The following is a 72,089-nucleotide window of genomic DNA, read 5'->3' on the forward strand; positions in this document are numbered from 1 at the left end:
AATTTTGAAAGATTATAGTAAATAATTTCATCTGAAAATCTGAATTCAAATGAATATTAAAATCTGTTGAGATTTCTGGTATACCATAATTTCTGGGTTTGGTATAATGAAAATTCAAATTAGAATAAGATCCATGAAGTAATTCTCATGAAAGTTGTATGTGGCTGCCTTCTAACACAGAATGTTAAGCCCAGGCCCTCCACTAGTATAATTCATCTGTTCCTTCCTTCCTTCCTTCCTTCCTTCCTTCCTTCCTTCCTTCCTTCCTTCCTTCCTTCCTTCCTTCCTTTCTTCTTTCCTCCCTCCCTCCCTTCCTCCCCTCCTTCCTTCCTTCCTTCCTATTTTAGAGAGAGAAAGAGAGTGGACAAGTGGGGGAAAAGTGTAGAGGAAGAGAGAGAATCTTGGGGCGCCTGGGTGGCACAGTATTTTAAGCATCTGAGCCTTGATATTGATGCAGTCATGACCTTATAGTTTGTGAGTTCAAACCTTGCATCAGGCTCTGCACTGCCAGTATAGAGCAGTGGGGATTGAGCCCTACAGTTCTGGGATCTGACCTGAGCCAAAATCGAGAGTCAAATGCTCAACACACTGAGCCACTCATGTGCCCTAGTATAATTCTTTTTGATTTAAATTATGAAATGGCTTACCTTGAGACTAAGTAGTAGGTAGAGAAAATCTTTCATTGAGAAAATTTTATAATTATTTAAAACTTTATATAATTATTTTTCTTAATTTTAGCTTACTTCAGAATTAATCAATAGCCAATTTATTAAGCTCTGAGTTAGTGCCAGTGTGTGAAATAAATAATCTAAAACTAGTAATATGTAGTATAGAACAATCAATAATTTAGAGTTAAATGGCTTACTTCTCACCGTAAGTGTTAGAAGAGGTCAGAAAGGGAAAATGCTGAAGACTGGAAAGGATTCAGGAACTGGGATTGTAATTGGCCATAATTTAGGTGTTCTGAAAGGGAGTGCATATGTCCAGGTCTTTAAACCTAGATTGCCTACGGGGGATGGGGGGGGGGTTGGTGGAGCATGAAAAGTTTCTCGGAGACTGTTCAGTGATTCATATGGAGCAAGAGAATGGTCTGAACAAATGTAGGGTTTCTGGGAATAGAACAAAATGAGTAGATGATAGGTGTTTGGAATAGAAACTACAGGGCTTAGAGACTGATTGGATCGTACCACTCGGTCTCACTTATGGAATGTTGAGTGTTAGAGATTTCACTTACAAAATGTTTTCCTTGATTCACTGAGAGATCGATTTGTTCTGTCCTCCTAGGAAATTATGAGAGTTTATATAAAATAGAATTTAAGATTGTAGGCTTTGGGTGACCCCAATGGTGAGGGATTTATGGGTGAGCTCTGAGTCTCCTACCCACTAAAGAGATGGATGAGGGTGGGCTTTCTCTCATGAGGTCAGGCATAGAACCGACAAAAGGGCCAGCTGTCCAACAGAAAAGACCCATGGCATTTCTAAACCAATTTGTGGTGCATGCAATACAGTTTCTCAACCACTTTTCTACAGGTTGTAAGGAGAAACTGGCAGACCTTTCTTATCATATCCAGCAATTGAAACAATTCTCAGTATTTTAGATGCAAAGTTGTCACCTATCCAAGGCCTGGATGATGTCACATTTGAAGTATCTTCTGTAAGTGACACTGAGATGACAAATGAATCAATCATATTCTGAAACCACATCAGAGCAATCACAGCAAAACAGTTTATAAGACTCTGGACCACAGGAAGATTAAGTAACATCAGAAAATATCTTAATTATAGCAAAGGACCCAAGATGCTCCAGATATCTCAAAATGGCTCAAGTGGGTGTTCCAGTGATGACAGTAAGATTTTTAAAATGATATTGGAAGCACCTACGTCTTCTTGAGAGGTCAGATGCTCCAGGGCCTCATAGCAAGAAAGAAAAAAATACAGAAGAAAGTTCAGAGAGTGAATCTTCTTTTAGTGATTAAGCTTAATTTTGGTAACAATTACATACATATGTGTAGGTATTCTATAATAAAGAGAGCCTGAACTGAAACTCTTAATCAGAGAAACATCAAATGGCTATATATCAATTACAAAGTATCTTCTGGGTTAGGACTCAACTTACTCAAAGCATTTATAACCTGAAAACAACAACAACAAAAGAGTGCAGGCTTTAAAAGCCAGATCTTAATACTGAATTTATCACCTACACATTGCTTCTTGGCCTTTTGGCTAAGATCATGTGTGAATTTGTCACTCACAAATCATCTTGATGAGGTTGTTCCTCCTTTCTAAGTCTCCATTTCATTATCAGTGAAATGATGGGAACTCCCCCATTGTGATTATTAGTTTAGAGGATATATATGAATTATATAGCTTTATGCTGGCCACTAAGTAAATGCAGAAGATACAGAAACTATTACTGTTATTAAGAATTTACATAGATTCCTCAACATAAAGTCATACATTTCCAGGAGGCATGAAGACCATCTTATTTATTTAAACAAAGCATAATGTCAGAACATTGCTATGCTGTGCTATCCTATAAGAGGCTTAAATTTGTGTGAAGTCAAAGTAAAATTTTTATGTTTTTAAATTTTTTTATTTTGAGACACACACACACACAGAGAGAGAGAGAGAGAGAAAGAGCGAGCAAGTAGAAGAGGGACAGAGAGAGGGAGAGAGAGAATCCTAAGCAGGTTCCGTGCAGCATGGAGCCTGATGCAGGAGTTGATCTCACGAACTGAACTGTGAGATCATGACCTGAGTCAAAATCAAGAGGTGGAAAGTTAACTGACTGAGCCACCCAAGCATCTCATGTGGAGTCAAAGTAAATATAAACAACACTAGTGATCTTGAGCAGAGTTATGAAGGAAGTTTCAACTTATTCAACACTGTTGTCCATTCTCTTCTTAGTTTACTATTCTTTCTGACTTCAGGGAGGTTTTCATCAATGAACAGTAATTTCATTTATGTCCATTTCCTATACATGGCCCATTAAGTATGTTTAATATAGATCTGTCTTCAGAATATTAATGCCAACTTATTAATAGCTTCAATGTTCATTTGCAGTTTGTTGGGGAGATAATTTAAATAAATATATTTTAAGGCCAGTAATTCCCCTATATTGGTTGTTTTGGGAAATGATCTTTTTGTAATGTCTCAAATATGAGATGGAGATAGCAATCCCTTTTCTATTACTAATGATCTCTTATAGTAGGTGCCTCCTCATTTTATAATTTATTTATTTAATTTATTATTTTTAATGTTTTATTATTTATTTTTGAGAGAGAGAGACAGAACATGAGAGGGGTAGGAGCAGAGAGAAAGAGAGGCAGACACAGAATCCGAAGTAGGCTCCAGGCTCTGAGGTGTCAGCACAGAGCCCAGTGTAGGGCGTGAACTCAACAAACCATGGGATCATGACCTGAGCCAAAGTCAGATGCTTAACTGGCTGAGCCACCCAGGTATCCCAGGTGCTCCTCATTTTAATGTAAACTCAGATACAGTATTGGAAAGGATTGCAGAAGGTCCCATCCCTTGCTTTCAGAAAGATAGGATGAATTTTTCCTCATTCTTCATTGTAAATAACTTAAGTCTCAACAATATTAAGTAATCTACCCATAGTCAGGTAGTAAAAACCTAGGTGGCTTGTATTGTATCTTCTGTCTTCTGATTATAGGACCACGTAGAGCCCTATACCTGACACTGACGATGAACAAACTCAAAAGTAGACCCCACTTGTAGCATTAGGAAAATATGTCAGTGGTACCTATAGCCATCTAATAATGAAAGTTATTAAGCAGAGGGACTTGCCCATCGATGTGGATCTCTGAATAAAAAGCCTGACATGGATTTCTCACAAGCACCAATACAGTCTCAAGAGTCATTTGGCTTTTTTTTTCTCTTTAATGTCTGATTATAAAACTTTGAAATATAAAGCTTCAGCATGAAAATCCTGACATAGCCTTTACTACTGTAAAACTAGCAGGCAAAGCTATAATAATTTCAGCTTTATAATATAATCTAAAATTGAATTACTCTCATTTCATGGCAAAGTCAATATTGCTAATGGATCAAAAACATGGCTGATAAAAGTATTGTTGAATTCATTTTTGGGGAATCACATAAAAAAAAGATTTTTCTTGTGGTCTATGGCAATTGAAACTTGGCATTAATCTGAAAAGAAACTTCATGCACTTCACTAAGTAAATGCTTGAAGGTCAAAATAAATGAGGCTAAAAGTGGGTCTGATTAAGCAGTTGTGAACTTTTTCTGGCACATTCCCATTGGGAGGTGGGGGCCCAACTGTAAAAGGCCTTGTCTGTGAAGAAGACAGTCATGGCAAGAGGCTATTTATCCATGAAGTAGAAATTCTGTCATTTCTGTAAACATTTTCTAGGAATTAGTCAGTTGGACAATGGGATGAGAAACCTGGGAAAGAGATTCATCTATATCACTTTTCAGCTTTGTAAATTTGGGTAAATCTCTCTGGGTTTACTGTTCCCCAAATAAGAGAATGTGACTGTTTTATGTCTCTGTGATTCTATAATATCCCATAAAGGTACCACGTTCACCTCATTTTAACATCTTTTTAATTTGCAGATGTTAATAGTTTTTTTGAGGCCTGCTTTGATACTGGATATAGCCCCTTTGCCCCTAAAATAATAGTTCTTCATTTTTTCCTATCAAAAAGCATAAACACCTTAAAGATTAAAACTGAATTTGGAGGTACCTGGGTGGCTCAGTTCATGATCTCATGGTTCATGAGTTTGAGCCACACATTGGGTTCTGTGCTGACAGCTCAGAGCCTGGAGCCTGCCTCAGATTCTGTCTCTCTCTGTCTCTCTCAAAAATAAATCTTTAAAAATTTTTTTAAATAAATAAAACTGAATTTCTAATTAGAGATTGCTTATATCTGCAGTTACCTATAGACTAGTTTCAAATGTTTTCTTTAGGCAACCAGTTCTGGTTATATTATACCACAATCTCTTTTGTTTGTTTGTTTTTAGTTGTTTTTAATTTTTTTTTATTAGAGAGAGATGAAGTACTCAAGTGGAGGAGGGGGCAGAGACAGAGAGAGAGAGAAAAAGAGAGAGAGAATCTTAAGCAGATAGGGGGCTTGATCCCATGACTCTGGGATCATGACCTGAGCCAAAATCAGGAGTCAGGCACTCAACCAAGTGAGCCACTAGGTGCTTTACAGTCTATCTTTTGAAAGCATAATTCAAGCCTTCTTGGACACAATTTTCAATTTTCACGTTGATCAAAAAAATACGTCTCAGGCTGTCTCAAACAGCCATCCATAGGATCTATAATTAGTGGTAAAAGCCTTGTTAAGATTAAGAATCTTAAATTCATTTCTAGTTCTTTCTTCTGTGCCACACTTCATTTCTCTGTATAAGTGTTTTCAGTCTATCAAAACTTGTATAAAACACCTGTCAGAATGTGATAATTTTTCCAAAAATGTATAACTTGAGTATAATCGTGACCTAACCACCCTAGTCACGTACACACACACCTGGTAATGCACATACAGTAGCCTGCATTCTTAAAATATGGCAATCTTAAAAAATGATCTGTTAGAGGCAGAGAAAAACTGACAACTGTCCCTAATTAAAAGAAACTATAAAAATGTGAACACTAAATGAATGCCTGGTTCTTGACTGATTCCTGAACAAAAAAAAAAATTATTAAAGACAGAACTGGAATGGGGCGCCTGGGTGACTTAGTCGGTTAAGCGTCCGACTTTCGCTTAGGTCATGATCTTGCGGTTCATGGGTTTGAGCCCCGCGTCGGGCTCTGTGCTGACTGCCAGCTCAGAGCCTGGAGCCTATTTCAGAGTCTGTATCTCCCTCTCTCTCTGACCCTCCCCTGCTCATGCTGTCTCTCTCTCTCCCCTAGAAAAAAATTAAAATATATAAAAAAAAAAACAGAACTGGAATAATTTGTAAAGATTGAAATGGACGATATATATCAGATAGTAGTATGATATTAATGCTAAATTCTCCAAATTGAATACTTGTGGTGTGTTCCTGTAGGAATTTGTCCTCTTTTTAGTAGATACTTGCTCAAGGACTTAGGTAGAAGGGGTGCAATGACTGTAACTTACTCTCAAAAGTTCAGCAAAATAATAAGAATATAAGAAGAAAAATAATATGCCAAAATATTAACAATTGGTACACCTAGGTGAAAGTTTTTCAGAGGATCATTATTCTGTTTTCAAAAATTGTTTGCAGATATGAGATTTTTTCCCAATACAGTGTTTTAGAAAGATACCAGTTTCACCATTTTAAGGTCTCTCTCATTAGAATATGAGTGTGTTTTTTTTAAGCCATGGTTTTTTTGGAGATGCAGAGAAAAAGGAACCATCTTGCACTGTTGGTAAGAATGCAGACTAGTGCACAAACTGTGGAGAACAGTATGGAAGTTCCTCAGAAGGTTAAAAAAGGAATTACTCTTTTTTTGTAAGAAAAAAAAGGAATTAGTCTTTTTTTGTAAAAAAAAGGAATTACTCTTTTTTTGTAGTATGGTTATAATCCAGTAGCCATACTACAGGTATTCACCCAAATAATACAAAAACACTAAATCAAAGGGATATACTCACTCCTGTGTTTATAGCATCATTATTTACAATAGCCAAATTATGAGAACAGCTCAATTTTGACTGATAAATGGATTTAGATGTGATACACACACACACACACACACAAATATTATTCAACCGTAAAAAAGAATAAGATCTTGCCATTTGCAACATGAATGGAGCCAGAAAATAAAGCAAAATAATAAGCAAAATAAATCAGAGAAAGACAAATACCATAAGATCCCACTCCTATGTAGAATTTAAGGGGGGGAAAAATGAGCAAAAGGGAAAAAGAGAGAAGTGAACCAAAGAACAGACTCTTAACTATAGCGAATGAACTGATGGTTACTAGAAGCTAGGTTAGTAGGGGGATGGGTGAAATAGGTGATGGGGATTAAGGAGTGTACTTGTCATGAGCACTGGGTGTTGTACAGAAGTGTTGAATCACTAAATTGTACACCTTAAACTAATAGAACACTGTACTTAACTAACTGGAATTAAATAAAAACTTAAAACCATAAGCTTTTTAATGTATTTCACCTTCACATTTGAACTTATATAAAATATATTTGTGTTCATGTTACAAGTTCACTAGTAGAAATGCAGGGACCTTAAGGATTATGTCAGTACTTTACATATTTTTATGTCTTTTTCAGTATCAGATAGAGTATTTGTGTATAGCATGTATTCAACTCAAGAATAAATTGGTTGAATAACTTATCTCAAATATGTTGAATTATACTATATGTTATATGCAGGCCTAATTTTGGGGGTGCATGAATATGCCATGTTTAAAATTCCAAAGATTGCCAATGTTTCAAACATCTTTTACCCATATATTTGTCTTTATTTCTACTGTCTCTGACCTTGTTATACTTCTCTTCCCCTCATTGACTATACCTTAGCTACATGTGTTATATTTGTTTATGAAAAAATAAATTTTCACACATACCATTCTCCCTGATTTTTAAGTAACTTAAGGAAGAGCCAAGACAGTATAACCATATATTCTGGGAGTCAGAGAAAGTGTGGGTATTGATCAGAGAAATCATTCTTGAGAAGCCAGTACCAAAGTTTTTCCTCCAAGGGTGAGAGAGTATGCACAAAGTCAAGTGCATGGTGTTTTCAAGAATTTAAACTAGTCAAATGTGACAGAAACATACAGTGAACATGGAAGCAGGAGAGTTAACATAGCTGAGATAAACATATATGTATTCATGAAGAATATTATAATGCTAAATAATTTTTATTTTGAATGTGAAGATAATTTGAAAGAATTTAAGTAGGGGAGTTACTCAATAGGAATTGAATTTTAGGACAAACATTCTGAATGGCAGTATGATAATAGAATAAAAAATCAAGCAACAAAAATCAAGAGAGGGAGATCATATAGAAGGCGGAATTCTTAATTTAGTTGAAAAGTTAAGTGTGCTAGCCAGTAGTCAGGGGGGTGCTGAAAAATGGAGGGAAGGAATGGGTTTGAAAGATCTCAAAGAAATGAACTTGGCAGAATTCACTATTTCATGGAGAAACAAAGGACAGGAAAAATCACTTGTGTACATGATCCTTGATATTTCTGGCTTGAAGAAATAAGTTCAATGCAGTGCCATTTATTGAGAGAAATAATAAGAAAACTCTGCTTATGCCAAAATGGCTGGCAATTTTGAACCAGCCCACATGCTGAGAACAACTGGAAAATCTAATATTTGAAAACATTATGTTGTGGGATAGAAGCCAGTTAACTGATTTAGACTATAAACAGGGTCTTCTTAAAACAGAACCACCATAAGTAGTTAGATAGCTAGTGAGATACTTAGATAAGTCAGAGAAATGTAAAGTGATTGATATGTGTTACCTCTTTTTATCCTCATGTAAAGCCTTGTGGTGATTAGATTAAGATGGTACCATCATTTTACAAATACAACAAATTTAATTCATTGAAAATGTAGATATTTTTTGGCTGCTGGTGTCACCATAACCTTGATACTATAGGGTCCTTCACTTACGCTAACACTGAATAAATATCATACCAGGTGTCTATTCAGAATTTGTGAAGCCAGTTAACTTAATTGTGTGTCACAGATCTATCATCCTTGTTATAGCTCGAATTCAAATTATTATGGTTATGTGTTCTTCTCTGGATTCTCATTCCCAGGTTGTTCAGAGCTTCCATCCCCATGTCCCAACTGTCTGCTGCTCTCCTTGATCTCTGGACCTCTATCCCACAACACATAAATTTTCATATATCTAAACGGTTTTTTAATTGTCCTTTATCATTTTGTTTTAATGGCAGTCATTTTAATAGAATATTGCCCATTCCCACATTACCACTGGATCAGAACACAGATCAGCATGTTTCTAACATGAAATAAATATATCCTGAAAGTTAGTGTTTCCATCCAACTATCTCATTGACTATGACTACTCCTCATTCCATCATTACTATCTATCAATCTTCTGGTCTTTCCCATATATTTGTTAAGTATATTGACAATAAACTGAGACACTTTTATAAATATCTTATCCCATCTTGATCCTGCAATAGTTTCAATACTTATGGGAGTAACCTATCTAAGTTCTAGTCTTGCAGTTATTTAATATGTACAGTCTTTGTGACCTTCATTCTATAAACATACAAGACTCTGGGTCTTGTTATTACTGAGAATCACTGTACTCCTATAATACCTAGTCACTATATCACATTCTGACCAGAGATTTTTAAGCCCAAGTTCACTTGTTCTTTGCTTCCCCCAATAAGACATTTTCTGATTGTCTCCTACTTCTAATGTCTCTTACTCCCCTTATTCTTCCTTATTAATACTTTGAGTGCCTAGCTCCCTCCCTTTGCTTTTAGTCTAGCAACCCTCCTTTCTTGATATCTTTGTTTATTCAGTATATGATTCTTTTTACATAATGTTAAACTCACATTTACAAGCAACCTCAACCCCCTTGCCCACTTACAATTCTATTGCTATCCCCACACTAGACTGGAAACTTGAATCAGTACAAATATTTGCCTTATTCTGTTCTTTACTTGGATAACTAAAAAAAATGATCCCACCACACCCTTCTCCCCAACTCCCAACAGCCTTCAGGGAACTTTGGCTCTCCCTCACCCCCCACCACCACAGAGAGAACAATTTGATAAGAACTTTCTAAACTATCTACCTCTTATATAAACTTAACTGTGGTTATATCTATCTTTATCTCCCTTTCTTATTTATGTAATATAAGAGTTACTTCATTCTATCTTAATTTACAACCTTACACTGTTCTCCAGATTCCATAACATTGTGTACTTTTAAGCATAAAATTACATTATGCTTTTGTTTATCCTGATTCTTAACTTTTTCCACTAAGGTCTTCTTAGCCTCCGTACCTCAAACAAAAATGCAATCAAACCATCCTCAGACAAACAAACCAACATTGATTTTACATCTTATGGAACATTATTATTATTTTATTGTATTTACAGAATAATATTCTAAAAACTGCCTATACTTGAAGAATGAGTTTCTTCAAATCCCACTCAGTCTTTGGTGTGATAAAGCTTCTTTATATATCGTTACACCACTGAAACCATATCAAAATCATCATTAAAGACCATGTACCTTAATTAAAATATATATTTGTGTTCTCTATTTCAGCAGCATTGGGCAATTGCCACACTTTAGGTGTCTTGAGAAGAGGTCTCTGAGATGTAGATTAACCTGCAAAAGTTTCTTTGAGATCAATACCTAAGGAAGCAGGATTGGGCAGAAGGAAAAGTTGAAATGTGATGCAGTCTCATCAGAGGCCTAAGCCAACCCTAGGGGCAGTTCAGAAGTTGAGATGACTCTTTGGAGTTTTCCTGAGTTAGAACTTGAAGAGTGCAGCTTTATACCAAGTAGTTGTTGTATGAAGACGTTGAGAAAGAAATGTGGACATGGGTGAGACAGTTCTCTTCAAGCCCAGGAAAATCCTTGGGCTTAAAAGCTCAAAGCTGTCTGCCCACACCACTGCCAGCTGTTAGAGAAATATGTTCTTTGCTTCTGAAGGGGATCTAAGTAGTGCATCATAGCATCCAACACAAGTATTTACCAATCCTGGATTCTTAATTAATTTGTCTTTCCATATAGTTTACAACCATACTTACAAGACTTGTGAAGAGGAGTTAAACATTAAAAATTGATGTTCACTAATTCTCCTCAATGAGCTGAATCTTGTGCCTGACTGTTCATCTTACCTTCTGGTAAATGTAAGAGAGATGCACAGGGAAGAGTGCCAAACAAAAAGGCCCTTTTTATTAATTGCATGTCTGACTGCATTCCAAGGTTTTGTTCTGGTCATGTTTCCTAATCATAAATTCTTAAACTTTTATCAGTTATGATAAAGCTATATCGTGACAACTCTAATATCAATCTCTAGCCCAGTGTATTTTATCTAATTATTTACTGGACACTTCCATGACTGGCATTCCAACTTAAACATATCTAAGATGGACTCATTATCTTTCATCTCAAAAGTGTTTATTTCTCCATATCCTTTTTAAAAATAAAATTTGAATATTAAATTGATCATTCATAGAGAAGAACATGCAAATAGTTGATTGTGCAGAGAAATTATAATAAATTAAATGCAAACAATAAGTGCCATGTAAGACAAGAAATAAAGCATTGAGAACAATAGAAACCTTGTCATGCCTATTTTTTCTCCAAAGGTAACCATTATCATAATTTTGGGCTTTTTCTTTTTTAACCTGTTTTGTTTTCCTGTTCTCCAGTTTTATTGAAATAGAAGTGACATACAACATTTTATAAGTATAAAGTGTGCAATATGTTTATTTGATACACATATGTATTGTGAAACGATTACCACAATGTTAGTTTACATATCCATCACCTCCCATAATTACCATTTTGTGATTTTTATGGTGAGAACATTTAACATCTATTCTCATAGCAACTTTAAGTATTTAATACAGTATTGTTAACTATAATCACTGTGCTGCACATTAGATGCTCTGTATTTATTCCTCTTGTAATTCGAAATTTGTATCCTTTGACCATTGAGAAATTCTCCAATTTCTCAAACCCTGGTATCCACCGCTCTATCCTATACTGTCTTGTCCTGACTGACATTTTTAGAATTTTCATATAAGTCAGATCATACAGGATTTGTCTTTCTCTATATGACTTATTTCACATAGCATAATGCTTTCACATTGTTTCCATGTTACTTAAAATGACAGAATTTCCTTCTCTTTATGGCTGTGTAATATCCCATTTTATATACATGTGTGCATGTACACACACACACACACCACATTTTCTTTATTCATGCATCCATCTATGGACATTTAGGTTTCTTCTTTAATTTTATTCATTCTACCAAAATTTAACCCGTGTAAACAAAATGAATATATAATCACCTTATATCTTATGATTCTCTCATTGTACTTAATGTAAATGAATGAACATTAACACATGTTTTAGAGCTTGTTGTCTGAGAGGAATAATGTAAATTCTTGGCTGGAAAGTTTGTTCAACACATAAGGACATGGTGGGTATTAATGCCAAGCCCATAACGTTTTTAAAGAATCATGTTAAAAATATTTTCTTCTATCTTTTGATATTTACTTTCTCAATCTAAACAGCTATCCCTGGAAATTGGGATCATTAGTCATACTCCCATCCCTCTTTTAGAAATTCTTTCTTCTTTGGGGCACCTGGATAGCTCAGTCAGTTGATTTTGGCTCAGATCATGAGATCCAGCCCTGCATCAGGCTCTGTGACAGCCTGCTTTAGATTCTCCCTCTTTCCCTTTACCACTACCCATGCTCTCTCTCTCAAATAAAATTATTTATCACTTATTTATTAACATAAAAATACATTAATTCATTATTTTTTCAGCAAACACTTCTGAGATGCCTACTACATAAGGGAATTGAATAAGACATCATGTCTGTAAAGCAAACATAACTGTTCATGGAAAGACTAGCTGTACTAAAGCAAAATATATTCTCATAAAAGTGATTTATTTAATTAAATCAGTAAATTAAATTGAAGAGTTCAGTGGAACCTAGATATGTGATGACAGTATCAAGATTACCTGGGAGCATTAAAAATTCCAGTGCTGGTCACCAGTCAGTTCTTAACACATACTTGTTGAATTGAATGATGTGTTTTGCATTTTATGCAGTGCTTTTTTACCATAAGAGATAATAGTCAAGGGAAAGATAAATGTATACTCTTGCATCTCAATAATGAAGACATTTTGAAATATTGCAGTGATGTACATATGATTGATTGGAATACTTCAAAGTACTTCTTGTTTGTAGAAGTGAAAATAAAATACTAGGAAAACTTCCCTATTGCAATGGAAAAAATTGTCTTTAGAATTAATGTTAAATGATTATTCATGCCTGTCCTCTTCATTTTCGGCCTTGGTAGAATTTTAATAATGTAGATACTAACGTGCATTATGTTGATAAGATTCTATCAGTCCGTTGTATAGGTGGTGAATTTATGCCCATTAATTTGAAATGTGAGTTTGAGGAAAAAAATTTAACTAATTGGATAGATTGTCCAACTTGTAAGATTTATTATTTCATTTTGAATTGATTACTTATATCAAAAGGCATAGATTTACTTGATATAATTAAACAACCAGGCTATTTTCTGTTATTTGGTAACTAGCATATTTTCAGGGTATGGTGCGATGGATGAATTGATCTACCAAACACAATTACACCTGTTCATTGGGCTTATAAAAGAGTGCTAAGAAATTCCAATAAGCAATTTCAATCTGTTCTAATAAATGGAAACTAAATCTGAAAAGCTGTTGGATCTGAGACAGGAAAAGAAAGAACGAACAGTTTATTTTGTTTTGTAAGTTTGTCCTTTGATAGTTCTTACATTTATCCAGTGAAAATAACAAAGCACACATCAGTCTGGCATAAAAGAAAATAGATGTGGATTTTTTTCTCCCACATTGCAGAATATTATTATTCATGTAGTGCATAGTTTTCAGATATTGAGCAATTGTTGTTCTCCATGCTTTCAGCATAGTGAAACAAAATAAAGCAAGGCTGTTTAAAGCAGGAAAGATTACACTGTGAAGGACTTTGTGAATTTCAGTGATGTATCACCATGATGTAGCCCAGTGTATTCTCTAATGCTAATACAGACTGGAGTTATTTGCCTGGGTCATTGTTGGGGTTAACACAGCTGCCAGGAGTCAAGAAACAAGTGAGTAATGAGATAAACATTTATGTGTTATATCCTGATATCTAGTAAAATGAAGAAGTAGAGGCTTTCACTTAAAAAATAAAAACAAATGGAAACAAAAAAAAACTAAGTCATTTAACTGAGAGGTGTGTGTTCTTTTTGTTTCTGTTTTTGTTTTGTTCTGTTTTGTTTTCACTCAGAAGTATGTAAGCAAGCAGTCCATATTCAGAGCTGTCACTAAAGCTAGGTAATGCTTTCAGAGCAGGGCTATTTTAACAGTTTTGCTATACTATCTTTAGTGCATAAGCCTTCATCCTTACGCTTACCCCTTTTATCACTAAAGATATGTTGGATGATTCTGTGGTATTTACATATACATATACCTAAGAAGCTCAAAGCAACCCAAGTGTGTTTTGCTCATGCAAAGTCCAAAATGCACCGAAACAAATCTCTGTGGCAGCCCTCCTCCATGCTATAACACAGCATTTCAAGCCACTTTGATCTGTTGGTTTAGCTATCTCATCACAATGTTTCCATATCCCCTAATGCAAAGGAAAAAAGAGAGTGACACTCCAGCTTTTTCACCGCCTCAGACTGAAAGTAACACATGTCACTTCCATCCATATTTTGTCATATGGGGCAATGGAAATGGCTTTGTATGTAGCCATGACACAGGGGGATTGGATCCTCATCACTATAAGGTTATAAGGTGGCAGTCATATAACATAACAGTAACTTCAGGCTATATGTATGCTTTCTGAAGTTAAAAAAAAAAAATAAAAGGAGTGGGGGCAGATGAATTGAGAAAGGAAGGGACAAAAAATCCTTTTACCTAGTTATACTTTCTTTTTATTTAGAGAAGCACATTACTACTAAGACTGGTGTTTTCTTAATAGAAAAGGTGGGTTGTGCTATTTTGCACAAATAATTTTGTAAGAATATTTGCCTCAGAGAACATTAGAGTGTTGTCCAGCTGGCAGTGAATGGGCTATTTGAATTGCAAACACTAAGGTTGAGTTTTTGTTTATTATCTAGCTTTGGGAAGAAGTAGTCCCTACTCTCCCATCATACTAAGGTGCTCTGTATTGCTGTTGGCAGCATCAGGCTCTTATATAATGTGATTCACGAAGCTTAGACGTGAGTCTTCTTCCCACATATCACTACAGTCCAAAGTTACAGAATCCACATAGATGTCTGTAATGAGATGTTTGAGGCATGGAATCATGTAAGCAGTAGAGGGTATTATCTTTCAAATAGAGCCAGAAAAATTGCCAAGAATGAAGCTTGAAAGGTAAATGCTCCAAATGCTGTAGAGCCAAGGCTAACAGAAACCTGAAGAAGACCATGAGAAGAATTCATCTGAAATGTACCTTAAGAGCCTCTACTGACTTTAAGGCTGGAACACTGGATTTCCTTCTAAAACCTACAGATAGCAAGCAGCCTGTTAGTGGAAGCATATTTCCGGCTAACCCATGAATGTGCTGACAGTTACCTCCACAATATCAGATGTTGTGTTTTGTGGAAAGGACAAAAAATTCTGGGGACTTACTGGGATTGGTACTTCCTCCCGTTCTGCTCATCAGTGTTTTAAAATGTCAAGGCTTAGAAAAGGGCAATAGTCACAAGTTACTATTGTGACTCTTAGCAACTTGTCTAACCCCAAGTCCTCATAATGACAATAATGTAAAATAGTATTCAGTTTATATCATGGAGTATTAAAAAACAGGGATTTTTAAAAGAGATGGGTCACATCATACCATACCATACCATATTATGTTTAATATAAATGTCTTCCCAGTTATACTTTGATTTTTCCCTGTTTAACCTTCACTCAAACTTGAAGCTGTCCTTAACTGATATCTATTGGCTATTAGGGTAATTGAACATAAATATTTTGTAATCACATTTTTTAGTTCTGATAACTGGTTATGGTACCTTGTGATCTTGAGTAAGTTAATGAAACTCCCTGATTTGAGGGTTTCTTCTCATGGAAAATGATAAAAATAGTACCTATAGAGCAGTATTCTCATGATGTTAAAATACAAATGCATTTAGAGTTGTTTGTTATTATTACCATTAATCGAGTGACTCCAGATATACTTTATATATGAAGGGGATTTTCAGTACTAATAGCATTTTTGATCCCTAATTATGCTTGTGACATTAGAAATGTTAAAAATAGACTCAAGAGTATAAGGGGTGGACATTTCTTCTGTTTTTTACAATGGGAAGTCTAATATATATACTAGTTCATAAAAAGAGATATTATTATAATCCAAAAATAAATTACTTCTTTATTTCAAGTTTTTATTTAAATTCTAGTTAGTTAACATATATAGTAAAGTTGGCTTCAGGTGTAGAAGTTAGTGATTCGTCACTTACCTATCACACCCAGTACTCATCATAAGTGTTCTTAAAAATCATCACCCATTTAGCCCATCCCCCACCCACCTCCCTCCATCAACCCTCAGTTTGTTCTCTATAATTAAGAGTCTCTTATTGTTTGCTTCCCTTTCTTCCCCCCCCACCCATGTTCATCCTTTATTTCTCAAATTCCATGTATGAATGAAATATGATATTTATTTTTCTCTGACTGGCTTATTTCATTAGCACATACACTCTAGCTCCCTCCACATTGTTGCAAATGGCAAGATTTCATTCTTTTTGATGGTTGTGTACTATTCATATATATCCACTTTGTCTTTATCCATTCATCAGTCAATGGACATATAAGTTATTTCTAATGAAACTTAAGAAAATGTAGAAATTCTTTGAATAGAACACACTACTTAGTTTTGAAACTTCCAAAGTGTCTCAGGGTTAAAAGGGACTAAGAGGGTGCTCTCCTCCCATACCTTAAGTGCTATTTTGAGAATGGAATTATTAAAGATGCATTCTTTGCTTTCCAGTATTGAGTCTTCTATAGTATTCTGTTCAGCTCTTCATATTCAAACATCAATACATCATGTATTTAACAGACTGGTTCTAGAACAGTGATGATATATGAATGTATCTGTATATGAAGGCAACTGTATAGTTGCCTAAGAGAAAAGAAAACATATATTCCTAGAAAAACTTAAACACACAGAGCAGCATTATTTGTAATAGCTAATCTGTAGAACAGCTAATTTCTCCATCAATAGATAAATGGATAAACAAATTGTAATATAACCGTATAGCAGAACACTACTCAACAATATAAAAGGAATAAACTATTAATATATAAAACAATACAGAAAAATCTCAAAATAATTATGCTTAGAGAAATAAGCCAGATAATACAAGAAGTCATACTGTATGACTTCATCCACAGAATCATCTGAAATATCCAAACTAATATATATTGATAGAAATCATGCCAGTGGTTGTCCGGGGGTGGAGAGAGGGAAAGCAAACAAGAGATTATAAAGAGACATGAAGAAACGTTAGGGAGTAATTAATATGTTCATTATTTTGTTGTGGTGATAGTTTTATGGGTACATATATACGTCAGAACTTAATAAAACATAAAATTTTACCCCTTAAATATGTGCAGTTTTACCTTGATGCTATTTTTAAAGCTCATCAAACTCTTACAAAAGATAATTATATTTACTGAAATTGGAATTATCGGGATGCCTGGATGACTCAGTCAGTTAAGTGTCTGATGTAAGCTCAGGGCATTATCTCATGGTTCATGAGTTCGAGCCCTGCATAGCGCTCTGTGCTGATGGCTCAGAGCCTGGAGCCTGCTTCACATTCTATCTCCCTATCTTTGTCCCTCCCCCACTCACACTCTATCTCTTTCTCTCTCTCTCTCTGTCTCAAAAAAAAAAAAAAACATTAAAATGGTTTTAAATAATTTTTCTGAAACAATGCTTAATAAAATAGCCACTGTAGAGAATATAAATTAATTAAATGAATGAATGAATAAAATATGCTTTTTCAGACTGTGCCTTTTTATTTTGCTGAGATTCTGATCCACCTCTGGCTCTTAAGACTTTCATTCTGGAGGACTAAGCCTACTTACAGTCCACTTAGCTTGCAGACTTCAAAGCACTATCATGTACTATTTTTGTTCTCTTTAAAAATAGCTCCTTGGATTTATAAATGTTTTTATAGTCACAAAGCTCTAAGATGCTCTTGTATATATACATACTAAAGAGATTCAGCATTCTAAACAATGACACACTTGTACAGGCTATTGTGTTTTCTTTTTCAAACAACTTCTACATACATGATCTCATTTGATCCTCATATATCTCCTCATTCAGTTTCCCAGAATCCTTCTCACAGACAACTAATTCCCCAGCATTCTGGCATATGCTATAGTGTCACTGTCACTACCACTTATCAACAGAACACATATCTTCTCATCCACCTCTGCCTCTGCCTCCAAAGTCTTCCATGCACAATTATTTGTGGTAAAGTCAGAGGATGCCAGAGCTTTTGGAAATCACTCAAACCTCTTATTTTACAGATGAACTTGAAGCCCAAAAAATTTGCTGTCCTACTTAGGAATCTAAAAGGACCCTGATTATATGGTCATCAAATCCAAAGTTCTCCGTCTGGCATGCAAAACATTCTGTGGTTACACCATATCTCCTTGACAATATCATCTTTATTCCCATAAAGTTGCTTTTATGACATTTATCACACTCACTGTTTTTGACAATATATCCATTTCTCTTAAATTTTATTTATTATTATTAATAATAATAATAATTATTATTATTATTTTCTGTCACTGGCCCAGAAGACAGTAAGCTCAATGACAGCAATGATTGTTTCTGTTTTGTGTAACATCAGGGTCTAGCACATTGTCTCATACAAGTTCAACTTAGTGATTATTTATTGAGTAATCAAAAGGATAATAAATAACACTTGATATGTTCACTTCCTATCAAATACACTAGGCTTCTAACTATCACAATATTATAGATTCAAGCGCCTCTTGTTTCTTTATGGAATGTTCATTTGATGGTGAAAGTAAGTAGATAGATGAAGGGAATGAGGATTAGAGTACTTCATTACTCTAATGAAGTACACCCAGGGGTACCTAGGTGGCTCAGTCCATTAAGTGACTGACTTTGGCTCAGGTCATGATCTCGTAGTGCATGGGTTTGAGCCCTGCATCAGGCTCTGTGCTGACAGCTCGCTCAGAGCCTGGAGCCTGTTTCAGATTCTGTAGCTCCTTCTCTCTCTGACCATCCCCTGCTCATGCTGTCTGTCTCTCTCTCTCTCTCTCTCTCTCTCTCAGAAATAAACAAAACACTAAAAAAAAATTAGAGTACTTCATTACTACTTAGCCTGTACTGAATATGGTATTTCTTTTTTTTAAGTTGATTATTTTGAGAGAGAGAGAGAGAGAGCAACCATGTGTATGAGTGGAGGAAAGGAAGAAAAGGAGAGAGATTAAATCCCAAGCAGGCTTGATGCTGTCAGCACAGAGGCCTACATGGGACTCGAACCAAACCTGAGATCATGACCTCTGCTGAGATTAAGAATCAGATGCTTAACCAACTAAGCTACACAGGCACCCCTAGACATGGTATTTCTAGATTAAGTTATTCCACTTGAATTTCTTGCTCACTCTGTAGAGAATTACTTTATGGATTTCTCCGCAAATGAAATGAAAGAGCTCCACAGTTTCACATATTATCTTAAATTAGGTTATTGTGATATATTGTGAACTCGGGGCAAACACATTTGAAATGGGTCAAAAAGACACACGTTAACAGTATATAGAATTGTGTATTATACAAATATATCCACTATTTTTGACTTTCTTAAAACGAAGATCTTATATCTAGCATCCTCAGCTATTTCATGTAGACCCAATAGTTTGTAAATATGTGCCTGAAGAACTCCAAAAAATGCTTATAAAATGTAATTGAACCATAATATGTCTATTTGCTCTCATTTTATGCATAGTTCTAGCAAGTATGGATATAAGTTTTTGCAGGAAAGAGATTTTTAAAGCATTCAATTAGAAACACTGAGGGGAAATACTAACTAGAGTCTGAAAAGATGTGCAGTCAACAAAAGGGCTTTGGGAAGGGACTGCACCCAAAAAAACTAGCAGAAGTAGAATCAAGAGTAGAGGAAACCCAGTCCCATAATTACCAATAAATCTGAATAATATTTTTCATTTAAAAAATATCTTCATGTAATTTCAGACTTGAGGGGAAAAAAACACAGGAATAGTATAAAAATTTGTGGAATACTTTTATCCAGATTATTCCACATGTTTACACTTCACTCTATTTGTTCCCCCTCTCCATCTCATCCACTTTCTCTTCTGTTATTTCTTCTCTGAACCATTTAAGATGAGGTTGTAGAGGGGCACCATTGTGGCTCAATTGGTTGAGTGCCCAACTTCAGCTCAATCTCACAGTCGTTGAGTTCTAGCCCCGCATTGGGATCTCTGCTGTCCCTCCCCCACTCATGCTCTCTTTCTCAAAAGTGAACAAGCATTTATTAAAGAAAAAAATTAAGTTGTAGAATGATGCAAGATGCCAGCCTATTCCTAAATAATCCAGTGTGTATTCCCTTAAACAAACAAACAAAAAAATCTGAATTAATCACAGAATGGGTATCAAAATCAAGAAATAAACATCAATACACCTACAGATCCTATTCTAATTTCATCATTTATCCTAATGACATTTTTATAGTCCTGTCTCCTTAGATTGCTATAACATCGAACAGTTCTTGAGTCCATTTTTGTATTTTATGATTGATTTTTTTGTTTTTTTAAGGGCACCTGAGTGTCTGTCAGGTCATGATCTCATGGCTCTTAAGTTCGAGCTTAGCATCAGGCTCTGTAAAACATGAAATCTGCTTCAGATCCTCTACCCTTCTCTTTCTGTCCCTCCTCTGCTTGTTCTCTCTCTCTCCAAATAGAAAAACTTTAAAAACTTAAAAAAATAAAGTATTGAAAAATTTCGATTAGTTATTATACAATGTAATATTAGTTTCAGGTGTACAATACAGTGATTCACCACTTCCATACATCACCTAATGCTCATCACAAGTACACTGCTTAATCCACATCACCTATTTCACCTATTCCCCACAACTACCTCCTTTCTGGTAACCATCAGTTTGTTCTCTATAGATAAGAGTCTTTTTCTTGCTTTGCCTCTCTCTCTCTCTCTCTCTCTCTCTCTCTCTCTCTCTCTCTCTCTCCCCCCTCTCTCCCTCCCCCTCCTCTCTCTTTTTTCCTTCTGCTCACCTGTTTTGTTTCTTAAATTCCACATATGTGTTAAATCATATAGTATTTGTCTTTCTCTGACTGACTTCACTTAGCATAATTCTCTCTCTCTCCATCCATGTCATTGCAAATGGCAAGGTTTCATTCATTTTATGGCTGAATAATACTCCATTGTATATACATATCACCTCTTTATCTATTCATCAATCGATGGACACATGGGTATTTCCATAATTTAGCTATTGTAGTTAATGCTGCTATAAATATTGGGATGCATTTATCTCTTTGAATTAGTTTTTTTATTCTTTGTGGAAATACCTCTTAGTAAAATCGCTTTATCACAGGGTTGTTCAACTTTTAACTTTTTGAGGAGCCTCCATACTGTTTTCCAGAGTGCCTGCCCCAGTTTGCATTCCCACCAACAGTGCAAAAGGGTTCCTGTTAACATTTCCACATTCTCACCAACACCTGTTGTTTCTTGAATTGTTGATTTTTAGCCATTCTGACAGGTGTGAGGTGACATCTCATTGCTCTTTTGATTTTCATTTTCCTGTGATAAATGACATTGGGAATCTTTTCTTATGTCTGTTGGCCATCTTTTTTGGAAAAAATGTCTATTCATGTCTTCCACTCATTTTTTAAGTGGATTAATCAGTTTTTGGGTGTTGAGTTTTATATGCTCTTTATATATTTTGGACACCAACCTTTTATCAGATATGTCATTTGCAAATATCTTCTCCATTCTGTAGGTTGCCTTTTGGTTTTGTTAAGTGTTCCCTTCCTGCACATAAGCCTTTTATTCTGACGTAGTACTGATGGTAGTTTTTTTGCCTTTGTTTCCCTTGCCTCAAGAGGCCTATCTAGAAAAAAGTTGCTACAGCTGATGTCAAAGAAGTTACTGCCTGTGTTCTCTTCTAGGATTTTTATGGTTGTAGGTCTCAATTCAGTTTGAATTTATTATTGTCTATGGTATAAGAAAGTTGTTCAGTTTAAATATTTTTGCATGTGGCTGTCCAGTTTTCCCAACACCATTCGTTGAAAAGACTGTCTTTTTCCCATTGGATATTCTTTCCTGCTTCATCAAAGATGAATTGACCATAGAATTATGGGTTTACTTCTTGGTTTCCTATTCTGTTCTATGAATCTATGTATTATTTTTTGTGCCAGTTTTGATTACTACAGCTTTGTAATGTAACTTTAAAGTCCAGAATTGTGATGCCTCCAGCTTTGTTTTACTTTTTCAGCCCAATGGTTGCTTTGGCTCTTCAGGGTCTTTTGTGGTTCCATTTAATTTTAGATTGTTTGAGTTCTGTGAAAAGTGCTGTTGGTATTTTGATAGGGATTGCATGAAATGTGTAGATTGCTTTGAACAGTATAGACATTTTAACAGTATTTGTTCTTGCAAACCATGAGCATGAAATGTCTTTCTATTTGTTGTGTCATCTTCAGTTTCTTTCATCAGAGTTTTATAGGTTTTAGAAAACAAGACTTTCACCTCTAGATTCCTATGTATCTTATTTTTTTAATTTTTAAAAATGTTTTATTTATTTCTGAGATAGAGAGACAGCATGAGCAGGGGAGGGTCAGAGAGAGGGAGACACAGAATCTGAAGTAGGCTCCAGGCTCTGAGCTAGCTGTCAGCACAGAGCCCAATGTGGGTCTTGAACCCACAAACCATAAGATCATGACCAGAGCCGAAGTCAGACACTTAACCGACTGAGCCACCCAGGTGCACCTCTAGGTATCTTACTGTTTTTGGTGAAATTGTAAATGGGATTCATTCTTTCATTTCTATTTCTGGTGCTTCATTATTGGTGTGTAGAAATGCAGCAGATTTCTGTATGTTGATTTTGTATCCTGTTATTTACTGAATTCTTTTATCAGTTCTAGCAGTTTTTTGGTGGAGTCTTTCAGGTTTTCTGTATATACTTTCATGTCATCTGTAAACACTAAAAGTTTGACTTCTTCCTTACCAATTTGGATATCTTTTTATTTCTTTATGTTTCTCAATTGCTGTGGCTAGGACTTCTAGTACTATGTTGAATAAAAGTGGTATGAGTGGACTTCCCTGTCTTATTCCTGACCCTGGAGGAAAAGCTCACAGTTTTTCCCCATTTAAGATGATATTAGATGGGTTTTATGTTGAGGTATATCCCTCTAAGCCTCTTTTTTTCAAGGTTTTATAGTAAATGTATATTGTACTTTGTCAGATGCTTTTTCTGCATCTATTAAAATGATGTGGTATATCATATTGAATGATTTGCAACAACAGAACCACCCTTACAACCCAAGAATAAATCTCATTTGATCATAGTGAATGATTTTTTTAATGTATTGTTGGAATTGGTTTGCTAGTATATTATTAAACATTTTTGCATCTATGTTCATCAGGGATAGTGGCTTTTAGTTCACCTTTTTAGTGGTGTCTTTATCTGGTTTTGGTATCAAGGTAATGCTTGCCTTGTAGAATGAATTTGGAAGTTTTCCTTCCTTCTATTTCTTGGAATAGTTTGAGAACAATAGGCTTTAACTCTTCCTCAAATAAATTTTTAAGGTTTATTTATATATTTTGAGAGAGAGAAAGAGCATGCAGGTGGGGGATGGGTAAAGAGAGAGAGGGAGAGAGAAAATCCCAAGTAGGTTCCTCACTATCAGCACAGAGCCTGATGTGGGGCTTGATCTTTTGAACTGTGAGATCATGATCTGAGCTGAAATCAAGAGCCAGATGGTTAACATACTGAGCCAACCTGGCACCCCTAACTCTTCTTAAATGTTTCCTAGAACTCGCCTCTGAAGCCATCTGCTCATGACTGATATTTTTTAACAGAAGAGGACAGTTATTTTTCAGATTTTCTCTTAATTTTGGCTTGACTAATATTTTCTCATGGATAGATTCAGATTATTCACGTTTGGCTGTGGAAACACAGCATGAGGCTAAGTTTTTCTCATTGCTTCATAACAGGAGGCAAACACTGCTAATTGTTACAGCTGGCAATGTTAGTGTTGATCACTTGGTTGAAGAGATATCTGCCAGTTTTCTCCACTGTAAAGTTAGCATTTTGCTATTTGCAATTAATATGTAACTTGCAATGAGATATTTTGAGAGTATGTGAATATTTTGTTAGTCCCTAAACTTTCATCCACCACTTTCAGGATCCATTGATGACTCTCACTTGAATTATTATTATCATGTGTTTCAAGTGATGGTTTTATAATTTAATAATTTTTCCTACATTTATTCTTGACCTTTATGGCAAAGAGCAGCTTTCTCCTCTCTCTCTCTCTCCACATATATGTACACATAAACACATGTATAGATATAGACATAGTCATAGATTTTTATTTATAGATATATATTGATATGTATACTTAAATCAATACTGATATGTATCATCTATATATGGCCAGTGGGAGTCCCTTCAAACTGACTCCATATATCCTTTACTATAAACTCATAATCCTTGGAACACCTTTTTACTTCCTGGGTATATGTATACATATATATACACACACACACTCAAGACATTTTTACACATTTTTCTATCTAGCTCTCATATTAAAGTTTGTGACTTCACAATGGTATATTTAATTCTGCTTCAACACCTCTATGATTAGCACAAGACAAAATATTTCTACTACTGTCAATATTGTATTAGTCAGTGCAATTAGACAATAGCTAGAAATCAAAGGTATACATTCAAATTGGGTGAAAATAACTTAAATTTGTTTCTGTTGACATGTGCTTGAAAAACACTGGAGCATCAATGATAAACCTAGCTCAAATAATTAAAAAATTCAATAAAGTAGCAAACTATAAAGTTATGTAAATCAATAACCTTCATATACACAAATAATAATCAGTTAGAGGTTATAATAAAGTTTTCCCCACTCCATTTAGAATAGCAACAAAAAGAATTTTTAAAAATCTTTAGAACTCTGTCATTTAAAGATCAATTTTCTCTTTTAACCAAGAATTAATATAAAGTTATTAAATTTCTAGTTTGGATTTTTAAATTTTGTTATTGTCTACTTTTTTGCATTATGATCTAAGTGTTATAATATTTTTACTTTATAAGTCTTTCTGTTGCTTGTTTTGTGATATGATGTATGATCAATTTTTATGGCTAATCTATGTACATTCAAGAAGACATGTATTCTCTATAATCAGTGTATAAACTTTGATAAATAATCATATAACCCTCACTTCAAGAGGGAAGTGTTATTATTTTCTATTATCAGCATGTTTATATACGTCTTCTTGCATCTCTGGTAAGTTTTGTTTTATAAAAGTGATTGCTGTGTTATTTGGTATATATTCATTATTTCCCCATTGTAAAATATATATTTTACCATTAAAAAGTTTCATTTTAATAACATTCAGTGCTTTGTGGTTCAAGTTCTACTTTGTTTAATATCACTATGACTGTCCATAGTTTATTATTTTTTAAATTTGACTGTTACACCTTGCTCATTCATTTATTATTAGCTTTTTTAAAAATTGGTAGAAGTGTATCTCATATATGGCATATTATTGTCTTTTTTTTGCAATCGACATAGAAAATCTTTTTTCTTCTTAGTAGATGAAGTAAGTCCATTCACATTTATAGATAAAAGTGATATCATTTGTTTCCATTTTGCCTAATTTATTTTAGAATTATATTATTCTATGATATGTTCTTTTGGAACATATTTTTGTTATTCAGTTTAATAAAGCCAATCTCTTCATAAAATTAAGATAATATTGTGGCTTTTGTTTTTTGATACCCTCAAGAGGTAGAATTGGTCCTAAAACCTTGATAATAAAGAAGAAATATCTCAGAAACAAGATTGGCAACCGGTGTCTTCTGAGTGTGTGACCTTTAGACATAAACTAGAGACCAGAGTAAGGACATTTGAACTATTGTCTGCTATAATGGGCCTATTCCATGTTTCTCTGACAAGACCTCTTGCCTACATCTGTCCTTGGAGCTTCATAGTACATAAAGTGGGAATGGCCAAACCAGTATGTAATTATTCTCCTTTCTGGAACTAAGGGTATCTTCATCCTTTTGTTCACTAGACCCTGAAGTTACTAAATATAAATATAATAATAAAAATGTTAGCGGGGCGCCTGGGTGGTTTAGTCGGTTAAGCGTCCGACTTTCGCTTAGGTCATGATCTCACGGTTCGTGGGTTCTAGCCCTGCATCGGGCTCTGTGCTGCCAGCTCAGAGCCTGGAGCCTGTTACAGAGTCTGTCACTCCCTCTCTCTCTGACCCTTCCCTGCTCACGGTGTCTCTCTCTCTCTCCTAGAAATAAATAAAACATTAAAAAATTTTTAAAAAAATATTAGCACAAAAGTTGATCATACTCAGTAGGAGCTCCTGTCTATGTCTTTCTTACAGTAGACTCACAGTAGATAGGGTAACACTTCATAAATGTAATGGTAAGTGCAGTATTAAAGTGATCCTGTACCAAGATTTGCAGACAGAGTCTAAAATAATTAAAAATCCTTCATGTGCACCTTGGTAGCTCAATCGGTTAAGCATCTGACTTCTACTCAGGTTATGATCTCACAGATCATGAGTTCAAGTCCCACATCAGGCTCTGTGCTGACAGCTCAGAGCCTGGAGCCTTCTTTAGATTCTGTGGATCCCTCTCTCTCTGCTTCTCCCCACCTCCTGCTCTGTCTCTCTGTCTCCCCCCAAAATGAATAAATGTTAAAAAAAATAATAAAAATCCTTCAATAAATGGGTGAAATAGAATAGACTGAAAAATGGGATAGATATTATTAATAGACAGGAAAATAAATGGAAGTTATGTCAGCTTCTCCGAACCTTCTACCCTCTCATTTCTTTATTACAGGTCCATTGTCTACACTATAGAATTACTGTCAGTAATTATGGTCTTTTAGCTCTCCAACATGGATTATTAACATTTCCAAAGTTCCCCTTCATTTCTCTGTCTCTAGATGGTAAGCATCTTTTCTAAAGACAAGCTTAGAAGCCTCTTTTTCCTTTTTTTTTTTTTCAGGGTCTCTGGGCTCTCCCAATTGATTCAGATGATGAAATAAGTTATATTCCTTCCATGGTTAATAGATAAATATTTTGCAGAATAAATTCGCTCTAGAGGAGGACCCCAATATCTAAACTGTGAAGGTAGCAGGAGGAGGAGCAGGAGTTTTGGTCTCATTGCCATGCCACATTATCACATTATCCAAATCTCTTTCTGCCATTGTTTGTCTGCCTATCAACCTCTGTAAGATATTTACATTTGCCTCAACTTTTTTTTTTTCAATGTATCATAATGATCCATAGGAATCCGATGGAAAGAGAGGTGATACTTGACACAGGCCAAAAAATATTCCTTTACTTATAACAGCAAAACCTTGAAAATCATTGTATATAAACTATATTCATGAAATAAAAGTATTTTTTCCTTTAGATCACTCCATGATTCTCAAATTTTTGAGAAACTGTTACTAAAACTGTTCTTGTTTTTCAGCTCCTACAAGCTTATCTCTTGTCCCCAGAGTAGAAATATGATTCCTACCTGTACATCCAGCCCACATCCAGGCAATAACATCTATTCATAGTCCAGAAAAATTGAGTTAATTTTACCCATAATACTAATCTACACCTCACTAATACCCCAGTGTGAGGATCTGCATCTCTTCATAATTTCCATGAAGTTAATCCCCTACACTGTTCTCATGGAAACCATCATGAATGAGTGTTTAGAATTGATCTTTTTCTTAAGAATTAGAGCAATGTGATAATTGTTGTCTTCTAGTATAACATCTGAACCCTGAAGTTTTTAAACTGAGTGGGATTTCAGTAAAGGAGGATTGTGACAGGGAAAACAATCAATGTTTACAATGTGAAATTTGTGGTATTGGTCTGACAGCCAAGGCCTAGAAACTAACTGGCAGGGGTTCTGTATGCTATTATAGTCCATTAGAAAATATTCATTGTGATATTTTTAAAAGTATGAACTGAAGAGAGAGAATAAAAGAAATTTGGTCAAATTTCCTAGGAATACAAGATTACTTAAAATGCCAGGGCCCAGAAAACACATATATTAATAAACATATAACACAATAAAATTTATGAAAAATTTTAAAAATGTTATAATATAAACACATTCTTATATTGCTGTCTCTAAACTACACAGTATTTTAACTATGCTGTCTGTAATTGGTCTGCAAATGGGATGAGCTTTCCTTTTAGTTTGGCTTCTTGGTTCAGGATGAAAAACACTCTTGGGAATACACAACTGATCTTTTTGGACTATCCTACAGAATTTGGTTTTTCCTTCCTTGATTCAAAAAAAAAAATTTACTGGACTCTCCTTGATACTGTGTCCCTATACTGTAAGTTTGGAATAAAGCTGAATTTGGCCAGGCAGTACAAAGTTCTTTGTGGTTATGAGATGAACCATTATTCAAAAACAAAGAAAGGGCTTATATGTTAATTACTAGTATCTTCCAAGCATAATAATCTTCCATAACTACATGAAACCTTTATTTGGTTAAATGTTCATTTATTAACTATTGCATTTACCAAACATTAAGTTGATATATTTGTAGAGCACTATATGCAATGATAGGGGTCATAACAAATTGATGGATAATATATTATCTAGCTTTGGAAAAGTAGTAGTTATTAAATTTCAAGATTAAAAGAAGGATCTTATAGACCATTTTTTCCTAATAGCTAATATATCCCTATGGCAGGACATGACTCTTTGAATGACAGCCATATTTGCAGTCCCCTTTTGTGGAAAACATATGACTGCTTTACTAAGTAGATAAAGGAGATGACTTGATTTATCAGAAGTTCTAATTCCCCAAAGTGTAGGAAGTGGCCTTTTTTTCAGGGACAATCTGTATTGGATAGTGTCTCCCAACCAATCAGAAGCTTTCTCTGGGAGTATCTAGATGGGGTTGGGAAGGCATGCAGAGCCAGGTATGTAGTAGTATAAGGTAAGCAGAGGCAGAAATCAGCTGGGGCCTGCAGTGGAGGAAATCTAGAGTAGGGACAGTGTATCCTAAGTGCTTCAAGGATATGGAGTTTACTAGGTCCCTAGACTTTCCCAACATCCTGAGTTATATTGCATTTTCCTAAGATTTTGGTGGCTGTTAAGACAGTTCTTGGTAACTCTTGTGCTACCAAGTTACTTAAGAGAAGTTCCCAGTAACGGAGGTGAAATTATCCTAACAAAACTCTTACACCAAACGAGTGTTGGTTTAATCATTTAAATTATGTAATAAGGTTTCTAGATGTCTTAAGATTTTAGCAATTGTTTTTTTTTACAATTACCATTACCAAATACTAAAAGTGGCAAAAGGATATTTATTAAATATTTGTAAGAAATAGAAGGTAACATTTCAGTGAAATGCCTTATTCAAGCACACAGTTTTTAAAAATATATGTGTGTATTTAGTGTATGCTCCTTAAATCTATTCGCTCTGTGCTCACTCAGAAGCCTCTACTGACCTTTAGTATGTGATTATCATTCTTTCTAAAAAATAAATACCTACACTTTTATCCTGAAGCAATATACTAACAGTTTTAACAGTTTTGAAAAGTTGTATAAATGGAATTATATTCTATTTTGTATGATTTGAAATTTTTTCACTAATTATTATATTTCCTGAGATGAGATTCATTAATACTTTACAGGTAGCTTTATGTAATGAATTTTCAGGGCTGCATGAAATTCCATTTTATAGATATTATTTATCTATTATGTAAATACCATTACACAAATTTAATTACAAAACTCCTTTCTCCTTTGCTGCATCCTTTTTTTAATAGTTTATTGTCAAGTTGGTTTACATACAACACCAGTCCTCATCCTCACAAGTGCACTCCTCGAAGCCAGTCATCCCCCTTCCCCTTGCCCTCACCCCCTTCAGCCTTCAGTTTGTTCACCGCATTCAAGAGTCTTTCATGGTTTGCCTCCCTCCCTCTCTCCAACTATTTTTCCCCTTCTTCTCCCCCATGGTCCTCCGTTAAGTTCCCCATAATCTTCCTATATGTGCAAACATATGGTATCTTGTCCTTCTCTGCCTGACTTATTTCATTCAGCATAACACCCTTAAGTTCCATCAATGTTGCCACAAATGGCCAGATTTCATTCTTTCTCATTGACATGTAGTATTCCATTGTATAGATAAACCACATCTTCTTGATCCATTCGTCAGTTGATGGACACTTAGGCTCTTTCCATCTTTTGGCTATTGTTGAGAGTGCTGCTATGAACATTGGGGTACATGTGCCTCTATGCATCAGCNGAAGCTTTTTATCTTGATGAGGTCCCAGTCCTTCATTTTTGCTCTTGATTCCCTTGCCTTTGTGGATGCGTCAAGTAAGAAATTTGCTGCAGTTGAGGTCAAGGAGGTTGTTTCCTGCTTTCTCCTCTAGGGTTTTGATGGTTTCCTGTCTCACATTCAGGTCCTTTATCCATTTTGACTTTATTTTGGTGTATGGTGTGAGAAAATGACCTAGTTTCATTCTTCTGCATGTTGTTGTCCAGTTCTCCCAGCCCCATCTGTTAAAGTGGCTGTCTTTTTTCCATTGGATACTCTTTCCTGCTTTGTCAAAGATTGGTTGGCCGTATTGTTGTTAATCCAATTCTGAGTCCCTAGCCCGTTTTTATCTTCCCCAGTTCGCACTCATGCTATAAAGTTTTCTCAGTCGACTCTGTCTCCTTTTCCTCCCAAACTCCTGAATTCTGTAATGGTTCCTATGGCCTCCGGCCTTCTCCATTTGAGAGTTGGGGGCAAGTGAAATGTACAGAGCTCCCTACTTATCCACTATCTTGCCTCTCTCTCTCCTTTGCTGCATCCTTAAGAATTGTTCCAGTTGGACATGAACATCAGAAATGGTTTGGGGGTGGCCATGTCACTGTCCTAATTTATGATAAATTTACTATGCCTCAAAATCTGTATTGATTTTTATCTGCTAAATATATTTCCTCTAGTCTATATATCATTTGGACTCACCAGCTCAAGTAAATTTTTGTTAAATCACATATTATTGGACTTATATCTTGTTCCTGCTTGTCAGAGATTTTTGGTATCCTCATTCTATCATCTAGTATATTTGTCTATCGTTTTGACACATTTACATATGGTCATCTAAATCATTGACATGGACAGGATAGGATGGAGGTCGCAGCCCTGAGACAAAATTTCAGAAATATTAATCAGGTTGACAGTGCTCTGTTAACCAGTACTGTTTGAATGCTTATTGAACTGGATTCTATCCTACCTGACCACCTTTCCATCCACTCCTGGTTACAGATAAGACTATCACAAGCGATTGTGACACCTGCCTCACTGGAATTCAGCACTGTCTATTGGATCCCTGTCACAGCACACAAATCTGTTAGACCAGACACGGAGATTCGTTAAAACTGACTTGTTCTTTGCGATCCCTGCTAGATTTAATTTCAGTTGTGCCATTTCTGTTGGGCAGTAAACATCACTGACTGATGTCATGGGGCATGGAGCATATGGGCACATATTTTGGAACTTAGAATTCTTCTCTTAAAGCATATTAAGCATAATGATGAATCTTCTGCTTGTTTGCAAGACTTCACCCAAGTTCCTGTGCACTTCAACCCATTCTCCTGTGTATTGCTAATTGCTTATTAGCCATTAAGTGAATATTGGAGCCAGACAAGACTGTATAGATTAATTCAGTGGTTTTGGTTTTCAAAGAGATTACTCCTAGATCTGTGAGTCTCTGGGGCTATCAGTATATGTGCGGGGAAACTGACCCATGGTTTCAAACGTGTCCATCTACACTTAGATCAAGGTATCTCAGAATTTTTGTTTTATAGTCTGAATTTCTAATGAGAAATTTTTTAAAGCTCTGTTACAAAAATATTTCTAAATTCCACCCATCCAGTCTCCTCTCCTTTTCTTCCCACCTCATTTTTAATATGAAGTTACCATTCCATCCATAGTTTCTTAATCAGATTGCTAGGCTTTTGGGGGCATAATCAGTAATACCTGAAGTTTTTAGCCTGTCTTTGCCTTTTTTTTTAGTGGAATATTGTGTATGTGATAGAGATAGTGGTCAAAATAATGAAGTAAAAAAGTAGAGAGGATGTGTGTGTGTGTGTACATATATGTGTGTATACATATGTATGCATATATGTATATCTATATATATGAAATATAAAATATATATGCATATATGTATATCTATATATATATGAAATATAAAAGTTCAGCAGGACAGAAATTGTATCTTTACATAGATTAAGTTAAACAATGGATTATTATCTATACTGTTACAATAAACACTGAAGAGTTTGAAAATATTTTAAAAGTTGCTGAGGAAGCTAGAATCCCCTGGAAGTTAAATTTCCACCTTCCTTATTTCTAGCTGGTTTCTTGTTACCCTGTTCTTTCTTCCCTTAACCTTTCCTCCTTGTCTTTTAAAATTGCTAACATTGATTTTTACTCTTAAGTTGCTGGCTGTGAAAGGCCTTTTTTGTAAACATAAAATCTCTTTTCATTTGGAAGGATATGCACTGATGATTACTGCAAAAAAAGAAGTAAGGCAAGATGCTCAAAATATTATACTGTATATCAACAGCAAACCTAGAAATATAAAGAAATCATATTATATTTTATTGTACATATTACATTTGACTGCATTCCCAAACCAAAAATTCAGAGACAGAATGCTATAGATGGCTTGCTTATATTCCATAATATCATTTGGGAAAACTCAAAGGCTGGTGATGTCTCAGCCTATATTGTAATCATCTGGAGATATATTTATTATCTTGTCGGGCAGTTGATGCTAGATGTTAGCTGAAGTCTTAGGTGAGTTTTTGGCCAGAATGCCTGTATGGGGCCTCTTGGTGTTGTCAACTGGGAATGACCATTTCTCTCCATAGACTCAAGTTTTTTTATAGAATGGTGGCTGGTTTTTTAGAGCAAGCATCCTAAAGCAAAGGCAAAAGATTATGGCATATTTATAATCTAGCTGCAGAATTCACGTAGCCTCATTTCTTCTGTATTGTACAGATTGTGAGAGTCAAAAATATTCACCAAAAAATAGATGACCTGGATTCTTCCACAGTCCACCCTCTGATTAAAATTTATACAATGAAATATTTTTCAACCATAAAAAGAAATGAAGACAAATGGATGAACCTTGAAAACATCATATTCCACGAAATAATCCAGAAACAAAATACCACAAATGGTATGATTTCATTTATATGAACTGTACAGAATAGGCAAATCCATAGATACAGAAAGTAGATCAGTGGTTTTCAAGGCCTGAGTAGAGGTGGGTAAGGGTACTTACTACTAAGTGTGCATGAGATTTTATATGGTGAGAAGAGTAATCAAAATGTTCAAGAATTAGCCAGTGGTGATCACCGCACAACATTTTAAATATACTAAAAACAACTGAATTGTACACTTACAATGGTCAGTTTTCTGTGTGAATTATTTTTCAAATTAAGAAATGCATACTAAATAAGAATAAAACTAACAACAACAGCAAACCCAAAGAACTGATGCAGTGGAAATACTATGATCTGACATACCTTTCTGCATTATCAGAGCTCCACTGGTAGGTGAAATCTGGGGCACCAACAGCAGTTAAAACCAGTGAATAAGAAGTGATCTTCTCTTGAGGTCTGCAACAGTAATAATGGGCTCCAAACAGCATACTTGTTTAATAACAAGAACCAGGGACTCGAGATTAAGGTAGGTATCCTCAGAAGGTTTAAAGAAGACATAAGGAGGGAAACTTTGCAGAAGAGTGGACTACCTAATAACGTTCTTTATTTGCAAAAATAAATGGGAAATTCTAGTGTTTATAACAATGCTGGGAGAAGTAGTAGGAGCCTAGTATACTTACAAGACTTAAAATCAATAAGTAATAGTAGGGTTTCTATATACTAGCAAGAAAATTTTAAATTAAATTTTCCAAAAATCTTTTACGTTTTCACCAAAAACATGAAATACATAGACATAAATATAAAACATACCAAAAAGAAACTTTGCTGAGAAAAATTAAAGGCCAACTTACTTTTTAAGATGGCAGTTCTCAAATTGATGTATAAATTATGGTGCAATCCAAAACTCCAGCAACATTTTGAGGAAAATGAGAAGCTGAATATCAAATGTATATGAAAATGCAAATACCTCAAACAGCCATATCAGTTTTGGTAAAGAAGAACAATGTTTGTCTCCCTGATTTCAAGATTTGCTATAAAACTGCAATAATCAAGACAGCATGGCATTGGTATGAGGATAAATCAGTGAAACAGAACTACATGCATACTGTGTGAACAATTGATTTTAACCAAACTCAAGAGAGAAAAGATATTTTTTCAACAAATGTTGCTAGCACAGTAAATATGTACAGTGGAGGGAGAAGGAACCCCAAATGTTACTTCACGTGATATACAAAATTTTGCTTAAAATGAGTAAAAAGCATGCAAAAAATATGCAAGAAAAATCTTAGACTTTTCCTTAAAATTAAAACACTTCACTCTGAAAGACACTGTTACAAAAATGTAAAGTCAAGACATAGGAGAGAATATTTGCAAAATATGTATTACTCAGGGAATTCATATCCAAAATCTATTTTTAGAAAAGGTTCTTGCAACAATAATAATTATACAAACAACACATTTTTTAAAATGGGCAATTTGAGAAGATATTTACCAAGGAAAATAGACCAGATGCAGATGCATACATGAAAAGAAGCTTCACATAATTTGCCATCAGATAAGTGCCAAAAGCTGTAATGAAAGAAAGCAGATCAATTGTTGCTTGAGATCACAGTGGCAAGGATAGAAATGACACAAAGGGTCAATGCGCATATTTTGGAGGTGATAGAAATATATTGATATGGTTACCTGACTGTACATATTTATTTTTCAAAATTTATCTATCTTTATATTTAAACTAGGTGAATTTATTTGTTTGTTTGTTTTAATTTACATCCAAATTAGTTAGCATGTAGTGCAACAATGATTTCAAGAGTAGATTCATTAACGCCCCTTACCCATTTAGCCCATTCCTCCTCCCCACAACCCCTCCAGTAACCCTCTGTTTGTTCTCCATATTTAAGTCTCTTTTGTTTTGTCCCCCTCCTTGTCTTTATATTATTTTTTCTTCCCTTCCCTTATGTTCATGTGTTTTGTATCTTAAAGTCTTTATATAAGTTAAGTCATATGATACTTGTCTTTCTCTGACTAATTTCACTTAGCATAATACCCTCTAGTTCCATCTACGTATTTGCAAATGGCAAGATTTCATTCTTTTTGATTGCCAAGTAAAGCTCTGTTGTGTATATATACCACATCTTCTTTACCCATTGATGGACAGTTGGGCTCTTTCCATATTTTGCCTATTATTGATAGTGCTGCTATAACCATTAGGGTGCATGTGCCCCTTCAAAATAGCACACCTGTATGCCTTGGGTAAATACTTAGTACAGTCGCTGGGTCGTAGGATAGTTCTAGTTTTAATTTTTTGAGGATCATCCATACTGTTTTCCAGAGTGGCTGCACCAGTTTTCATTCCCACCAGCAGTGCAGATGAGATCCTCTTTCTCTGCATCCTCGCCAACATCTGTTGTTGCCTGAGTTGTTAATGTTAGCTATTCTGACAGGTGCAAAGTGTTATCTCATTGTGTTTTTGATTTGTATTTCCCTTATGATGAGTGATGTTGAGCATTTTTTGATGTGTTGGTTGGCCATTTGGATGCCTTCTTTGGAGAAGTGTATATTCATGTCTTTTGCCCATTTCTTCACCTGATTATTTGGTTTTGGGGTGTTGAGTTTCATAACTCCTTTATAGATTTTAAACACTAACCTTTTATCTGATATGTCGTTTGCAAATATCTTCTCCCATTCCATTGGTTGCATTTTAGTTTTGCTGATTGTTTCCTTCGCTATTCAGAAGTGTTTTTATTTTGATGAGGTCTCAATAGTTCCATTTTTGCTTTTGTTTCCCTTGGCTCCAAGAGACATGTTGAGAAAGAAGTTGCTGTGGCTAAGGTCAAAGAGGTTTTTACTGCTTTCTCCTCAAGGATTTTCATGTCTGTCTTTCTTTCTTTCTTTCTTTCTTTCTTTCTTTCTTTCTTTCTTTCTTCTTTCTTTCTTTCTTGGAGAGAGAAAGAGAGACAGTGTGATCAGGGGAGGGTCAGAGAGAGAGGGAGACACAGACTCTGAAACAGGCTCCAGGCTCTGAGCTGGCAGTCAGCACAGAGCCTGACGCGGGGCTCGAACCCATGAACCGCGAGATCATGACCTAAGCGAAAGTCTGACGCTTAACCGACTAAGCCACCCAGGCGCCCCTTTCTTGTCTTTCTATCTTAGGTTTACATCTTTCATCCATTTTGAGTTTATTTTTTGTGTGTGGTGTAAGAAAGTGGTCCACGTTCATTTTTCTGCATGTCACTGTCCAGCTTTCCCAGCACCACTTGCTGAAGAAACTGTCTTTATTCCATTGGATATTCTTTCCTGCTTTGTCAAAGATTAGTTGGCCATACATTTGTGGGTCTATTTCTAGGTTCTCTCTTCCGTTCCATGGATCTGAGTGTCTGTTCTTGTGCCAGTACTATACTGTCTTGATGATTACAATTTTGTAATAGATTGCTTTGGCTATTCAGAATCCTTTCTGGTTCCATTCAAATTTTAGGATATTTTCTTCTAGCTCTGTGAAGAATACTGGTGTTATTTTGATAGGTACTACATTAGATATGTAGATTACTTTGGGTAGTATTGACATTTTAACAGTATTTGTTCTTCCTATAAAGGAGCACTGAATAACTTTCAATTTGTGTGTGTGTGTCTTCTTCAATTTCTTTCATAAGCTTTCTCCAGTTTTCAGTACATGGGTTTTTCACTTCTTGGGATAGATTTATTCCTAGGTATTTTATGGGTTTTGGTGCAATTGTAAATGGTATCGATTCCTTGATTTCTCTTTCTGTTGCTTCATTATTGGTGTCTAGGAATACAACCGATTTCTGTGCATTGATTTTATATCCTGCAACTTTGCTGAATTCATGGATCAGTTCTAGGACTTTTTGGTGGAAGCTTTTGGGTTTTACATATACAGTATCATGTCATCTGTGAGGAGTGAAAGTTTGACCTCTTCCTGGCTGATTTGGATGCCTTTTATTTATTTGTGTTCTCTGATTACTGAGGCTAAGACTTCCAATACTGTGTTGAATAATAGTGGTGAGAGTGGTTATCCCTTTCATATTCCCGACCTTAGGGAGAAAGGTCTCAGTTTTTCCCCATTAAGGATGATACTAATGTTAGGCCTTTCATATATGGCTTTATGGTCTCGAGGTATGATCCTTCTATCTCTACTTTCTTGAGGGTTTTTATCAAGTAAGAAGGCTGTATTTTGTCAAATACTTTCTCTGCATGTATTGAGAGGATCATATGGTTCTTGTGTTTTATTGATGTGATGAATCACATTGATTGTTTTGCAGATATTGAACAGGACCTGCATCCCAGGAATAAATCCCACCTGGTCGAGGTGAATAATTTTTTTAATGTATTGTTGTATCTGGTTGGCTAATATCCTGTTGAGGATTTTTGTATCCCTGTTCATCAGGGAAATTGGTCTGTAGTTCTCCTTTTCAGTGGGGTCTTTGTCTGGTTTTTGAATCAAGGTAATGCTGGCTTCATAGAAAGAATTTGGATGTTTTCCTTCCATTTCTATATTTTGGAGCAGCTTCAAGAGAATAAGTGTGAACTCTTCCTTAAATGTTTGATAGAATTCTCCTGGAAAGCCATCTGGACCTGAACTCTTGTATTTTGGGAGATTTTTGATTACTAATGCGATACCTTCACTGGTTATGAGTTTGTTCAAATTTTCTATTTCTTCCTGTTCCACTTTTGGTAGTTTAAATGTTTCTAGAAATTTGTCCATTTCTTCCAAGTTGCCCATGTCATTTGCATATAATTGTTCATAATAGTCTCTTATTATTGTTTTTATTTCTACTGTGTTGGTTGTATGTATGATTTCTCCCCTTTCATTCTTGATTTTATTTATTTCTGTCCTTTTTCTTTTTGATTAAACAGGCTAGTGGTTTATCAATTTTGTTAATTCTTTTAAAGAACCAGCTTCTGTTTTTATTGATCCATTTTACTGTTTTTTGGGGTTTCAGTAGCATTCATTTATGCTCTAATATTTATTATTTCCTGTCTTCTGCTATTTTGGGGTTTATTTGCTCTTCTTTTTCAAGCTCTTTAAAGTGTAAGGTTAGAAAAAAAAAAAGTGTAAGGTTAGGTTGTGTATTTGAGACCTTTCTTCCTTCCTTAGGAAGGCCTGCATTACTATATACTTTCCTCTTATGACGGCCTTTGCTGTGTCCCACAGGTTTTGGACTCTGGTGTTATCATTTTCATCGGCTTCCATGTACTTTTTAATTTGCTCTTTAACTTCTTGGTTAGCCCATTCATTCTTTAGTAGGATGTTCTTTAGTCTCCACGTATTTGCTACCTTTCCACATTTTTTTCTTGTGGTTGACTTCAAGTTTCATAGTTATGTGGTCTGAAAGTATGCAGAATATGATCTCGATCTCTTTGTACTTGTTGAGGGCTGATTTGTGTCCCAGTATGTGATCTATTCTGGAGAACATTCCATGTACACTGGAGAAGAATGTATATTTCACTTCTTTTGAATGAAATGTTCTGAATATATCTGTTAAGTCCATCTGGTCCTATGTGTCATTCAAAGCCATTGTTTCCTTGTTGATTTTCTGTTTAGATGATTTGTCCACTGCTGTAAGTGGGTGTTGAAGTCCCGTACTATTATGGTATTATTATCAATGGTATTATTATCAGTTATTATTTCTTTATGTTTGTGATTAATTGATTTATATATTTGGGTGCTATCAAGTTTGTAACATAAATGTTTATAATTGTTACGTCTTCTTGGTAGAAAGATCCCTTAATTATAATGCTCTTCTTCATCTCTTATTACAGTCTTTATTTTAAAGTCTAGATTGTCTGATATGACTATGGCTACTCCACCTTTCTTTTGTCGACCATTAGCATGATAGATGTTCTCCCTTCCCTTACATTCAGTCTGAAGGTGTTTTTTGGTTGGAGGTGGGTCTCTCATGAACAACATATAAGTGGATCTTGTTTTCTTATCCATTCTGTTATCCTATGTCTTTTGATTGGAGCATTTAGTCCATTGACATTTAGAGTGAGTACATTGCCATTATGTTTTTTATAGAGTTGGAGTTTCTTGTGGTGTTCTTTGGTCCTTTCTAGTCTTTGTTGCTTTGAGGTTCCCCCCCCCCCATCTTTTCTCCCCTCAGAGAGTCCTCCTTAAAATTTCTTGCAGGGCTAATTTAGTGGTCATGAACTCCTTTAATTTTTGTTTGTCTGAGAAGCCTTCAATCTTTCCTTCATTTTTGAATGACACTCTTGCTGGATAAAGAATTCTTGGCTGCACATTTTTCCAGTTCAGCACATTGAATATATCCTGCCATCTCTTTCAGGCCTGCCAATTTTCTGTGAACAGGTCTGCTGCAAACCTGATCTGTTTTCCCTTGTAGGTTAAGGACTTATTTTCCCTTGCTACTTTAATGATTCTTTCCTTGACTGAATATTTTGTGAATTTGACTATCATCTGCCATGTTGTTGGTCAGTTTTTGTTGAATATAATGGAAGTCCTCTGTGCTTCCTGGATTTTGATGTCTGTGTCTTTCTCCAGGTTAGGAAAGTTTTCTGCTATGACTTGCATACATAACACTTCTACCCCTTTTTCTCTCTCTTCATCTTTTGGAACCCCTCTGATTCTGATGTTGTTCCTTTTTAATAAGTCACTGATTTCTCTAATTCTTAAATCGTGCTCTTTTGTCTTAGTCTCCCTCTTTTATTCTGCATCATTATTCTCCATAAGTTTGTCCTGTATGTCATTGATTTGCTGCTCTGCCTCATCCATCCTCACTGCCGTGGGAACCTATTTGAGACTTAAGCTCAGTTATAGCATTTTTTAAATTTCATCCTGACCAGCTTTTACTTCTTTTAGCTCCGCAGAAAGGGATTCTGTTTTCAACCACAGCTACTATCCTTATTATCATGATTCTAAATTCTGATTCGGACATCTTGCTTGTATCTGTGTTGATTAAGTCCCTGGCTGTCGTTTCTTCCTACTCATTCTTTTGGGGTGAATTCCTTCATTTCATCATTTTGAAGGAAGAAAAGGAATTAATAAGGTAAAAAAATTAAAATTAAAAAATTAAAAACAACATATCCAGACAAAAATATCAGATAAATGATGCTAGATCTTAGATGTGTTTTAGTCTGGGTGTTGAAAGGAGCTTGAAAGATTAGAGGAAAAAGGGAAAAAGAAAAAGGAAAACATTTGAAAATTTGAAAAAATGAATACAATGAAATAGAATAAAATGAAATGATGTAAGTAGAATAGAATTTGAAACATTTACGAAAAAGTTAAAAATATAGTAGAAAAAAATTGAGAAATATCTTTAATAAAAATTGAATTAAAATAGAAATAATTAAAAACAGATTTTCCCTGTCTGTATTCAAGAAAAAGAAACAAGAAAAAAATAAAATAAAATTGAATAGGTGGCCCAGTGAACAGACTGAAATACGATTGAGATTACGTTGTTTACCCCTAGACGTCAAACTATGAAGCACTTTATCCCATAAACTAAGCAGGCCGAGAGACCTGTGGTGTTCCTGAAGAGCAAGGTTGACCTAGTTGGGCATAGCTTAGTGTAATGGCTAAATGTATTGTCGTGGTGCTTGTAGGCATATACACATGTGTTGAAGGGGTAAAAATGGTGTCACCCAGCTACCCAGTCTCTAGTATTGGAACCCTTTCCTCCCCAGTCAGCAATTCGCACTCGACCTTTGTCTCTGGTTTCCATCCATTCTCTGCTTTTACACTGTCTGTGAATAAGCCGTCAGTTTTCCAGGCACCACTTCCCTCCTGAGTTTTATCTGAGATGTGGCTGTGTTTCCCAGCCCCTCACTTCTGAGGAACTGTGGCCTTGACCAATTCTGACCCTCTGTAGGAGGTTCTAACGGAGCAATGGCTGGGTTCGGGCCACATCCAGGAACATTCACAGCACTGCGCTGCTGTGGATGCCCTGAGACTGTGGCTGGGTACCACCCCACCCCAGAAAATGTTCACATGATCATGTAGCAGCAGCGTTTCAGGGATTATGGAAAATCACAACACATATCTGGCACCAGGCGTCACCCTTAATGACCTTGTTCCAGAACCAGCGAATGTGGTTGTTCTCTGGGGTCTGCTGGGACCTTTGCCTGTGGGGAGGCCACACAGCCTTTACCAAATGTCCTCCCAGCAGGGGAGCCACCTCTTCACATGTGGCCCAAGGATCCCTGGACTTCACTCTGCTCCTGGGGATTCACCCTTCTCACCAGAGCACTGCCAAGAATCGAGCTGTGGAGTTTCAGACTCTGCAATGCCCCTATTTATAGAGTCTTAATAGAATTTAAACCCTCTCCTTTCTCTTTTCTCCTTTTTTAATTCAGTGCCTGCAGCTGTTTTCACTTTCTCTCCAGCTGCTTTTGGGGGGGGGGATGCTTTTCTTATACTCTCCGCCCCATCCTCTCTCTGCAAGCAAAAAGAGCTCCCTGCCCTCCATGGTTTCTCTCTCCCCCAGTTCACCTCTCCATGCCACATTCCTGCTGAGTTCTGTGGTTCAGGTTGTGCAGATTGCTGTGTTAACCCTCAGAGCAGTTTTCTGGGTGTGCAGGATGGTTTAATGTTGATCTGTCTGTATTTCATGGATGGGAGGTGCAAGAAAAACTTAGATTCTGGTCTATCATCTTGGCTCCTCCCCCTGAATTATTTTTATTGAAGTATAATTGACATACAATATTTTATTAGTTTCAGGTATAAAATAGAGTGATTCAGTAACTTGGTACATTATGCTTTGCTCACCATAATAGTGTAGCTGTCACCCTACAACATTATTACAATATTGACTGCATTATCTATGCTGTACTTTTCACCCCCATGACTTATTTCTTTTATAATTAAAAGTTAGTACTTTTTAATCACCCTTAGTAGTTTTGCCCATCCCCCTAACCCCTACCACTCTGACAGCCACCAGTTTGTTCTCTGTATTGATGATTCTATTTCTGCTTTATTTGTATGTTTGTTTTATTTTGGTTTTTTTTTGTTCCACATATAAGAGAAATCATATGGTCTTTGCTGTTCTCTGTCTGATTTATTTCACTTAGCAAAATCCATCCACATTGTTGGAAATGGTAATATCTTTCTTTTTTAGGACTAAGTAATATTCCATTGTATATATATGTACATTCTCTTTATATATTCACCTCTTAACAAATACTTAGGTTGCTTCCATATCTTGGGTGTTTTAGTAATGCTGGAATAAATATAGGGGTGCATATACCTTTTCAAATTAGTATTTTCACTTTCTTTGGATAAATGCCCAGTAGTTGAGTTATTGGATTGTATGGTATTTCCATTTTTAAGTTTTTGAGGAACCTCCATAATATTTTCCACAGTGATTGACCAATTTACATTCCCACCAATAGTACACAAGGGTTCTCTTTTCTCCACATCCTTGCCAACACTTGTTAAAATGGGTACATTTTATTGTATGTAAATTAAACGTCTTTGAAAGTAATTTTAAAATTCTATAGATGTCTATTTGACTTTCGTCATTTAGAGCTACTGATACGTGTCAAGTTAAAAATCTCTCTCTCAGCAACACACTCTTTTCCTTTTTACATTCTCTTTTATTTCATACTTTCTTAATTGCCAGGACTTAAGAGCCTTTTGTTTTTTTTCTTGTTTTTGTTTCCCTTTATTTTCAAAACCCCAACTTTGGAGCTGTGTTCAATTTAAGGATTGGGTGGGAAAAATGATTTAATTTTTCACAGCGTTTGCTGGGAACAAATGTGCATGTCACAAAATATAAATATACAAGATAAGTGCTTGATGTAACCATTTCTTAAATACGAAGGCATGGGCATGTCCATTGCCTGACTTGGTATAATTTTATAACACAAAAAGTCTTTAAAACATGATGAGAGAAAAGAGAAAGCAGAACACACTTAGGGACAAATAATTTTACATTAACAAACACATCTAGAAAGATAACCTGAAAGAGAGTTGACATCAGGGTGACTGGGTGACTCAGTTGATTAAGCGTCCAACTTTGGCTTAGGTCATGATCTCACGGTTCGTGGGTTCGAGCCCCATGTCAGGCTCTGTGATGACAGCTAGCTCAGAGCCTGGAGCCTGCTTCGAATTCTGTGTCTCCCTCTCTCTGACTCTTCCCTGCTCATTCTGTTTCTCTCTCTCTCTCTCTCTCTCTCTCTCTCTCAGAAATGAATAAAACATTTTAAAATTAAAAAAAAAAAGAGTTGACAAGTGAGAAGCACATATGACATCAGGAACAAAAAAGGAAGAAAATAATGGTTAGTTCACCAAGAGAGAATAAATACATGATTTAAAGCAATACAAAGAAACTTGCAAACCCTGAGAAACCAGCCAAAAAGTTTCTCTAGGCTGCAAAATAATTGCAAATAGTTAAGAAATCCTCATTTATTATTTACTAAAGCATCACAGTTTGAGCATAGGATACTTTTCAGGCCTTCAAACATTCACAGGTCTCCTTGCAAGGCAAGTAAAGCACAAAGTAGGACCATTCACTCCTTCAAAGACGGTTCAAATATACCAGAACCACAAAGTTCATATTTGCAGACACAAATGTGAGGTTCAGAAACTGAATGAAATTTAGATCAGTATCTGGACATCAAGCAAATACAACAGATTAGAGTTGATGAACTTTCTGTCTTTTCTTTTTCTCCTTGGATTTAACCAAATGATTGCCCATATTTCTAGGAGAGAGAGAGCCTTGAGAAAAGAGGATTGGATAGTAAATTCTGTCTTTGGTGCTCATACATTAGTTTTATTGGTGTCCGTAGAATCCTCTCAGGAACCTGTTTTCTAAATTCTAATTTCCTGAGAACTCACTCCAGGCACCTGTTAACTAATGAATAAGTTTTTAGCATCAGAACATTAATTACTTATTTTAATGTAAGATTTAGAGACATTAAAGCTCTCAGAACACACCTGTGGTCAGATTCCTTGTTGTCTGCCAGTGAGACCAGCTTAGACAATTAACACCAGAGTCTAATTTCATTAAGTGCATCACTGTGGTCATGGCTATGGGGGCATGAAAAACATAGAGGTGGGACCTGTCTAGTCAAAGAAGCCTAAGCCAGGGAAATACCCAAGGTCTGGCTTTTTATTGTGTCTCTTCACCAGCTGACTTGGCTCCAGACTATGTCGCTAGTGGACCCAGGAGGTCTAAAATCATTAATGACCTATTTTTTAAATTAGATCTTATACATTTAAAAGCTTGCCACTTCACTATACTTCCTTAAGGAAAGAATATACCTTTTTTTTTTTTTGACAAATAGTTTCTTGTCAAGTTGGTTTCCATATAACACCCAGTGCTCATCCCCACAAGTGCACCTCTTCCATCCCCCCTTCCCCACCCCACATCCATCAGTCCTCAGTTTCTGTCAGCATTCAATAGTCTCTCATGGTTTGCCTCTCCCCCTTTCCCCCACTATTTCCCCCCTTCCTCTCCCCCATTGTCCTCCATTAAGTTCCTCCTAATCCTCCTATACATGCAAACATGTGATATTTGTCCTTCTCTGCCTGACTTATTTCACTCAGCATAACACCCTCAAGGTCCATCCATGTTGCTACACATGGCCAGATTTCATTCTTTCTNTTTGTCTTTCTTGTTGAGACCTTGGTTATTTTGTTTTCCTACTCATAGTGATATCTGGGCTTCTCCACTGTGTGTACTTTGGCTTGTTTCTTCAGGTAGCCCTGGAGAGGAAAACACACTGACAAACACACAGGGAGCAGGGGCACACAAACGCACAGACAAATCCGACTAACATGCAAACCGAAAGGGACAGCAAAAAAGTTGAGGGAAAAGACAGAGGAGGGAGGGCGAATAATAGAAAATCAAAGAATACATAAAAAGGTCAAAAGGAAGAATAGAAAAGGAGAAAAGAAGAATACCAGTGGACAAAGAACGGTTTGTAGCATACAACCAGATTCCCCAGCTATAATTAAATAGCAGGATGTATGCAGTGCTGGTTGAAGAGCATAGAGACAGAGAGAGAAGACAGGGCGGGGGTGGGTGGGGGGAATGAAGCAAAATTGGAAATAGAATGAACAGGCAGAAGGGATAAGAAGCTTTTTTTCAAAGAGTTAAAAGGTGGAGTATGGTTGGTTAGGTGAGAGAAGGACGCTGGTGTTATCCAGAGAAACTATATAGTCTAATTACTCCTGAGAGAAAGAGATGAAAAAGTCGGGAGGTGTAGAATTTACATCTACAGAATGGACTAAATTTGATTGTTTAAGCACACCGGTGACCAGAGGTAATCAGGTCAGTGTTTTGTGGAAAAAAAGAAAAAAAAGAAAAAAAACAAAAACAAAAAAGGAAAAGGGAGGAGGGCCACTCTCAAGCAGGGATGGGCGTGGTGTGATCCAATGTGTCTGGTGGCGGTTCTGCCTTGGCGGTTGTAGGGAGGAGAGTGGCGGAGCTCCACCTCGCTTTTATAGGCCTGTCAACTTCCTGGGCCAGGGGCTCAGCCAAAGTTTGTTGCGCATTTCAACCCAGGTCAGTCCCAGCCTCCAAATCCTAGGCCAAGCACCCTGCTGAAATTGCCTCAGGCGATCCCCTGACTACCCCCTCAGGGCAATTCCAGTCTTCCAGGCTGGCTCTGGGGGTGGAGCCAGAAGCCGCTCCCTTCTCCTCCGGGTTGGGCTGGGGGTCCTGGGCGGGGCGGGGGGCCTTGTCTGCCGGTGCGCTGAGCCCACTGGAGTGAGGAAATCAAGTTCCCTCTGTGTCTCAACCACCCAAAACACGAACTCACAGTCAAATCTGCCAGTTTTTAGCTCTTTGCCTTCCTTCTAGAGTTCCAGCCAGCTAGGAGCACGGACGCCCAGTGTCCGTGCGTGGCTCTTGCAGGGGCTCAAGCCCGCCAGGAGGGCAGTGGCTGCAGGCGCGCAGCCTCTCCCAGCCAGCCAGGAGCCAGCACAAAGAAGCAACCCGTGAGCGCAGCCCCTCCTGGGCGACTTGGAGCGTGGGGGGGCCTGATGCGCAGGTATTTTGTGCGCAAAGTTTTTCTACACCCCAAGCGGAGGTTTTTCTGTTTCGGACTCTCTTTTTCCCCTCTCACTCCCCACAGAGAGGGGTGGCCTGTCCCTCCAGTCTCCAATCCAGGCCCGATTTTATCTTCCCCAGTTCGCACTCACATTAGAAGGCTTTCTCAGTGGAATCTGCATCCTTTCTCTCCCAATCTCTTGGGTTTGGTACGGTTTCCTATGGCTTCAGATCTTTTCCGTGTGATGCATGGGCCAGAAAAAATATACCTTAACAGGATCTACCACTGGCATGAAATATAATATATGGTATGTACTATTTGAATTATAATAGCTTAGATCTTTGCTAGAATACCATTTCACAAATATATTAATGGTCATCATATGTGTATAATCCTACTAATAAGTATTTATGTTAAAATACTGGAAAAATTATGATCTACTTGCTTGAGCAATTACTACCATCATCTTCATTCATTAGATGAGTCAAGTAAAGTTCAGAGAGATAAGGTATATTACCAAAAATTACAATGCTAAGATATGGTGAAGTACGATAGAAGAACTATTTTTAGCAGGAAAATGTGTTCAAATGATCATATTAGTGAGGTTTTGAAAAAGAAGTTTTGAAGATCTATGAAAAGGGTTGCCAGATAAAATACAGTATGCTCAAGTAAGTTTAAATTTCAGAAAGCAAAATGATCTTTTGCTATAAGTATATACCAAATTTGCATGAGACATACTTATACTAAAAATTATTTTTATTTATATTAATTTTGAACTTGGGTCTTGTATTTTTATTTGTTGGATCTGACTGTCCTACCAATTCATGCTATAGATTTTCCCTATACATTAGCTGATATTATGAAAAGCTCTATCAGAAGAATTTTGATAAACCAGCACATATTGAAAAGTAAAATCTACTTGCTAAACATGATGCTGAAACAGAAGATATATAAGACAAAGCCTTCTACTCTCTAAAAGTTAATAATCAGGTCATGCAGGCAAAAATATCCCAGAGGAAGTAACAGTGAATAATAATACACAAGGAACTAGTAAGTACTAGATTGTGAGTTAAGAAGGAAGGAAAATCAAAACAGCATCGATTAGCCAGAGAATACATAATCAAGGGAGTGGAGAGGATTAGTCTTGGAAAATAAACCTTTCGGGAAAAAGCATTATTCTAAATTGCATCTTATGCTACCATGTCTGAAGCATGGTAGATTTCAATAAATTCTAATACCTGTTGTTGAATGTGTGCAACAGAAGCCCAAGCTCTTTCCTAAGCAGATAGAGCAACAAAAATGTAGCCATAGAGGAAAGGATAATGAAGAAGAGATAGTGATGTGAAGGTAAATAGACAACTTCAAATGAAGTAGAACAGTTTTCCTGAAATATCATTCCCAGATAACAGTATCGGCATCACATAGGAATTTCTTAGACATACAAATTCTCCAGCTTCACTCAAAAAATACAGAACCGGAATAATTTATTATTTTAATAAGCCCTTGGTGATTCTGATCTCTAGTAACATTTAATAACCACTGAAATTGAGTTAAAAGCACATTTTCCCCTATCAATAAGAACAAACACCTTAAGTAGACTGTGCGGCCCTACAAAGGGTTAATCTACAATATTAGGTACAAACCTGACAGATACAAGGACAATATCCAAACAATGAATTGTCTGAAGCCTCTGATTTCCTCTTGAAATCATTCAAAGTCCCAGTTAGATAGAAGATTAATCTTGAAGATAGGAGGTCAAAATTCTTCAACAGTCTCTAATATTAAGAAATCTGTTCCTAGAGGCGTTAACTCCCACTTTCAAGAATCCAAAGTAATTGTTGTATTCTTACAACAGTTAGTTATGTGACCTACTATTATTTAAATAGTATGATATTATTTTTTCCAGTAAATCCCATTCCACTTAACTCAAATGTAGTACAAAAGATATTTAGAAAATTTCTAATAAATGTTATGGTTTTCAAATGGAGCTTGAGGGTAAAACAGATTATAGGGATATTTGAGAGTTAATATAAAGTTTTAGGCCAGGTGGTTGTGAATAATAATAATAGCTGGTAACTTATTGAGTGATTTTTGTAAATCGGATTTTCTTTGGAGGCTCATATATATAGAGTCTTAGTTAATCTTCACATAAACCTTATGGGGTATAATACCCATTTTTTTTTACATGAGACAATGAGGCATCTGGAAGTTACAGAGTTTGCTAAATTCATGAAACTACTAAGGGAGAGCAATGTTTATTAATTTAGACAACTGGCTTGTGGAGTCTAAGCTCTTAACCATGACAATAGCCTTCTTGCCATGTTTGAGCAAGAGCTCATGATTAAGAGGCAACAATTCTGTGGGATCATTTGATAAATATTAACTAGCTTATAGAAAGGAATTGACTTCTCAAAGACATAACTGTGATATGCACTGGAATATCAAATAAAATTTGAGAAAGTTTTGAAATTATCAAAATTACTATTAAAAGTAGATAAATTTTTAATGTTAAAGCAATGTTTGGGATGGTATAATTACAATAACTCCCGTTTTAAATTTTTAAGGCATTCTATTCAAATTAATTTTCAAAATATCAAAATGTTATAAATTGGAACCATTTATGATGGCCATTTTTATACCAGGTTACACACACACAAATACACACATGTACATATATATATGTATATATACATATATATATTTACATACAAATTATAGCTTTTCTATCCCAGATGGTATCAAATACATATGGGGCTATTTTTATTGTTCAGAGTTAGAATTATAAGAGCTTGTTCTAGTGCTGTAAGGTATTACAGAAATTGGAAACAATGAGTCATATTTGTCCAATAAGCAGTATCTTGCTCATAGTTAGTTCTCTGTATTTATTAGACATAAGATTGGAGAAATGGATTGGGGTCAATTCAAATAGTGCTGTTATGAAAATTTTAAACTTTGAATTTTATTTGGCATGTAATGAGACTTAGAGTTTATATTTTTAATCAGGAGTTACATAATAAGGGATGATCTTCAGGAAGTACAGTGTGTAAGATGGATGGAAAAGGAGAAATTAGGCACAAAAATGTATTGTGAGAATATTAAAATTATCCAGGTGAGAGGCAATGGAGGTTTAAATTAGAGTATTTCAAAAGGATTTTAAGAGGGAGTCAGAAACAATGGGCATTTCAGTTTTAGAATGAATAGCAGGTGAGAATGAGAAGGAGGGAGAGGCCTGGGTGATTGTGAGCCTGTGAGTGATAGGTGGGCCATAGTATCATTAATAAGAAACACCAAAATAAGCTCTCCCGACCACCCCCCTCATGGCAGTCACTGTTTAGACAACCATTTCCACTTCAGAAAATGACACGAGAAGAGGTTCCTCCGAGGTCCCGTCCAGCTCTAAAATTCTGTATTGTTATAAAAATAGATTTGAAATTAAGTAGCCGAGGCAACTTAGCAGAAATATAATGAATTCATAGACATAGACATTGATAACAGATTGAAAAATGTCCCTCTGTCAAGTTCCAACTTTTTCACATAGCATTTGTAAGCATGCACATACAGAAAACAATGCTAAACATGAGATAATCAAATCAACTCTAGATCTTATAGTTTTCTTTTTTCCCCCCAGCAATTAATGATCCCTAATTTGCTGGCAACAGCTATATCCCTTTCATATTACCAACATAAATAACTGTGTAAGTTTTAATGTTTATACTTGAGTTATAACCTCCATAATCTCAGCCCACAGTCACCCTTAAGAAATGAGCAAAACTTGGGGCGCCTGGGTGGCTTAGTCGGTTAAGCGTCTGACTTTCGCTTAGGTCATGATCTCGCGGTTCGTGGGTTCGAGCCCCGCGTCGGGCTCTGTGCTGACTGCCAGCTCAGAGCCTGGAGCCTGTTTCAGTCTGTGACTCCCTCTCTCTCTGACCCTCCCCTGCTCATGCTGTCTCTCTCTCTCCTAGAAATAAATAAAACATTAAAAAAAATTTAAAAAAATAAATAAAATAAAAAAAAAAGAAATGAGCAAAACACTGAAGTAGCAACCCACAGCTCCTACTATATGGTGGTAAAAAAGCTTTTTTTCAGTTTCCTTGTAGAATAGCTTACATGAACTGTTCATCCATTGGGTAACGTGGTCTTTAATACCAGTGACTCAAATAATGAATAGAAAAAAGAATCTAGCTGAAACAGGGTATACCAAAGGATTGTTCTTCCTAATAATGTGGTATCCTGCTGCTTGACTTTCTAAACTCACTTCGATATTTACATTATGGAGAAAGTGATAACTTTGGAGAACATACACAGTTTTTTCAGCAATGTGAAATGAAATCCGAGGTTATGAAGCCTGGCTTTATGGAAGGTCACCACTTATCACCTTGGTTCTATGACTGTAATTTTCCCCTTTGCACACAACCCTCATACACCTGCTAGAGTAAGTTTTATTTCACTACATCACTCTGTGGCCTAAGATTTCCTGTTTTCGTACAGATCATTTTCAGACTCCTAATTGGCCTTCAGTGTTCCCCGTGTCTTATCATACTCAAGCTATGCAAAGGTATCTTATTTTGATTTTCATGTACTCTCCAGTATAACTCTTTTCTCCCCCAACAGTAAGTCATTCTTTACTGCTAACACCTTTCTTTTATGTTCCTCCCTCTGTCTAGAATGACTGCCTTCTACTTGTCCCTCCTAAACCCCATGAGTTTTAGAAGTGCTATTTCACCATTTCAGTTCTGTAATTTCAACTAGATTTATTTCTCCACAACAATAGGAAATATATAGCATCTTCTTTATTTAATTGTTTCAGTTAGTACTTGACCAGCTGATGGAGATATATTCTGATACATTTATTGGTTTTCTTAAAAACTTCCACATGTGGTCCTGGTAATTGAGTGTAGCAGCCAAAGTATGTGTATGCGTATGTGTGCACATGTGTTTGTTTATTTGATAGGTTCTTTTTAAATGATAGTTAATAGTCATTTAGTCATTAAAGTGTTTAATAGTTGCAGTTCATGTTCAGCAAACATTTCAGTACCTACTATGTTTTAAACATTGTAATTATTATAAATTATACATTTACATTATAAATATAATGCTACAAAATAAACCACCAGAAAATCTCAGTGATTTACAGTAATAAGTGTATATTTCTCTATCACATGTATCTGCCGGTAATCTCAGGTTTAGCTGATCTAGGCTAGGTTTAACTAGGTTTGGCACCTAGCTCTGATTATTTTCTAGGCCTGCTTCAATTATCACTCATCATCCTTGGATGATCACAAAAGAGAAGAGAAGAGCACAAGGGCAGGCCTACATGCACATTTCTAAAGGCTGCTCATGTTTTGTCCTTTAACATTATGTTGCTCAAAGCAAGTGATATGACTGAGCACCAGGTCATGGGGAGACCATGGCAAAGTGCGAGCGTGAGCACGTACATAACTCCTGCAGTGGACTGGTAAGTTGAGAACAATAATTTCATTTATCATAAGGAAGCAGACATACAAAGCCAGCTGCCATCCTGCAACTTATAGGCACTTTAGGGAGACAAAGTTAGAAGGTGATTAAAAATACAGTAATATAAATAAAACATGTGAGATCATTTCCACACTGGTCTAAAGTGGCATATGAAAACCTTACCACTTGTCAGGAAGGCATAGAATAGGTACTGGCTGATATCAAGGTACATGGCAATTAGACTCAGGCTAGGCATTCATGAGAAGTAAGGAAGTGATAAGTAGCCCTAATTAGGAAGAAGGATATTTAGAGTGAAAAAAGTTATCTCAGACACTATTTTTGCTTTTACCATTTTTCTATGTATCATTGAAATAGAAAAAAGAGAAGATTCCTGAATCTCAGTTGTGTGTACAGGAACCTCCAGAAAAATCAGTCCAATAGACAGTAAAGTAAAGTAAATCCCTGGAAGAAAACTACATGATGTTAGAAATTCTTTAATATGTATTTTCTCCTCCCAGTAACCCTGTACATAGCTGTCACATGACATTAAATTGCTACATGGTGATCATACAAACACACCCAAACACAGGAGAAGTTCTGATATGGTCAGTGCTAGAATAGAGTTATCAGGACTATGAAATGACAGCACCAAACTGAGTAAAACTTTTAGAATTAAAAAGGATTTGTAAATGAAAAAATAACCTTCCATTTCTCTTTACTTCGTGTGTGTTTTCATTCCTTTGACAAACATTTAGTTGTTGGGTCTGAAAATTTCCTGGAGGAGAGTCCAAGAAAAGGCTAAATTCAATTTGACAGCATCAGGAAGAAGAGGTCTTGTCAATCACTTTCTTGTCTTAAAATGAAGAATGAGGATTGAAAGGACAAGATTAGAATGGATCTAAAAAAAAAAATTGCTCAATAGGTCATTCTGTTCTCTACTACCCCTTGGTTTAATTTACAAATAATGAGTCATCTTGACTCATTAATTAACCACCAAATTCACCAACATAGGAATGTGAATTTGAAGCCCCACACAGTATTAAGACACATCTTTGTGATTAATATAATCATGACCTGCCATAAAGGGACACAGAATTAGGTTCTCAGCAATGTATCATGCAGAGAATTAAACTAGAGAATGGCAGTGATTTTGATAACTGGAGTTAAAAAAGAGTAATCCTGGGGCACCTAGGTGGCTCAGTCTTTTAAGCATCGGACTCTTGATTTAGTCTCAGGTTATGATCTCATCGTTTATAGGCTCTGTGCTAGCAGTGCAGAGCCTGCTTGGGATTTTCTCTCTATCTCTCTTTCTCTGCCCTTCCTGCTCTCTCTCTCTCTCTCTCTCAAAATAAATCAATAAATAAATTTAAAAAAATAAAAAGTAATTCTACGCTGGAGCTCCTTTAAGCCAAGACACAGTGTTACTTTGTCTTCTTTAGTCCACCCCAAATCTAATAAGAATTTCTCTACTGCATTACAGCTACATATCCTAACTTTCTATTCAAAATAAGTTCAGTAGAAAATGTATATGAAGTATGAAGTACATTTATACCTCAGAACATGACTATTTAAGGCAAGTTCTTACTAAGTGCAAGAGAATGGGGTGGATTGGCAGTGGTTGGAATTTGGAATCACACATATACGTTGGAGGAGACCATGGCACTGGAAAGCTAGACAGATTGAAGGTATGGTGAGAATCACAGCACAAGGAGCAGGATAAGAATCAATCTGGTCACAGATAAAGAGTTCTACGAGAGGTAGTAGGTGTGTCTAGACATCTGATCAGATCTGAGAATCTTGACCATTCAAGGTAGAGATAAGTAGTTACCATTATGGAAATTTTCAGCAGTTCAGGGGCAGCAGCTATCAGAAACTGGATACTAAAGAGAAATCTGGGTACTACAAAGTTTATAAAGACAGAATCTCAAGCATTTGAGGAAATTTTTTTAAAATGTAAAAATTTAAAAAAGCTGTTATAACAAGTAGAGCCTGAGCTGAAGCTCAAATTCTAAGAATGAGGCAAGGCATCATAATCAGTACTTGGATACTCAAGCCAGAGGCAACTGGTAAAATGTAGCAGTGTTGAATTCCTTAGAATTAGGTTGAGGAGAACTTAACCCTCTCAGTACTGGTCTTAGAAATTGGGTAAAGGCTAAACTTTTAGATAAGTGTCAAGAAACATTAGTTATGGGTAAAGAAAATAAATAAGAAAATTTGGGAACACCCAATATATTCTAAAATGGTAGGGTCGATAGCTTCATATTTGTTGAGTAGTAACTGGTCTTAATGAAAATTTCCCTATTCTCATTCCTGGAGGTAATTTCTAATCCTATGCTAATTAAAATGTGGCTTTTTTGCAAAGCCTATAAAATCTCAGCCTCTGGCCCTAATATTAGCAAATAAATTAATGAAATCTACATGAGACAGTATTGTGGTCTACTATTAATAAATAAGGGTATGCAATAGTTTAACTTCATTTTAACTCTCAGTACAAGAATAAAAATAACCCCCCAAAAGCAAGATTTTGGGTTTGCATGTCCAGATACCCTTTATTCTTATAAATATTAAATTACTTCTCTGAAGTGAAAATGCCAGTCTCATTTATTTTAGTACATGCTTTTAACTTTCACACAAATTCTAATATTATGTGCCTACATTATAATGTCTCACAATATGATAGACCGGCCTTATAATTTGTGAGCTTATGAATCTTCCAAAGAGGATGTGTTGATGATGATTATGACAATGATGGAATAATAATAATATTAATAATAATAATAACAGTACCAGAAATTTGAAAATTTAGGCCAACCCTAAGATGCTGGGTGGACTTCTAGGGTCAGAGGATTGAGATCTAAGAAATGGTTTAAGAATGAGGAAATTGTTTCTTCCATAAAGAATTTGAAGTTCTGGCATGCATACCTCTTCCAAACTTATTTCCCACATACAGATATTTGAGATTTTATCCACATATGTTGATAGCTCCAAAGAGGAAACAATTAGACATAATCCCAGAGGAACGAGGAACAGTACAGCTCGGATATATGGTAAATAACATCCCTGGCAGAAGTCAGCGGGGAGGCACCTGACTTGTTTCCATCACTGATAAAACCCTATAAACCCTCTTTGGAAGCCACAAAGGTAAGAGCTGCTGGTGTCACTGAAGAAGTAGACTATCAACTTGTAGAGGAACATGGCTGGCTCAGTCAGTGGAACATGTGATTTTTAATCTCAAGGTTGTGAGTTCAAATCCCACATTAGACATGGAGCCTACTTTGAAAAATTTTTTAAGTAATTTTATTAAAAAAAAGAAAAAAAACCCAACATGTGGTATAAGAACATGAAGATGCTGAGTCGGATAAGAGTTTTCAGGTATATACTTACCCAGCGTCCATTAAATTAGCCCTAGTGACAGGAGAAAAAAAGACCCAACCTCAAACAACTCTTAAAATAAGCCAATCATTTGTAAGACTCTCTGAGGAAATTTATAATCCCTGTAGCCTCTATTTATTGTTTAAGTGTCCAGTTTGATTGTCCCCTGCAGATAGACTGAAGAAGGCAAGCTATTTTGATATTCTTCAGTTTACAGGGGATCATGTATTTTCATTGTCATTTTATAGAGCAGTCAACAGAATTATACTGATAGAGTGATCTGTTTGAAGTCAAATAATTAGAGGTAGCATCACCAAATGTACATCTTTTATTTAGTTCAGGATTATGATGAAATCAATTGTTTATCATCACACACAGGCACACATGGTTTACATGTTGAAGCAATAACCACAGTGATAGGATATTTAGAGATGTGGTCTTTGAGGGGTAATTAGGTTTCAATGACATCCTGAGGGTGGACCCTAGTAATGGGTTTAGTTTCCTTATAAAAAAGACACCTGAGAGCTTGCTCTGTCCTCTCTCTCTGCCATTTTAAAACACTAGATGATGGCCCTCTGCAAGTCTAAAGAGAGCTCGCACCAGGAACCAAATTAGTCTGTACCTTGATCTTGGATTTCCAGCCTCCTGAAATGTCAGAGAATACATTTCTGCTATTTAAGCCACCCAATCTGCGGTATTCTGTTGTGGCAGCCTGAGCTGCATAAGAGGAGGATCCTTTCCCTTTACTCACTTCCTGACAGTGTAAAAACTGAGGGGTGCAAGGCTGGGAAGAAACTTCTGAAGACAGCATTCCTGATCTTCTGCATTTGCTTCCTTTTCCTTCCCTTAGAGTCATTCTCTCTCTTTCATCTGAAGAGGCCTCTTTTAACAAGCTTTAACTTTTCACTTCATGTTGCAGGATTCTGAGAAAGCTCTCCAAAATCATTCCCCAAAGCAGGAGAGGTTTCCATGGTGGAATTGGGCATTGAGCTTCTCAGAAGGGGTACTGCTATTCTTCCTGCTGGTATATTTCCCCAACTCTCTTCTTTTGTTTTAAAATTTTTTTAATGTTTTATTTTTTTCTGAGAGAGAGAGAGAGCGTGAGCAGGCGGGGTCAGAGAGAGAGGGAGACACAAAATCCAAAGCAGGCTCCAAGCTCTGTGCTTTCAGCACAGAGCCAGACACAGGGCTTGAACCCATGAACCATGAGATCATAACCTGAGCTGAAGTCAGACGCTTAACTGACTGAGCCACCCAGGTGCCCCACCCCTACTCTCTTCTGATAGATGCTACAGGCAAATTACATACATAAAGGAAAGCTCCTTCCAAAATTACCTGGGATGATGGCTTCCATTGTTAGCTTTACTTTTGCCAAACAGACCAGATGTTAGAGTTCATTTGAAAGTGCATACACTTGGGATTAAGGGCTATTTACATAAAAGTTCATTGTCCTTCATTGATACTCCTGATGGCTGACTCTGGCCTTTTCACATTCTTTTTGATCTTCCAATGGATACAAGGATAGACACAAAAAAACTTGATACATACTTTAAAAGGTAGGGATCAAAGTAGAGAGAAACATGGGGTAGTTAAAAAATATTTTAAGTACTGAAAATAAGTATTGGTGAAGGAGGAGATGGCAAAATACAAAACCCAAGAATAAAAAATTAAGAATTGGCAAAGCATTGATTCCTTGAGTTTGGAGAAGCTGTTGGGTGAAAAAATCCAGGGCTAGTAGTAGCTTCACCCTCCCCATTCCCCCCAAAATGACACTACCCTCCAGAGTAACATTACTACACAGACATCTGCCAGGGCACAAACAATGCCACAGAGGCACAGTTCACGTAGGAATCACCAAACCATCTATGCTGTGGATGGAGGCAGGAGATGCTTATTTTATGTAACAAGTTCTCTTGCTCTTTCCCTTATTCAAGAATTTTTCTCCGCTCATTTGTCTATAACACCTTCTTCCTCTTTTTCTTGGTAAACCTTCCAGACTTAGTTTTTGTCTCAATCTTTCCGGGCTAACTTGGGCCTCAGGAGTCATCTGTATGCTAAATACACAAGGTATAGGGAACTGTATTTATACATTTATAAAAATATAAATGTGTAGGTAAATATAACTAGGTACATACATACATCTTCCCTACTACTTTTTATAAGGTTACAAATAATGTAAATTGTGCCTCCATTTCCCCATTAGAATGCATTAAGTCAGTATAAATTTATTCTTTTTAATTAAATATATAGTCATTGGCTACTTAATATATAAAGCAGAGTGCTAGACCTTGTGGGTGGGAAAGTTGAAGAATTATGGCCCAAGTTACTCAAGACTCACAATCTAAGAGAACAGATAGTCCATTTCATAAGTAATTCTAAGATAAGATAAACTGACTTTAGTTTTTTTTTTGTTTTATTGTGGTAAGAACAGTTAACATGAGATCTACCTTCCTAAAAGATTTTTAAGTGTACAGTACACTGCTGTTATCTATGCCTATAGTGTACCACAGATTTCTAGAATTTACTCATCTAGCTTAACTGAAACTTTAAACCTTTTGATTAGCAACTTTCCATTTCTCTCCCTTCTCCAGTCCCTGGCATCTACCATTCCTCTCTCTGATTCCGAGTTTGACTATTTTAGTTACTCATAGAGATGAAATCATGCAGTATTTGTTCTGTGCTTTATTTCACTTAGCATAATGTCTTTGAGGTTCATCCCATGGTGTTACAGAGGGCAGAATTTCCCTCCTTTTTAAAGTTTAATAATATTCCACTTTATGTGTATACCACTTTTTATTTTTAAACCATTCATTCATAGGTGGACATTTAAGTTGTTTTTCCATCCTGAGTATTATGAATACTACAGCAATGAACATAAGGAGTGCTGATATCTCTTTGAGATCCTGATTTAAATTCTCTGCATAAATATCCAGAATTGGAAAAGCTGGATCATATTGTAGTTAGTTTTTAATCTTTTGAGGAGCCTTCATATTATTTTCTACAGCAGCCTCACCATTTTACATTCCCACCAGCAACACACAAGGGCTCCAGTTCCTCCACATCCTCGCCAAACACTTGGCATTTCTTCTTTTGATAACAGTCATCTTCATAGGTGTGAAGTGATATATTATTGTGGTTTTTATTTGCATTCTCCTGATAATTAGTGGCACTTAGTATATTACTGTTATATGTACTGCAGTGTTGGAGTTATGAAAGTGTAGTGGAGGGAAAGACAGACATGGGAAGGTTTCTTGAAGGAGGTGTGCTTTCTTATGAACCTTTGAAGATGGATAGAACTCTAGATGAAGGGGGGTGCCTGGGTGGCTTAGTTGGTTAAGCGTCCGACTTTCACTTAGGTCATGATCTCGCGGTTCATGGGTTCGAGCCCCGCGTCGGGCTCTGTGCTGACTGCCAGCTCGGAGCCTGGAGCCTGTTTCAGTCTGTGACACCCTCTCTCTCTGGCCCTCCCCTGCTCACGCTGTCTCTCTCTCTCTCCTAGAAATAAATAAAACATTAAAAAATTAAAAAAAAAAAAGAACTCTAGATGAAGGAAGTAGATTGAACAAAAGAATATTTCTTGTGTTTACCAGATTCCAAATGTACCTTCTGATTCTCTGAGAAATTTCTTTATTCTGATAAATTAGATTCCTATGACCTGTATTATAATTGCATTATCTATACTCATAATGATATCTTCAAATTATTTTTACAAGATTTAAAAATTTTTAATATTTATAACAGGCTTGCAAAAAAGGCACCATTAACCCTATTTGTAGATAAGCAACTGGATATGCAGGCAGGATAATGGAGAAGAAAATAATAGGCTTTGGAACTAAACTCATGTTTTTAAACTTTAAGACAGATTTTTTTTCTCATTTAGAAAATAAGCTGTTTTATTTCATATATGAGGTAGGAAGACAACATAGATTATATCACATCTCTTTTTAATTCTTAGAAAATGAAAAGCTAACTTAATGTTGAGTGTTAATAAAAATATAAATGCCCGTGAACATTTTTAAAGATGACACTTTAATAGAAAAATATATTAAAATAGTTTTGAATCAATAATGAATTATCACATATCCAAAAGGAGATACCTAGATGAATCTGAGAAAGAGAAGTAAATTTAAAAAGCTGTAGTTGCAATGTTTTTCATTAATAACATATTATTATTATTGAGAACTCTCCTTGGAGGGAACTGTCTCTTATTTGCAAATACATATCCTAGAACTTTGTATTTTATAAATGTTAAGAGAGAGTCTAAAATATACTTCATTTTCCTTACATATCTTTATTTTCCCTTCTTCCATCTGATAATCTCCAGAAAGGAATTTCTTATCTTCCTCTATGATGATATTTTCTTTTTTTTTTTTAATCTTTTTATTTATCTCTAGGAGAGAGAGAGAGACAGCGTGAGCAGGGGAGGGTCAGAGAGAGAGGGAGTCACAGACTGAAACAAGCTCCAGGCTCTGAGCTGGCAGTCAGCACAGAGCCCGACGTGGGGCTCGAACCCACGAATCGCGATTTCATGACCTAAGCGAAAGTCGGACGCTCAACTGACTAAGCCACCCAGGCGCCCCTATGATGATATTTTCTAAAAGGCCAAATGTAAAAAAAAAAATTAATTAAAAAAAGAAAGTCAGATGTATATATTTTTAATTCAGAAATGTTTGAAGCAGAAAACAAATGATGAGCCTGTCACAGTGAATGACAGGTGACAGAAAAGTTGACAGAGTTTTTTTTTTCTTTTTCTCTAATGTCCCCCATAAAAAGCTTCATTTCCAGTGACACTGACAATATATTTCCACCATTAATAATATTAAGAGTATACTTAGTGGCTCTTGGCACAGAAAACGAGTCCTTCATAAGTACCCTTATTTACTTTCTCTAGAGTCTGTCCAAAAGAATATCAATATTTACTGAATATGGTGAAAGAGCTATAGATTTTTCTCATCCAAGAAAATGGTCAACCTCAGAAATAGCTCTCAAAAATCATTATCTCCAGGTATACACTTGGTCCTGGATTTTCAGTCAGGCCCACTTATCTTTTCCAATGCCAACACTTTCTTTTAAGCCTTGGAGATCTAGAGTAAGGCAGTGCAATACTCTAAGTGCTAATTAATCTCTTGAGGTGAGGTTTCAGACCCTGAAAGGGGCAGGATGTCTACCTCACCCACTGATCTTTGCACTCGGATTTTGTACCTAAAATTTTAAATGTTGTCTTCTGCAAGAAAAACACCAGAGATAGTCTATATTAATCTATCTTCTCAGTATTTGTATAGTGAATTAAAAAGGTCCATATATTTAAAACTATATTCTAAAGTATTAGATTTGTGATTTTGTACAAAAATAGCTGTAAGATATCATCCAAATAAAATTTAAGCCCACTTGTTTCATTGACTAAAAGAGGGCTTTTCAAGCTGTGGGTAGATGCATAGGTGTTCATACAAATGCATAGATACATGTGCACCTGTATTTTAGTTAAAAGACTTTTTAAACCAAATTGTACAAAATTTTAAACAAATAGTATGAACAATATAATTCATTGTGCATAACAAATATGGTCCCTCATGGGTGACTTTAAAATTCAGGAGGTCTAGTTTCTCGTTTCATCACCAGTAACTCACTGTTTGTGGACACAGTACTAACCTGTCTCAATTACAGTTTTGTCATCTGTAAAGGGTGGTAACTCCATGTGGTTGTTGATCCAGAGGGTGGCTGGGTCAGCTGAGCTCGAGTCACCTCTGCTGTGATTCTGTGGTGTCAAGTCAAAGTTAAGATTCTGATCAGCTGTATACTCATTACCTCTTTTAGTTCTATCCTTTTTCTGTCTTTTCTCCATAATTTACTGCTTTCTCTTTTCTCATGAAAATGTGAGAAGGTATGTTTTTTGTCATCATGAACAGAACCATCTTCATATCCTTGAAGAAGCTTGGCAAAAAGAAGCTGCTCCAGCCCACAATCACTGAGATGTTTTTCAGTTTCAACTCTGATATTCTACATGTTACCACCTTCCTCAGCCAATGAGGTTAATCTACCTTCATGTATTTCCTGTTGCAGAGATGTTGTCAGATTGAAATAAACATTTATTAAGGGCTTTGATCTTCTGAAAAGAAAAAGCCTTATAAAAGGTTATTAGATGAAAAGCATTTTCATGGTTGGGTGTCTGGGCTTTTTTAAATGCCATAGACAATATAAGAATTTCAGAAGATTATTATAAAGATAGGATGTCTGCTGCCCTTTGGGATTTGTCTTACAGTCTCAGCATTAGAATTTAATAACTATTCAGAAAGGAAGGAAGAGATTTTTCAAAAATGTTCCAGTGTCCCCAAACCATCTGTGTTAAGTCTCCATGGTAAGTCTGCCTATATTTTGGCATATGTACGCAGGCATCTAGGGTGGTGACTTTGAGAGAGTTCATGAGGACAAATCACCAAGATATTTTTCTTTTCTTTTGCCTTGGTGTCATTCTGCCTTTAATAGGGACTTAATTCCACCTTAGTGAGTTAAAGAAATAAATAGAGGTTCTTAAATAGAGCATATTACTTTTGTAGAGTAAATTATTAAATAACCACAGCACAATGAAACCATTTGGTTGCTAACATTTATGCATCATTATTCAGATAAAAAGCAAGTATCTGGAAAAAGGAGGCACTGACTTCTCAAAGTTGGCCTTGTTCCTGAATTGTTTAACTGACTTAATCATTTAATTAACACTAAGTTATGAACATAGGACTTGTCATGTGAAGACAATAATTAACACATCCAACTAATTTTTATTCCTCAGAATTTATTCACTCTTCATTTTACCAGTGTTATTCTTATCATTCTTTGCCTCATTATTCTTGTATCTCTCTCAGCTTGCCTTTTTTGCCTCTAACCTCTATTTTACTGCTACAGTGAATAAGTCGGTTCTTTTTGAAAACTTCTTCAATTACCCCCAATGCCTATAATAGTGATTACCAAAGTGGGTGTATCATTCTCCCAGGAATGTACTTGGCAAATTACTGCTATACATGAATAGAACACCAGAATTTCCATTTATGATTTATCACATCCTTTTAGAACATGTTCTCTTTATTTTTATTTATTTGTTTAATGTTTATTTATTTTTGAGAGAGACAGAGTGTGAGCAGGGAAGGGGCAGAGAGAGAGGGAGACAGAGTCTGAAGCAGGCTCCAGGCTCTGAGCTGTCAGCACAGAGCTCAACACGGGGATGGAACTCACAGACTGTAATATCATGACCTGAGCCGAAGTCGGATGCTTCACCAACTGAATCACTCAGGCGCCGAAAACATGTTCTGTTTATTTGAATATTTCTTATTGTTTTCAACATATTGATACATTATACTTGGGTATTGTTCATAAATAAATATATTTATATTAAAATGTATTCTTAAAATATTTGTTATGATAAAGATACAATAAGGTCCCACTATACACCTATTAGAATGGCTAAAATTAAAACAACTGAACTTGGGATGCCTGGGGGGCTCAGTTGGTTAAGCATCTGACTTTGACTCAAGTTAGGTTCTTGCTGTTTATGAGTTTGAGCCCTGTGTTCTCATTCTATCTTTCTCTCTCTCAAAAATAAACATTAAAAAAAATAAAAGAAAATAAAATAAAGTGGCTGCTCATACCCAGTGCTGGTAAGCCTGTTGAGAAATTGGATTTCATATATATTGCTATAGAGAATGTAAAATGGTACAACAAAATTTGCAAACAGCTTGTCAGTTTTTTAAGAAAATCTTCTATATGATCCAGCCATTCCTGTCTTCTTAGGTATTTACGCAAGAGAAAAGGAAATGTATGTTCATACAAAGACCTACATGAATGTTTATAGCAGCTTTATCTGTAATAGCCCAAAACTGGGAACAATCAATGTTGCCATCCTCAGGTAAATGGATAAATGAATTGTAGTGTATACCCAGTTAATTAAATACTTCTCAGCAATAAAAAGTAATGAGCTATTGCTATGCACAACAAGACACAGGTGAATCTCAAAATAATTACATAGAGTAAAAAGATACCAGACCAAAAAACAAACAAAAAAAACCCCAAAACACCCAGTGAATACTGTATGATTCCATTTCTATAAAACGAGAAAATTGAAATTTAGAGTGAATAGAAAGCAGATCAGCGGTTCCTTGGCAATAGGGGGTGGGGACAGGTGGGAGAAAGGGACGGCTAAAGGACATCAGGAAATTTTGTAGGTATTAGATATGTTCGTTGATCTTCATTGTGATTATTATTTAGTGGGTGTGTATGTATGTTACAACTTAGAAATTAGACAACTTAAATATGTACAGCTTATTGTATGTTAATTATATACCTCAAAAAACCTATTGTAAAATATTTCTTTTTAAAGTTCCAAAGAAAAAGTCTTAGTATGGCCTATGAGACCATTATGTGACCTTCACCACCTTATTCCCTGGCAGCTATGCAACACTCTGGTTACAGTAAGTAATTAGTTCCACACATTAAGTTGTTTCCTATGTTCGTGTCTTTGTTCATCCCCTTCTCTATGCCAAGAATACACTTCCTTGATTCTCGTTATCCTTAAAGTCCCAATTTAATTATTGGCTCATCTAGAAATCTTCGGATGGCTACCTAAGATCAAGGTAGGTGCCACTCCTCACTCAGGACGTACTCCTATCGTTGTGCCAATAATTATCAGCAGATTTGTCTCTTCTCCTTGAGGACAGGCCCCTCATTTACTCAGCTAGATATGCTTGGGTAATATTTTAAAGTAATTGTTCAATAAAAATTTGTTATAGTAATGTAAGAAAAAAGTACAGTAGACAGTGTACAGGTTCTCATTCTGTAAATCACACTGTGGTTTATGAGAATATGCTGGGTCAAGTGTGTTCTGAAGTTAAGTTGAAGGTGTTGTTAAGATATATCAAATATTCATATTGTTTTTGTATTTGTAACTAACATCCGTTTTCACAGTCACTGAGAAAATATGCATTGTTTTTCAGTGTGGGTTGATTTATAGCACTCTGTTTCCTGGTTATGCCTGCTAATGCTTCGTATTTCTGCCTATTATACAAGGATGTTTATGTAAGGTTGCAGGCATAAGCAACAGGGCATAATGTGGATTTAATTTAAAGAAAATCAACTTAAATCACAGTTTTAACCCACAATTTAGGTCACTTGTAACAGAACCTAGCCTCAATCATCATTCCTCCACTATAAAATTTTTTGATAAAACCTTAATGTATGTGCTTCCAGATCCAGATACATGACATTTTATTTAGAAGACTGTAAGTCCTTTTTTAAAGATTTAAAGAATCAATATTCTAAAATTTATTTTAATGTAATTAGGAAACCAAATAGTATCTGGTTATTTTGGTCATCGGATCAAACACTCTAATGTTAAGTCTAGTCTCACAATGAATGTGTGCTATTTAAGACAAACAAGGTTATTCTTCTCTTTGTTTATCCCTGCCTCTGTCAAGTGTTTGCAAGATTTTTGTGCTCTTCTATAGTAGTAGCAGTTTTCTTTCAGGACCCATTCTACCCTCGATCTGTATTCTTTCCATATGTTATCCAGTCTTTGTCTTGACTAGGGCAATCAATGCTGTCTGGATTGAGTTTTTCATCTTCATTGCTATCTGTCTCAAAAGTATTTTATTCCATTTTCTTTTTGAAATGGGTTCTTCCTTCCTTCTGTATTTAACTTTATTTGTATTTTCAATTTCAACCATTCCTGTCTCCCTGCCTTCACAATAGCACCTGAATTGTGTACCCATCTCCTACCACACTACACACATCCTAAGAGTTCTATTTCAGCTTTTAGAGATGCATATGGTTCTTGTTTTGCTTATAGTGAAATAGGTCTGATTCAGTTGCCTCTCGTCTTAATGAAGCAAGAACATGCCATTTAAAAGGACACAATTTTAGTTAGTTTTTTTACATAAATACAGATTAGTTGAGTTATTATTGCAAAGTCAGCATGAGCCATGTGCTGACTTGCAGGTCCCAAAAAATGTAAGCTTTCTCTGCCTATTTATTAGAGGATTGGACATGAAATATGTCATCCTATTTATTTCCACTTAATGTTCCTTCCAGTGTGTCTGTTAGCATATATTATTTCAAGAAGGATGGTATGGGCAAGAGAAATTCTTAAAACTCTAAAAAGAAAGTCTGTTATAAGAAAGATCAACAACAAATATTCATTTGTATTCCTTATGTACAAGCAATAGTCCTAGCCTTAAGATATGTAATAGATTGCTCCACTGGACTGAATTCTTCACCTTCCCTTTATCCATAGCTTTGTCATGTGATTTTTCAGTGCCTTTCACCTCCATGGGTCAAGTGTTCTTCACCACTACTTGACTTTAGATTTGATCATGTGACTTACTTTGGCCAATATAATGTTAGGAAATATCATACTCTGTTGGGCTTAGTTCTTCATTTCTGTCATCTCCATGAGAAACGTAAGCACTAGGTAGCTCATTGCCACTTAGCTTCCAAATCCAGGTACCCTTTTTACTCAGTGTTTCTAAAATTAATCATTTACCAGGATATATTTGAATACCATAAAATTCATAAGAGACTGATACACATCCAAATAATTTATTAATCTCACTGTGATTTTTACATATAATTCACATATTCTGTCTCTGTTTTCTGACCTATATGGGAATTCATTTATAGTTATTATGCCCTTTTTGGAGATGGAGTATAAATACATGTTAATTCAACTAAGATAATGGTAAATATTCTGCCACAGTATTATTACAAATTATTATTTGTAATTGTAAAATTATTTTACCCAGAGCTGGGTAAAAACTTGAGACTTATTTTCTATCCACTTTCAAGTCCCTCTCTTTTTTTCTTTTTCTAACTTTACAAATATATGTATATGCATGCACACACACATATACATACATATGTGTAGAATGCATATAAGTTTATATATATTTATATGCACACAAACATACACATATTTATGTTCATAAGTGTGCATATATGTACATGTATATGTGGAAATAGTTGAAAGGAATACAGGGTCATAAAGAAAAACTCTTCTATTGACTGTCTCTATGTTTATCTTTCTGTTTTTTTATCATTAATTTATTTATTTCTAATTGCCTCCTGATGTGACAGAGAAAAATGGGCTATTCTTACTATTGCTGAATGTCCTCCCCTTCCCTAAATAATGAAATTACTATTTCCACAATCTGTTAGTTTTGTAATGTTATTATATCATTAGTCCTTGATCTCTAGTTTTGTCAAGCAACTGACCTATGTCTAGGCTACTTCATAAGATAAGTGAACTAGCATTCATTTCCTTCAACTCTGTTCTACTTCTACCTCTGATCTTCTTTTGTTTATATGTTTATTGCCAAGTCCTACAGCATTTACAGTGTACTCCATAACTATGTGTTCTGTGCTTTGTCTATATGTTTATTTTAAAGATTAAAATTCCATACAATATTTGCTTTGTTATGACTATGCATATAAGATTTTGTATGCAACTAATTAATGTATTATTGTCATAGTTCCTTTCCTATACATTCATTACATTTTTTAGAGTTTTAAATGGCCCTTTTCATTTGTTTTTGTTTGTATTTAATGCTGTATTAATTTGAAGGGTTGAATTGAAAAAAATAAAGGACTTGTATGAATCATAGACCTTACCCAACACCAAACTTTGGCAATGGTAAAAAGGATAGAGATGAGTGCCAGTCATGACAAGAACATTATTTTCTCAGAATAATCCTAAACCATCATATACAAGCTTTAAAAGATATCCATTTCTCCTGTATTTGGAAAATATGTTAGTAAAACATAAATCTTGAGCAACAGAGACAGAAACATTGTTTCTAAAAGAGCCATTTCCCTTTCAATACTCCTCCTTTTTATGCCCTATCAAATATTTAGCTATGCCTCATAAATTTATAATCCCAGATATACTTATAATAAATACTTCAGTCAAACATGGTATATCCTGAAAGAAAAGTTTTACAGGAAAGGGACTGCCAGGAATCTTTCCACTATTAATGCCATTTACATTTACATTTGTAGAAGGATGCCTACCCAATCTCCTTGGCAGATTTACAAGAAAATATGGTCTTGGTCATCCATTTTGCCTGGCCTAATGAAGAAGGAATGAGCATTTGGACTATTGTTAACATTTTTCTTACAACAGCCTTAAGACTTTTCAATTCCTAGAAGATAATATCAGATCTTTTAGACTAGTCTAATTTCCTTTACTTCCCACTATCTGTCCCACTGACCCCTTCAGTACCTCTATTAAAGAAACTTCAATCAAAGTTTCAAGTAATTTCTCTGGGAAGGTTGCAAGAAATATCAATATTTTGAGCTCTTGTCTTGGAAAATATCTGTATTATATCACATTTGATTGATTTTTTTTTAGACCAGATCCAGATTTCTAAGCTCAAAATCATCTTTCCTCAGAATTTCAAAGGCTACATTAAGATATTCTTCAGCATGTAGTACACCTAATAAAAAAAATGATGTATGCCTGGTTCTTATACATTTATGGGACAACTGTGTGCTTGTGAATGTGCAGGTGGCATTTTAGGAGGAAGGGAGTAAATATGAGTTCATCACTCCATTCCTTATTGCTTCTTTATGTGCCATCACATTTGCTAGTTATTTTAGAAACAATTTATTTCCAGAGTCATGTCAGTTGACTATAATTAATTTGATATTTCACTGATATCTTACTGTACAGAGGTAAAACTTATGAAGGAGGTTCACTTTGGGGGAAAATTATACCATTTATTAACCAATTTATTAACCAAATGCCCAATATATTTTGGCTCCTTTTGACTCTAACTTAACTTTAAATTTAAAATTTTTATTTTTGTTATTATTTTTATTTTTTTTTGAGAGAGAGCGAGAGAGAGAATGAGTTGTAGAGGGAGAGAGAGAAAACCTTAAGTGGGCTCCAGGCCCAGTGCAGAGCCCAACACAGGGCTCAGTCCCATGACCCTGGGATCATGACCTGAACCAAAATCAAGAGTCAGATGCTTAACTGACTGAGCCACCCAACAGCCACATAAATTATTTTTTATTCATTTTCTATCTCAGACAATTGAGGTATGTGAGGCAATGTTTTTTGTCCAAAGTTCCTATTAATTACATTATAACCTGTCTTTCCCAATGGCAAAGCATAAAGAAATAATTTAGATTAATGACATGACTTTACCAGCACTAAAAATATGATGATTATTAATTGTGAGGCCCTAAGTTAGTAATTATCTCTGTGTCACAGTTTCCTTAATGCAGATATATTAATTTTCTATTATTACATTAAAAATTATCCCCAAACTCACTGGCTTAACACACGTTTATTACCTCACAGTTCCTATAGATCAGGAATCTGAGCATGGCTTAACTGGATTCTCAGCGTTAAGATCTCTCACATGGCTATAATACATATTCAAGTGGAGCAGGATCTTGCTTCCAAATTTACTTATATGCTTATTGCAGAATTCAGTTCCTTGTGGGTTTTTGGACTGATGTTCTTAGTACCTTTCTGAGTATTACTTGGAGGCTGACCTCAATTCCTTGCCATTTGAGACTCTCCCACATAGTAGCTCACTTCATCAAAGCCAGAAAGAGAATCTGCAAGCAACACTGAAGTCACGGTATTTTATAACCTGATAATGGAAGTGATATCTCATCACTTTGCCATATGCTATCCTTTATAAGTCAAGTCGATAAGTCAAGCCCATACTCAAGGGGAGAGTATCATACAAAAACATGAATATAAGGAGTTGGGGATTTTTGGGGTTCATCTTAGAAGCTGACTGCTGTATGAGGCACCTGGGTTGCTCAGTTGCTTAAGCATCTGACTCTTCCTTTCACTTCAGGTAATGATCTCACAGTTTGTGGGTTCAAGCCAGGTGGCAGGCTTTGTGCTGACAGCATGGAGCTTGTTTGGGATTTTCTATCTACCTCTCTCTTCCCCTGCTCCACACATGCATTCAAGAACTGTTTCCCTCTCTCTTTCTCTGTCTCTCAAAAATAAGTAAATATATTTTTTTAAAAAGCTGACTGTTGTAATAAGTTAAAGCACTATGAGCATCTGGAATATATTCAGTGTTCAAAAAAATGTTAGTTACTGTTATTACTGCTAATAATAATAATAATTGTGTATACATAGTGCTTCCATATTGAACAAGTAAAAAATTCAGGTATTTTACTTTATTTGATGCTTTTCAACTATATTAGATGTGTGGAATAGATATTATTGTGCCTATTTTATAAATGTGGAAAGTGTTAATGATCACAAATTAATTGGATATCTGATCCTGAGTTTCAGTGGAAAAGTTTCCAAGAGAAATGTTGGAAGAGATGAGGAATATGTGCTATATAAACCATGTTGGCTCCCATGTTACCTGAAGATGGGCTTGTGGGTTGGTACTCAGAATACCTTATGTTCCAATTATCTATAGTTCTGCAACAAACCACTCTACAACTGTGGTGTAAAGTAAGGACACTTATGTATTTTCCCCACAGATTTGGGAATTGAATAAGCTCATCAGGAAGCTCTTGCTTTGAGTCTCTCAAGCACTGGCAATCCCATGTTTTCTGCAGATGGGGCCTAGAGCCTGAACTGGCCAGTCTGAAATAGCTGGAGCCCAAACAGGAAAGGCATCTTTCTGTATCTCTCCTTGTAGGTTTTCTCAATGGCTTACATGAGACAGTCAGGCTTCTTAAACAGTTGGTGAAGGCTCCAGGAGTGAGTGTTGTAAGATAAGTCAACAGAAGCTGGGTGGTCTTTTCTAATCAGATTTCAGAAGTCACACAGCATCACTTTCACTGAAATCTATATATTGGGACAGTCACAAAGGCTCTAGTAAGTGCAAGGACAGGAAACATAGAAAACACTTCTTCAAAGGAAGAATATCATATAGTGTTATGGTTTAAAACCACCACATCATGCTCAATTAGGCTATTACTATAAGTATAAGAAAATGTCAGTAAATCCCATCTTTCTCTCTACCTCTTTTCTTTACCTTGTATCACCTTGGTTCTTCCATATGCCTCTCCTTTACACTAATTTAGTTATGCTTTTTAAGAGTTCTTTATATTTTCTTCAGCTTCCTCCAGTTTTGCAAATGTTCTCATTTTGTTTCTTGTTGCTGGCTTTAGAATTGCCTAGTCACAGTGAAATGCAGAGTTCAAAGCATGACAGACCGTTAACTTAGGCCATCATACTTTTGAGTTTCCATGCTTCTCTTTCATCATTTTCAGGCTTACATTTATCTCATCTTGCTCCTCCTCATTACTCCGCCTTACCTCACAGATCTACTGTGTTAGCAAACTGGAGGGAGGTCCTAAGCACACAGCATGTGTCTGTAAACAAGGGCTTACAAATTCATATTCAGGAGGTTTTCAGAGTGCAGAAATGAAGACATAAAAAAAAAGGAAAGCTACTTCCTGCGTAACTACAAACAGCATTACATTCACTGTAAGCACATTTGACTTCTGCAAATTGCCAGTGTGTCCTAAGCAGAAGAAATATATACCATTAAGCTATAAATTTTAAATTGATTACCAAGCCTATTAAAATAGAGTTCTAGGATGTTCTTGAGACATTCAGACTGTTGTATAACATAGGTATTAAATGTAACATGTCCACTGCAGCACGAGGAAGCAAAGATACAGGAAACCATGATACTTGGCAGTATGGGAAGGAAGGCTGTCATGTGTACAAGTTTCTTCATCTCTACCTCAGAACCTGCTCTGTTATTTTCTCCTCTTTACCTCTACTTAGAACACAGAACTCCTGTATCAATTGTACATTATCTACATAGTAAACCAGTAACACACCTGTAATTGAATGAGTTGGGTATCCTGCTTTTTACAATGAGGGGAAACACATACCCATGAGACTTCTCAGTAAGGAGGTGTTAGAAAAGGATTATTTTAGGACTTGGTGTTGTGTTAGTTATTTTGAGGAGAGTTTAAGAAAAGCGAGATTTTGCTCTGCATTGGATACTGTTATGAAGTATGGTTAATTATATGACTATCACAGTAACCCTTACCTAGAAGCAAGGAAGCATAGGCTAAGGCTAAAATTATAATTGGAAAAGTAGCAGTCACCTATTAGCCAGAAAACGAGTGTGTTTGGTCCCTTTGTGATTTGGATAATGTTCATGTTTTTGTGAGCATGTTCAGATATTATTTCAAATAATTCTGGTTCTGTCATGATCCATCATGATTACAGAGTGGGTTGGCCTTGTCTAATATTGATAGTGAAATTGTTTATGTTCTACAGGTGAGGACCAAAACACAGCTGATAGTTCCAGGCCCCAGCTGTCAGGAACTGCTTTCTTTGTTCCCACATTAGACAAGTAGTTGCTCAATTCCCTCACCTTTAGTTTTCTTCATATAAAATAGGGGTATAAGAATATTATCAGTAAGAATTATTGATAGAAAAAACAAAAAAGAATTATTGATAGAATAATACTTGCTTAATAGAATCTATCTCTGTCTCTTGCTCAGTTAGCCAGAAATCATTACATTTCAGCCTCATCCCCTCATTACATTCTTTAAAAATCCTTCTCATTTTACATCTCAGTTTCCTAATCTTTATATTGGATTCATAAATTTTCTCTCATAGTTCTTTTATTTTGAATATCTATCTTCCTTCCACTTTTATTTTTTTCCTTTTTATAATTTTTAAATTTTGAAATAAAACACACACGGAAAGTACACAAAACACAAATATGAAGATCAACACCAGTGCAAACACACAATCCCCAGTTTATAATGGAAAAGAGGAAAAACTGAAGAAGCCACTGCTGCCACCATGGCATCTCCTATGTTCCATCCCAACACCAATCATGTTCTCCCAAAAGTACCCACCATCCAAACTTTTATAATGATGATCTAATCAACATAAGTTGTGTAATTACTTTTATAGTCTATCTTTGTTACTATATTAGATGTATGTCTTTAATGGTTTTTGATTGTCATAGTTGTTCTTAGAAGAACAGATCGAGTGTTAGGTAAGTTACTGTGAATGTGAATGTCAGAAAACAAGCAGGAGCAAGTAGAGTAATTGAGGAACCACACTGATAAGTGAGGTTTGAAGAAGTACCAGCCCAAGATGAGGCAAATGGCAC

At 35.8% G+C, this 72,089-nt stretch overlaps 1 pseudogene; it reads left to right on the forward strand.

Moving 5' to 3' along the window:
- The first annotated feature begins 1,391 nt into the window (after positions 1 to 1,391).
- LOC144229498 (WASH complex subunit 3 pseudogene) lies at positions 1,392 to 1,976 on the forward strand (annotated as a pseudogene).
- Positions 1,977 to 72,089: the final 70,113 nt, after the last annotated feature.

Source organism: Crocuta crocuta, unplaced genomic scaffold (genome assembly GCF_008692635.1).
Source record: "Crocuta crocuta isolate KB4526 unplaced genomic scaffold, BGI_CrCroc_1.0 scaffold348, whole genome shotgun sequence".
NCBI classification, from domain to species: Eukaryota; Metazoa; Chordata; class Mammalia; order Carnivora; family Hyaenidae; genus Crocuta; species Crocuta crocuta.